We start from the raw sequence: 72,089 nt of genomic DNA on the forward strand, positions 1-72,089 counted from the left end.
ATGAAATGGTCTTCAGTATTAGAGACATGTTTCACAAAAATACATTTTAAAATCAATGCAATATATTAGGAGATATGAAGATTATTTCATGTGTTCAAGTATTTTTGTTATAATTTTGATAACTAATTTGTAGACAAATAGTATCTCGAAATTTGGATGACATTAAAGAATAAACCGATAATATCCATCAAACATGATAAAAATAAGAAATTGCACCTACTATTCAGAAACGTACCTCCTACGAAAGCATAGACACCTTTAAGTGAGAATTGAAAATACCAACTAGAACATTTCTTAATTGGAATGTATCTTTATCGAGTATCTTAATTAATTAAAGTGATTATTCAAATTACAGTTATCTTGTTTAAGTATATAGTATTTCTTACACCCCTTGTCATATCTTTAGTTTTAGGACTGTTACAGTTACACCCCTTAATAATATGATATGAAAATAATAGAGGTTATTGGCCAATGTCGATAAAGATTTAAAATGCATATATAAATGTATAAATTCTCCAGAAAATGATCGTGTACTATCAACATTAGGAGATGTCACAACGATTCAAAAAATTCTTTGAGTTACCAACATCAAGATCTATTTCGAACAAATGGAGTCGAAATTATCTGATGCCTCAGTTGTAACTGGACGGGCTCCTTCATTAACGTTTCAAAAACGTGTTCCAACATGTCCAGACATTTTGCTTATCCAACAATGTAGGTATTTGTGTGGATGATTTGTTTGCGTTCTTGACGGTTAATTACAACATTTCCATCTAGATCGAATTACTCAACATATTATTTTTTGTTTTTGACGACAAAGGACAAAGTGTAGAAAGTTACCATTAATGGTGAATTGATATAAAACGCTCAAAAAACAGTAAAATTGTCTGTGAACAGAATACAATCGGTCATGGTGACCGCGCCTAACGTAATTGAATGAAATATATTTCATGATTGAGTAGCATATGTAATGGATAAAAAGTTATTCTCTCCGGATCGGTGCTGTGAGCGGAAATCAATACATGACAAAATTATAGACGTGGTATGATGTAATCTACTAGTTAAAGGTAACGAGAACGTTAAAAACAAGTTACAAGAAAGTTAAGACGAGCGTCGGCAAACGTTGGCGAACGTCGACGGACGTCGGCGAACGCTGAGGGTGAAAAATATTTTTGGGTGTGCACAAAAATTCACGACGTTCTATCAAAACGTTACTTACGCCTTAGAGGAGCGTTACACGAATGTTGGTGGGCATTACTCGAACGTTACTCAAGTGTCCAGTGCGTGGCTAGCGCTTGGGTAATGCTTGCGTAACGCCTGTTTAACGTCCGTCGAACGTCTGTCCAGCGTGTCGCCAACGTTTCTCAGCGTTCCAGCTGGTAAGCTCCTGCAGTTGGCATTGCACCAGGTCAAGATGTCCAAGGCAGAGTCCAAGAAGAAAAGGAAGAGGAGAGGGAGAAAGTGCTGGTTGAGACCCTGGATAGGAAGGCAACCCCAGTTTGGTGTTTATGACAAGCTGATGGCTGAACTCAGAGCTGAAGACCAAGCCTCCTTCCACAACTTCCTGCGCATGCCACCAGAGATGTTTGATGAGCTTAGATAGAAAGTTGGTCCCAGGATCACCGAGAAGGACACTCGCTTGAGACCGGCCCTCGACCCTTGTATAAAGCTGGCCCTGACTTTGCGACACCTTGCCTCTGGTGACAGATATTCCTCACAGAGGTTTGGCTGGAGAATACCTCACAACACACAGTCACCGGTGGTAAGAAAGGTTTGCCATGCCATACTGGACGAGTACCTGGATGAGATGCTGACCTGCCTCAGTACGCCAGAGAAGTGGAATCAAGTTGCTGACAGATTCTATCATAGGTGGAACCCATGTCCTGGGACCACATATGTCACCTGACGTGAGTGAACGTTGGCTAAGCGTTACCTAAGCGTTACAAGAACGTCATAACAACGTTGTCCTAGAAACTCAATTTGAAGAACGTTGACGTTCCCCGAAAACATCAAAACGTTCACAAAACATTTTTTATAGCCCATATGCGTTATTATTTGAAATTATAACAAATGTACCTTAGCATTACATTGATCAACCTGAGTAAATCATATCAACAAATCACTTACAGGTGTCCAATATGCACATTTCAGTAAAAAATAACATAATAGTGTATTCAAGAACTCTTGAATTGTGATCACGTTAACAACCACACCCCCTATATCTTCCGGTCTATAAACAAATAAACATTTCAGTATGTCTTTCAAAGTAGTCTGCCTTTCGAGTAAGCTTTATGTACCTTTTTGTGTCGGATTTTAAATATTATTATTTAATTCTGATATAGAAAAGAGATACAAAGTGCTATTAATTGTGGTAGGGAAGTTCTGTAAACATTTTTAACTTGATTGTATGTCAATATTCACTAGTGGAACATTCATGTAGATATTGATTCCTTATGCAATATGTATGATATCCTGTTATGCTGGATTCATATCACTTAAAGGGACAATCCGCTTTTTTGTAGGTCGAAAAACTTTTTTCCTCAAATTTGTGAAAACATAACACAAAAATTTAAAGAAATGTGCTCTTTAACGTATCTGAAAGTTTTAACTAAAAAAATCCGTTAATTTTTAAACGCCACAAACATTTAAAAACATAAGGTTTTCAAGTTCGTTATGATTTTTGAAAGCTGTTAGAAAACTACTGTACGGATTTGAGTAAAATAAACGCCTTATTGTAGAGAAATATGTCTCCTATGTATTCTAAAGGTTTCAACTAATAATATTGAACACCAAAACTATGTCAAACTGCTTAATCAACAATTAGTACTCTCCGTGTTTAATTAGCCCTTATTAAAACAAATTCAGTTTGATCAAGAAGATACATAGATATAAATAGTATACTTTAGAAATATTTTCAGGTATAATTTAGGACTTTTTTGCAAAAAAAGGAATACCCCTTTAATACCCATTTGAACGACTAAACGCTTTTTCCATGTCATCCCCTCTTACCTGCAACAATGACAGGGGGAAATTGGGTTGAAAAATGTTGATAAGACGTCATTGGATTTTGTGGAAATATGGTTATTCGTGTTTACCGGGGACATTTTATTTTGCACAAATTGCAAAGCTGCATAGATTTTGTCCTTGATTACATCTAACCATTCTGTAAGTCAATGAAGCCAGCCTTTTCTAGCCCTCAGTGTAACGGTGTACAATATCGCAATACAAAACTCTTCATAAAGTTTAGCTCATTTAATTCTAGCTTGGTGTGCTTATAAGTTATATTTAGTTATGAATGATTTTGTTTAGCGTAACGTAAATGCAGTATAAGAACATGATCTTTTAATGGCCTTATTGTATTGAAATAAAGTGTGGTATCTGTAAGATAGAACAGAATGAATGATAAGTAATCCATGATATGTAAATCTATTAATGGTAAAACAATGTTAATTTCGCAGACGATATTGACGTTAAGATAGCGTACAATAAAAATCTTTAAATTTATCAATTATATATATATGAACGCATTTTGGGTTTCCTGAAGTATGTGATATATTGGAAAATGTTGCCATATTCCGGATTTATCGATGTACATTGATTGAAAAACATCAAATTTCACTCACTCTTATCAAACAATAATTAATTTTTTTAAAAAGACCACATTCGACGCTTTTAAAGAAAGACAATGTAAAAAATGTCATGGTAATCCATTGCGCGGTTTGTGAGAAATCGGCCCTTTACATAAGCCTGGGAAAAGGTAATCAAAAAGAAACGTAATGACGTATTTTTTAAGGGATATTAATGTCGTCATCAATTGTTCACCAACTACCAAAATAGCCGTCATCAAATGAAATAAGCAAAATTTTTTCACAAAGTATTACACTAACAATGTTCTTAAAAAATTCTAGGGGAGATAGAGGTGGATAGAGGGCTTTTAATTTACCAATGTTAAAAATACTTAAGCTCCGATTGGGAAAAAATCGAAATTGGTGATGAATTAAAGGAAGAATGAGTTGATACATTTGGAACAGTTCAAGAAATACAGGTACTTATAACTGTCATTAGAAGAAATAAGCAAAGTTTATTCACAAAGTATTATACTAACAATGTTCTTTAAAACAATCAAGCTTTTAGTGAACCAGGAAATTCCTAGTGGAATGGAACCAAATGGTAATCGATTTTATAAAATTAAAATAAATAGAGTGTAAAACTAACAAAAGAAAATCATAATTACTATTTTCATTTCAAATGTTTTCCTTCAGTGAACCATCTAACTGGTGATTCCCATCCTGGTCTTAAAGGTAGTATTCATTGGAAGGTTCATAGCAAAGTACTTTTAGTATGGAATTTGTGAAGTGATCAAAACATGACAACGATCGTAATTTATTTAGAACGAATTGCTCCATTTATTGGACCTACGAATATATTTACACTTTTAATAATTAGAAAAAATTAATAAAAGAATCAAAATACGATTCATAATTCATTTTATGATTTTGATCATGTCGACACTTTTTAAAAACTACCAAAGTTGGTATATAATATTTAATATTTCTAATATACTATGATAATTCAAATCTAATGGCATAAGCGACAGGTAATACGCGAGATATTCCGTACAAGTTTTATACAAACGTAACACAGACGTCGGTCGAATATCTAAATGGTGGAAATAGAAGAAAAATTAGAAAACTTTATTTTGAATCCCTTTAAGATTTGCGAAATGTTGGTCAATAATGCCATTTCCATTTCCCTGTTATTATATTGTTTGTAGAGGACCATAAACGGCGAGAATTTTCAATTAATTCATTATCTACCTTTTATCCATTTATAACTTTCCCGTGAGAAATAAGCATTCGTTTTTAAGTACTTTCGGAATATTGGAGAGTGCAATAAAAATAAATAACAGTAAAGCATCAGACTATTATTTTAAATGTAGAAACATGGTTCCGAAGATACAGTTCCGTTCAAGTTGTTTCAATAACTATTCTATATTCTTTTTCTTATTGATTCAGTTATTGGATTGTGCATATTGTGAAGTATGAGCATAAAGTATATGTGAAATCAAAAGGATAACCTGTTTGATATTTGGTTATAAAACTATCACTATCATTTGCAAAAATGGTAATTTGTGATATTCTTTCAAAATTTGGTGAATGTTTCTTTTAAATGTGCCAAGGTTAGCAAATGTCCATCTGAAATCTAGTGATTATAAACAGATTTATTTTTAAGGTGAATTGATTGCATCTATGATGAAAATAATGGATTTACGATTGGTGCTGTGTACGATTTTAGCATTTAGTAATTACTGTACTGGTAAGTATAGGGATATCGGACCATGTCCGGTTGCTGTTAGTATAAAAAAAACACCCACATTGTTTCATGAAAATCAGTTTCAAGATTAATTCATTTTCAAAGCACTTTATTTCCAAATAACTTTGTAATATAACGCTGTAGCTCTTACATTTAACATTTACCCACATCGGATATTTATACGCACGAATGAATTCATTTTTTTCTAGATGAGTTATGAATGCTTAGTTCCACCTACCAAAAGGGAGAGAAAGTGACCACATGATTTCAGAAATGTTTCCATAATTTTGTCCACGTATTAAAAATGTTTTTCATTTAAGTTATAGCTTTAAGATAAGGGCATATATCTTGGTCAGTTTAGCTCACTCTATTCCAGGTCTAATTTGAAAATACAGATTTCCTTTGGGAAATAGAGACTTTAATTTTATCGAACTATCCGCCCATTATTTAAACCCATGATTTTGGGGTGATAAAAATATGATATTTGTATTTTGACATGTTGTAAATACGTTACCTTCCTAGAAAACTCACCTCATTGTGTGTCTGAAAATTGTTTTCTGCAAAACAATTTTATAAATTATGATGGTGATATAATGGTGAATGATAAGTTTTTTCGTTGTATTTTTGAGACTCTCGTTACTATGCTGAGGCTAAAATTATATTCTACATCAAAACAATCAGTAAAGATTTCATGTTTTATGTCTAAAAAACTTTTTGTTCTTGTTGCCTTGTAATAAAGTAGCAAACTATATTGAATCTTTCAGGGTTGGTATTTAAATATCACAATTCCACTGTATTAACTTACCATAATGCAAGAATCGAATGTCAAACGAATGGATATGAGTTACTGGTGCTTCATTCTGAAGCTGACATTACGGAAATCAACAACTTTTTGGACACCCTAGACAGGTTAATATGGCATATTTGCATAAGATATCAACTTCTAAAACTAACCTCTTCTGACAGTGCATATACACGATATTCAACACGTAGCTCCAGCAATTACTGTGACGATATGGGGCAAGAGATCCCCACTCTACTAATAACAGAAGCAGGCTTATAATCGAGAAAAACGTATTTATATGATAGCATTATAAGGAGATCAGAAGGATTTGAGTTGCCAAATTTCCATTAAGGTACATTTTAATTGAAATATTTGATAAAGAGTAAAAATAGTCGTCTAAATAATTGTGTGTTCCACTGTGCGCTGAATTTTTGAAAAGCTGAGTGGACTTCTGTATCTAAATTAAACGAAGATCCCGATTGGTCAAATATTATTTGAAATCAAAACGATTTAATGTTCAGTGTCTGGATAATAAAAACTACAATTCGGCATGAAGTTGAATTTCTATCATACAATGTTTAGGATTTTAAGTAACTTTTCATAGCAAAGTTTGAATATTTTTTTTGTAAAATAAAAAGGTTTGAATAAGACCAATATTAGATACTTTTTAAAAATTACTCATGTATTCTCATTATTACAGGTTTAAACCGCTCAAACACTTAAACAATTTAAACATCAAGAGTCTCCGAGATATTGTTTGTTTGACAATGTTAGTCTATTTCTGGATTTCAGGCCTCAACACATATGGATAGGATTAGATAAGTATCAAGGTAAATCAAATTTTACGTGGTTAACTGGTAATCTAGCTTCATTCAATAACTGGGAAGAAGGTGAACCAGATGGATGGTCCTATCAACATTGTGTTTGTATTCAAAAGACCAACTTACGCTGGAATTCCAGGAGGTGTGGTTACAAATTTAATTTTTTATGTGGACCTTTGAGCCAACCTATAAATTACGGTACGTTAATATGAGTGTTATATTGTATGATTTTAATCATTTTATGTAATGACAGTGCGAACTATATTGTCGTCGCTATTGATTTTCTCTAGTCCACCCATCCACAATTGCTTCTGAAAACAAGAGAGGCTTTTTTTTATTAAAAAATTTAACAACTTAGATATATTAGCAATTTTATAGCTGAAGTGATTTTTGGGGGCTATTTTTTATCATTCAAGTCAGACTGTGTATTAGTGTGTTTTTGTTATAGAGCACGCCTGTAGCGGGGTTAGATTCTGACAACCGACCAATTCCGTTGCTGCAATTTAATATCATATATTATTGCCCTTCAGGATATATTACTTGCCCATCAAGTCTGGCAACCGGCCTGTGATAAGGCCATCTTTCCATATATTTTGATAAAAATTTGTATACTTTGGAGAGTTGGCGATATCTTGAATGATTTCCAATAATTTTTTAAAAGTTATTTTCCTAGATAGGATTAAACAAAAGACTTGTGAAAACGATTTTAGCTACAACTTTGATCAGAATATTGTTTGTACTGTTTACAAACATTCAGTAAAGATGTCATTCAAGATAGATTTTTGTTAAAGATAATTATACATGCTGTTTAGTATTCGACCGTAACCAAATGAAAAAATAACTGAATATCGATTTAGAAGAACTTCTATATAACCCTTTTATTGACTTTGATGGCATCAATCAATTGCTTTCTATTTAACTTCAAATTTTCCAGCATGATATTTAATTTGGGGCGCATATAGATACGACACATGCAGGTAACGTAGGTACAAATTCTACGGCTGTATACATGTTGTAAAATGGGCATCAGGAAACTATTTTCAACCGCCATGGTTCTGCAAGTTTTCCATATGATCCTATCAAAAAAAAGCAATTTGTTCCGTATTCGTCAAGAATAAATCGATATGTTTTTAACTACAGAATTAATCACTCAACCCTAAATTCAATTTATTATCTTATTTATTTATTACTTAAGGGAACGTGTGAAGTTTGTTTGTCTGTAGACATGCGCCGCCTCGTGGAAATATTCCGCAACATTATTGGATCTCTGTAGTGGCTGTAGAACTTTTGATTGGGAGTATCCATCGCCAAAGTCCAGGGTGAAATAAAGTGCATTTTATGCAATTTTGAATTATTTCAATATCATTACATTACAATTCCACAAAATATTTACCCCGGAGCCGTCATTGTTGTGTCTTCATAGAACACCGGACAATGTCCCCCTCTCCGGAGTTTTTTTTTTCAATTTAGTGCTGTCATGACTCATGAAAATCAAGTATTGGTATAATTTCATCACATTTCATTATTATTTTTCAGATGAAGGTGGTCTTCTAGTTCAGGGTCCGTTTTATTTATTTTCTCAGAACACAAGTATTCAGTCAATTTCAACAATGAAACATTCCTATGAGAAAAAACTACGCTGTGCTCATTTATGTTCTATTCAAGTGGAGTGTACAGATTTCAGTTTATCGACAGTTGATTGTACTCTTCATTTAAATAGTGTCAATGGATCGGAATTTACGTTGATTGGAACTAACCTTTGGACAAGGCGACCAAGGTGAACGCGAATAGCTGCCAAAATATGTTTATGTTTTTGTTCCGCTTTAATACAAAAAACTGAACTGGTCAATTTGTGAAGGATATTCCAGATATCTTTTGTTAATTTTAAACTCATTTTATAGACAGTCTTTCATTGTGTTGCAATTTGTTAGTCTAATATATTCAAGCATAAACTTTGTTTTCACCACTTTATCGGGAGTTGTATGAAATTACAAGGCTACTGTATTTTAAACAAATATTCCAGAAACCTTTGCATCTACTTGATAAAACTTTTATTACTGAACAAGGCAGGTCATTGGTAAAATGATTGACAGACTTTATAGATGTGTTGAGTACGACGATTTCCTAATATTATCGAGGAGCATTAATTAGGGTTACCTGCAGAATAAAAGATGAAGTGAAGAATTGAAGTACGTACGTGGAGTAGTCATAAGATGGTTTGTCAGAATGTCTCAATGTTAATCATGGCCAAGGAGAGAAGAATAGTCTATATGCTAGATAACTCCCTGCTGCTGGGGGTCAACACCATCCTACACAAGTTGTGGTTTAGACCAAAACATTTGACAGACTGCCATTCAAACACTATTAGGGTGTAACGTTGAAATTTGAACTGAAGGAACAAACCCGTCTGAAGTTTCTATGTGGCAAATTTCAAGTTCGTACCTTGGAACCTCTGCCTGCTACAGCTTTTTTAGTCTTAGGCTTTTCCGTAAACTAAAATATGAGCGATCTTCCTCTTGTAAATAAGGGTGAAACTTCAAAGTCGACTTTCGCAAAAGTTTGTAAAAAATAGAAATTCTATGTTCAATATATTGTCAAAATTGACCGAGATATTGCCATTTCAAGTTTTCTTAGGGGGTCACTTCCAAACTATACGGTTCAAAAAACATGTTAAGGTTAAGACCAAAACTATCATAGATGTAATGTTGCAATTTGGACTAAAGGGACACAAACGATGGAAATTGAAAGTCCTTTCTTGGAAACTCTGCCTGCTACTGCACGTTTAGTCCCAGACCTTTCCCTAAACTAAAATATGAGCGATTTTCCTCTTGAAAATAAAGGTGATAAGGCGATTTTCTCAAAAGTTTGAAAAAAGTCCGATTATCTGTTTGGAACTGAAATAGACTCAAGACATGATAAACTTTCAAAACTTTGACAGGCTACAATTAAAAAGCTATCAGAGATGTAATGATGCCATTCGGACTGAAGGAGCACGCCAGTCTGAAGTGGCTGTGTTCTAAATATTATTCCTCTTTCCTATTTCCTCCATCAAAGATGAGATGTGGGAAATCTCCATAAAATAGGGTTTAGTTTTTCTGACTCTACTCACGCCAATAACGTCAAAATATCCGAGACGGGAATAAAGGCAGATGTTTCGGAATAATTCCCAATCTGGTTTGAATTTAGTTATATTTTGTACAATATTATGACTTAGTAATAAACTATAGTCACATTGATCAGTTTTCACATTTGTGGTTTTTATTGGGCAATGTATTTTTCCTGCAAATGGTCAAAGGGGGATAATTTGAAATTCGTTTGGTCTGTAGTCTTGGTATGATATAATTATAACCAGCAGTGTTATTCGCAATCCATATGACAAGTTGAGTCATGCACAGAAAACAGACAATTGAATGTTAGAGCCATTGATATTTCGATTTTTATAGGTAGTTATTCTATATTTATCCTTAAATTATGTTTTACAGCTAAATGGGGGTTAACTAGAAAAAAATAAAAGATATTAAGTCAATTTAGACTAACAATAATCACTATGCAAACATTTCCTTGTTCCATTGACGATGTAAATTTTTGATAGGCAGTATTTTACTCATAAAATACATAATATACCCTTTCATCACTTATTGGTTCTTTAGGTTTAGATTTGTTCTTAGATGATTGGCGGATTGCTCGCATATTTGGAATGATAATTTTGTACATTTCTGTAAAACTCCAGCTAGATTTTCATATTTAAAAAAGATTTTATATTTATGATAAATCATTTATTACTAAAATTAAATATACATTACATTTAAAAGAAATTCTACCAGATAGCAGTGTGTTGTAAATAATTCTAAAATATATATTGTAGGGCATTAACACCTCATTAGGTTTATTTCTTAAACCATACAGTGGTTGTCCCAACTGACCCCTCCTGAAGCCCCACCTGAAGCTCCTCGGTTGGATTTTCAAAAACTTTTACATTGGTCGGCGTATCATTTATTTTTGTCGAATCGTTTCTTCTCGGAATCAGAGATACGGCATAGTCAAAGACATTTATTCACATCTGGGTAAGATTCAAAACATAATTATTTTTTTTTATTTTGAGGTAGTTTAGGTCAAAATAAACATTCAAGAGCTGTAATTTTATTTGTTCAGTTTTAATTGTTAATTAAGTTGAAAACTACTCCAGATATGAATGGGTATCTTTGAACATCTATGTAAGATATTATACCTCGCTAACTGTAGTATTTACTCACAAAGCTTAGATAAAGCCCGCATTATCGTCACATTTTTTTCAAAAGAGAAGTGATAGAAAAATCACCAAATGGATATCAGTAAATAAATGTCGGCGCAAAGTACATTAAAAAGCACACAATATTTGGCACAAATAAAAATACACAAAAGCTGGCCTCTTCTGTCACATTATTTCATGTTTAAAGGTCGGTCCCCAAAATTTCATTAAAATTTTTAGTATTCAGTTCCAAAACAACCACATACATTGTAAGATGGATGGTAACGTACTTCAAAATTTGAACGTAAATTCGGGAGCAAATCTTTAAGCATATCAGGCGAATGTCTTTCTAGTTGGCCTATAACTTCACTATTAAATGGCCAGCCCTGTGTCTAATCACAACCATTTCAGACTAACTTATCGAGGGCTACACAGGCATCTCCCGTTACGTTGAATCGAAACCCAGTTGAACGGACAGCGTGTATGTCGACAGGGGTTGACTGCGACTGGACGGCTGGTGGTTGTAGTTGTAGTTGTTGTGGTTGTTGTTGTAGGTGTTGGTGTTGTTGTTGTTGGTGCTGGTGCTGCAGTTGAAGGTATCTCATCAATCTGATTAAAAGGAGGAATGTCTCCTGGTCTGAGAACCTGAATATTGGTTTCAGGTTGATTTCCAGCTTCTGATTGGATGATACCATGACCCAGATCAATGGCGATGTTGGCCTCTTGTGCTTCCTCTGATATTACGCATCTGCAAATAAAAAGAGTTAGTATACTTTTAACGAATGGTTGGAATGAAAAACACATAATGGCTATAATAATGGAATTGAAATGAAGGAATATAGTCAATTATGTCAATACTAATGCAAACGTACACATAAAAAAATATAAAGCGTTAATATCACAGAATATTCTTCCAAATATTAAAACTTCAAAAATCCACGAATTCATTGATTAGTGGTTGGGATTTATTACAAACGATATCAACTAATGTTAGTCCTTACCTGCATCTATCCTCATCAAAAAAAGTGTTTCTTGGACAATTATATTGACGGGTATAGTCAGGACATCTACATTCGCAGTGATCAGAATCCCAGATTTGGGCCTGTGTACATTCTGTTCGGTAATTACAGACGCATATGCATTCTTCGGGTATAAATCTTTGATACGGTTCACAATCAAGTGGGTTCAGTTTACAGACGACCTTGCATGACAAATGTCTCTCAATATTAACAGCTAAAGGTCCAGCCCATTCTAAATAAAGAGAACCCTCTTCTATAACATCAGCTCGCAGAACCTGAAAACAAGTCGAGAACCCGTCAACCGGTGTGCCAAATAATCTCAAAATATAATCAAACTAATATAACAACAACAGTATAAATTGTTGAAAGAGAGATTATGTTTTTCCACATCATACAGAATATTAGATTTAAAGGAAGAAGGAAGTGGTAACAGAAAGGGTTTCTAGTTCATGGAATAGTTGTGATATTTGCATCGCATTCGAACAAATATACATGTTCAATTAGGCGGGATCAATGTCTATCAAAATTAATTTTATCTGATCGATCTTGATTGATTTAACATGATTGCAAATTTAGTCCCATGCACAAATTTTAAATCCTGTAACGCCATTTAGGTTCTTCTTATCAAACAAGTGGTTGCCTAGCAAGATACGCACACTTCCCTGATAAATGTTCAGTAAATCAAAGGTGGTATCAGTATCAGTATCAGTATCAAATCGTACCAAAAATCTAATTTGTACAAGATATTGTCGATTTAATCAAACACATAAAATTTCATAAAATTTGGACATAAACTGCTAGCAAATTCTAATGCAAGTCAATAATAGGGCATTAACTCAAATTCCATTCATTGAAAAATCGTCAAATTCAAACTTGACCAAGATCTCATGAATATAAATGATCACACCAAATTTCATTAAAATCAGATATAAGACTCTATTGTGTTCACGAGCCAATTGTGGGCGGACGGACGGACAGGGGTGACGAAAATATACGATCACATTAAAATGTGGGCGTATAAAAAATATGCCAATAGAGGCGTATTCTACACATTGACGAAGAACTCACGTGATATTGTGCCATCTCTTTTTCATCAGGTACACAAACCAACTTTTCAGATGGACAACATCCGCCACATCTCTCAATCATTGTACATTCCGGCCAGTAGACAAACCCAGCTGGATCGTTAACAGCACGTGGTATAGCGACAGACATTGGTCTTGGGGAACATTCATCAGGAAATGCCAATCTTGCTCCACCACTGATGTAAGCCTTCTCTCCATTTGTTCCGTTGTCTGCTGACTCAAATGGATAAACTGAAAGTAAAATGGAATGTGATAAGTTTGTTTATCCTGCAAAGGAAGATCCTTTAATTTGTTTAGACAAACATCGACATAACTGGCCGAACTGAGCCCACCTACTTCCCTGTCATAAATGTCTTATATTTATACATTCTATAATAGCTCTAAAAAGGGTTGGTAGTTAGGTCAAACATCCATCCACAGTAACAGGGCAAGGAATTGCATGTACCATATTTTTTAAGCAAGACATCATATTTGTGTGTATATGTTATGAGTATATGGAAAGGAGTGCTTTTTATTACAAATATTAACAAAATAGGCCTACCATCATTTATTGTGAGTGGATGTCCATCTTTTTGTACGGAAGATAAAAACGCCTCCAAAGAGATTCCTCTAACTATCTGTCTTCTGAGCTGCTCTGAAAGTTCTTCAGGTACCCTCGGTGGTAAGTTGACAGCCACATCCACATTAGCTGTGGTCCTTTTTTGTCGGTTTGTGACTGACGAGTCGCATAGCTGAAAGAAAAACACAGTTGTTAAGAAATCGTGACTTTCTATGATATGCGACAGACAATACTTAGGTAAATTAAAGGATTGCACTGAATTGAGTCAATCGTAGCGAAAATATAGAACCTTATCCAATCTAGGCGATCTACGATCTAATACTATTAAATCTAAAACGGCTATTTGGGGATATAAAATATTTCAGCAAACATTTGCCTTTCCGGACCATTGAAGGTTCTTTGGGGTTATTGTTGTTGTTTCTTACAATGTTAAGTGCATTGGGGTCTTTTGTGTATCAGCTTGGTATGCTTTCTTATTTGATGAACAAAGGGAGGTAATAAATACTGACTTTGTAACTGTTAATAAACACGTTGTACTGAGAGACATTTAAAAGACCTCATTGACCATGGAATTTGAAAAATGCGGATGAAGTTATAAGAATTTTTTGTTATCATTTATTTTAGATGATTTATATTATATTAAAAATGATGGGGATACAGAGTGAAATGATAAAGTATATATATAGGTCCCTTATCATTTCAATTATATTATCGGAATATACACCCATCAAAATTGCTCTTAGTCCCATTAAAATCTGCTAAACATAAACAAGAAGAGATATTTTTAGATGCTTCCCATGGAGTTTCACAATCATCATTACCGAGAGTTTAATGTTGACGTGCCAAAATAACCTTTATACTCATTTTGAATGATTTACGCCTTCGGAGTAAACATCAATGTCTAACTTAAAGGGACAGATGTGCCATTCTTTTTGACCAATCATACCGTCTCAGAAACGAGATATTTGTAGCTAAGTAATCAGTAATAGTTTTCAGAGTCAACCGTCGAAATTTGAGCCTTCAGATCTATGTGTGTACAGAATATTTCGCGTTCGAATGTAAAAAAAAATTGGTGCACATGTCTTTTTAAGTTTCAAATGATTTTCTGTTAATGTGCCAATTATTGAATTATTCTAACTTGTATAGTTTAATTGTTTAAGGTTTGTCTCTACCATACCCAAATAAATTTTAAGGTGCCCTCACACCATAGCTATTACCAGTATTGTGGTAGATTAAAATCCTTTTCATCAACTCCCTGAAACAATTGCATTGGAATTTGAGTTGAATATATTTTTTCTTGTAATCTCTTCAGAAGTAATAATCTATGAATAATCTTTAGTGAAACATATTCTGTTTGAATTGAAATAGTTTTCATGTTGAAATCCATAGTCTCTACTTGTGACCTAGGCCAGTGCTTCTATAGGAGAGTATCCTCTATAACTTCGAAACTTATGACCGTATTCGCGACCATATGCAACTATAGTGTATGGTGTGAAAGTCCCTTTAAGATATTGAAAGAATAACAGTGCTAGTGTAACCTATGACCCGTACAATTGTTATAGTTTGTTTAGAAGTTGTTAATTACCAATTAGTAGAATTATTTATTTATCTCTAATTAATTATCTTATCTTTAGAATGGTCGAATAAACAAACGGCAAGATACTATTTATGTCTTTACTAATTGAAGAGTCGTAATGATCACCATACGAACACATGTCAGGATATACGAAGATAATATACCACTACTAATGTTGCTTACTGTTGCTTCTTAAGAATTCTTAATTCTATTATAGAAACGTAAGTGATTTACGGAATATGTCTGTAGCAAATATTAGTTAGAAGTGTTATACGATATATTATATTATAATGATATATTTACAAATGAATTATATATATATATATGTTGATACATCAACACAATATTACATTATGTAAACTAAACAATTTGTTAATACACCATATAAGGTAAATAAACTTTTAATTTACACAAGTATAATATACTTGCACAGATATGATATAAATATGTTTGTAAATTTTGTAAATGTTATATATCTGTACTGGTATATCATACTAGTTTATTTACAAATTTATCTATATAGTGTTGAAGTATTGACATGTATATATTGGTATATTGGTGACGTATTTAGAAATAGCTCATTAGCAATCAAATGGTAATTATCCAATATCATTTCTCATCCAATTTCCCAGTCAGAGAATCTCTTATCCTACCCAGGAACGCCCGATAGAAGGTTGGTGAAAATTTCCCATTACAGTAATTAACGAAATGATATTTGCTCCAAATCATCCACCAATAGGCAGACTAGTATCAATCGCTAGATTTGTTCTCAAGTGGGTTGGTGACTTTGCTACAAAAAATAAAGGTGCGAAGGTTCCATACCTCGAGAGGTGCGATGTCTGCCACAAAAAATTATACGTTTCTATCTTTTTAAACCACATGGCCACATTAAGTGTAAACAAATTTATTATATATTTCTTCAGTTCTGAATTCTGTGCCAAAAAAAGAAAACTATTGTCACTGCAAACGTTTTTGAAGATAGATAATGTTTATAAAGTGATCATGCAACGTGGTGTGCCAAAATTACAAAATCGTTTTAAAACGCAATATAATTTACCGAAATAGTCTTGACATTTCTGTTTCATTTTAACATATTCTATTTTTACAAAAGTTCCATCATTTTTATTGTATTTTATTGTTATTCTGTTTCCACGAAATTAGTCTCCGAATTATCGACTCGAAAGAGGAATATGTGAAAGTTTGAGATGCTAACACTTTTTAGGGGTAGGGGGCTTTAACTTTATTTACAATATATACTAAGACTTTTAAATTTTGCGATCGAATTTGACTGCTCCCATAGAATTATATATAGAATTACATCTAAATAGCTAATAGCCATGCGAACAATTTAACCTTTACCAAATAACTTATAATATTAAATTTAAATCAAAAATAGGAAACCCATGGAGAGAAAAATAATTTAGTCGATGCAGGATCCAAATTTACATATTTCCCATTGATCTGGTCTTGTGCAATGACCTGATGTCAGTCTCTGCAAACGCATAGCCAATATAGCTCAGTTTTGTATAAGGCCAACAATCAGGTACAATCTTAACTGTTTTTACTTAAATTTATACAAAATATGCCAGATCCAGAGTTTCAAATTTCTTTTTTTTTTGAGTTCATGGACAATTCTGTGAGTCTGTGACCCCTACTGGTAAAAACACTCCTGACCTCGGATCTTTATCATTGATTTCGCATAATTATAATTTTTCATGAGGATGCTTTTTTCAAATGAGCCACGTAGGCTATTTTCACTCAAAGTTAGTGTGAAAACAGCTCTCAATTTGAATACATAAATGATGGAGAAGAAGTCCGTCATAGAAACGTATTGACTTCATAGTAGACTTGTATATAGTTGAAACTACGAGATTTATTTGCCTATTATAGTTGGGTTTTCTCAATTTGCTAGATATGCAATGACATCATTTAACCGGATATTATTATTCGCATTGACCTCAAATCCTACTTTTAATACCTAAGAAACAGGATGAAAAACATGAACTACTTTATAAATTTACAAATTTCCTTTCGTTTGCCAATCAGAATCGTCTGTTCCAGGAATTGTATATATTTACCATTGTAATTGCAGTTTCTTTGGCACGAACACTCAAAACACCATCTATCTCTATCACGAGGAGAATTTAATGAGGTTTTTGGTCTGAATGAAGGTGGTCTTGACATGGTTTCAATAGCAACATAGGTGATTTTAATACGACTATAACTAGGTGGTGCCAATGTGGTTCCCATATTAAACTAAACTGTTACAATAGTATTATATAAACACATTCAATAAAGGAGAGTTTGCGTCTACTTTCTGAGCAAGGTCAGAGCTACATTGTTGCCATCATGATCGTATTGTGTCCTAAGCTTTGAAAGTTGGAGAATGTTGGGACATATTTGATATGATTGCTCTGGTAATTCCCTTCCAATAGTCTTTGCGATGGTTCAGTGAGTTAGACAAGTTTGCCTTGTAACTTGATGGTCCAAGGTTCGATGCCTGCAAAATTCGAGATAGAACCGTCGAGTAGTTCTACCCGATTTCTCTACTAGTGGTACAGGTCGGGGTGGTATGGAAAAGTCTGGTTGCTGGGATGGGACAATAAAACCGAGGCCTCATGAACTACAGACGTCAAAGATCTCTAAACAGATGGCAATCGAAGAAGAGACAACTGATCGTCTGTTGGGTAAAACGAGGATAAAATTAGTCTTGAATATCTTCACATAAACATTTAGGAAGTCTTTGATTGATCTTTGTTTTCACGTACATTGTCAAGTATACGTGGGTCCTAACCTAAATATGTGTATTGATTCTTTTTTTCACGAAGAAGAAAACTTTTTCCTTTATTGTGTTTAAACAATATTGTCTGGTGTTGTTTTCAACTTGTAACCTTGAGTTTACTTATTCATATGGTGTAGGTTTCTTGAAGAAACCCTGAGAGAGTAATTTGTTTTCTCTCTGAGGTTTAGAACCAATGAACGAACGAATGAATTTTAGTCCTCTTTTTCAGCTTTTAATTTGGTTAATGAAGCCTGGCTTAATTTATTGTATCATGGACATTGCGGGCAAAATATGCAAAAACCAACATGAAATATTAAACTAATCTGTTTCAAGATGGGGGAAAAAACGTCGACTCTCAAATCATGGCCATTTCTAGATGATAGATATATTTAAAAAGAGAAACTTTCTAAACGCTCAATTAAGTTTGTATTGTAAAAGGCAAAATTATATAATAAGAAAAGCTTCAGAAAACTTCTGGCAATAATATATTTTATTTTAGAAAGGACTATTCACTATTCTTCTTTTTCTAAATAATTTTATTGAGGACAAAAAATCAGAGCCCTTAGTCCTGTCTATTCCTCAGTTACTCGGTTACTCGCGTATAATAAGATATTGAAACCGGTTGCAGAAATAAAGTTTAATCATTAACTTATTATAGTGAATTGTTTCCGAGTGCGTAAAGAGGACATCCTAGTACAAAGGAAGTACACATATTTAAAATTATTTTCCCATTTAAATTGAATATTCGACTGGGTCAAATCCTAATAGCTTGATGTTGTAAGGATGAAGAGGAAATGAGACCATTTTCATTTTAGAGAATTATTGTCAATAGCATACTTTACTCGGTCAATTATTCTGAACTCAATTCAGGGGGTTTATCTGAGACTTGTACGGTCATAAACGTATTTAGACTGGCTGACTTTTTCTGGACCCTTTAAGGGTTTTCCAAGCCTTTGTCCATTTACGGATCATAGATCGATTGCATTACCCCTTTTTTCCTCTTTAAATCATTACCATTTCGGGATTTTCTCTGAAGTTTTTCCTGCAATCTTTTTATAATATGTCTGAGAATATAGTTTGACTGAATAGAACAACTTTATCATGATTGTTCAAGTTAATGTTAGAATACATTAAAAAAAAATGTAATTTACCATCCCAAGGTTGAAAACCCCTTAATCTAGACATTAATCCCCGCTTCAGTTAATATTTTTTCAATATATAGGATATTCATTAAGGATCTGGAAATTTTGAATGCTGTGCGGTAAGCCGCTCATCACAACTTACATTGCTACTTGAAAAAAATAAAACACCACAGTGTTCGTATCTGAAACTGGTAACCCTTTAGTTTTTATTTTAAATAAAGTATCAACCAGAGTTCTGTTATGTCTACTTTATCTGCAATGTCAAAATTAACAGTATTCTATTGTTCCCAGCCTTATCTCTCAATTTTATTCATATTCATTGTTGGGATCCAGCTACTTTGTGTCTTAATTTCATTTTTAAGCCAATTTAATGCAGATAAAAAAGAATAAACGAATTTTAAAGTTTGCCTCTTGGATTTTTTATTCTTTCATATTGTAATTTAGCCTATTCATTTATTTGCAAATTTTATTCGAGAACGAAAGATATATGATAATCTGAAGGTTTTAAATCAGATTCTATAAAATATTTTTACGTTAACTAATTATAAATTTTACTTTCAAGAAAGAAATCATTTATTTATTCGTAACAAATGTCGCTTACTAAAAAAGGTTTGAATATAAGTTTAGCTTACCTTTGAGAAAATTTGAATAAAATAAATAACAAATGCTATAGTTCTCCACATTCTGCAATAATAGTTATCTCGAACCTTTCCAAGTTTACAAAGTCAACTTAAATTTATCTTTGTCGATAAAAGCCAGTGCGACTAATATTTATACAGTAGGTGAGCAATGCCAAGTCGAGTACCGTTTTTGTTGGATTAGGCACTTAAATTTTTGATTATTAGGTCCTAAATGTCTGTTGAAAATTTTATTCCGTTTATACGTCATGACAATCGGGTCAACGGGCACCTGCGTGAATTCACGAGGTTTTGCGTAGGTTGTCGAGATTTTAGACCGGAAATCGGCCATCGGCGCTTTGTGCAAAATATAATTATTTTTAATTAAACTGTTTACTTTAAAGTGCAATAATTGAACATGGAATTGGTGTATAACGTAGATTTTAGAAGCATCCCACGTTCGAAAGATTGGAACATTGAAAAACAAAGCCGTTGTAGTTTATCCTGCAGAAATATTTTTGCTTTTAGCCGGCCAACTGTACAAAATGTCGAGAAGAGGTATGGTCACGTGACATTGTTTACATTCGATAATCATTGAAACCGACGTTTTCACACCAATTTTAATGACTTGTGGATCTACGTCAGATATTTTTCTTAGTGGCCGTAGCGTGGGAAATGTTACTCAATATTTCCGTACCAGTGATTCATGTGGTTTAATTTATCCCAACCACTTGACATTGTTATTTGATTGGACAAAAATAGTTTGAGCATGAGAATGAAGCTAACAATGCCTTATAAATCGATACCGATAACTGAATTGTAATTGGGATGGCCAAATTAAAGGTGGAGCAGAGGTCTTCGAATTCTGTAAATAATCCCAATGATCATTCAAAACATATAACTGCAATGATGAACCACGATTCGTTCCTTCTTCCTGCATTAGATAAAAATAATTGACACGGTTATTTATTAATTCAATTCAATAACAAATGACACAAAATCCTAGTGTATATAAGAAATTGTGTCATAATTTAATTTCTAAAGTTTAATTTTTTTTTTAAGTTTGTAATAAAATCATTTCTGACTTTTTAAAGTTTAAATATTTCCTGCTATTTTCTTTTCCCTTATCAAAAAAATGAATCTTAACTATTGTTGATCATGAGAATTTGTATTTTATATTAAACTTGAGATTTACAGATAAGGATCGTATGCTAATGCTTTAGCAAAGCAAAAAGATTTTAGAATATTTCAATAATTGGAAGAGAAATAGAATATCAACCTCAAAATAGTACCGGCAATGGCTATTTTGAGGCTTCCATGTAAATTCTCTCTTGTATCTTAATTTTACATTGAAAAGGGTTCATTCTAAATGGTCAAGATCGCCATAAATCCTGAAGATTTTGTTTGTTTCAGGAATCACTATTGGTATGAGATATGGTATGAAGTATGCGTTTATGATTTAGATAAACCATGGAATACCTATACTGTAATGACTGGCAGTATACCTATATCAAATATAGCCTGGGATGCTACTGGTTCCAAACTGCTCATTGCCAACACACAAGGACTTTGTCAAGTATGGATTATGCCTGTAAGTTCAGCATTTAATTCTCCCACTGACATTTTAGGCCTACAAATACAGAGAAATAGTAATACCTTTCTTAGAAAATTTATTTCTATAAGCTTATTGATTTAAAAATACAAAGCCTAAAGATTCTGAATGATGTAAAGATAAAAAAGAACAGTTAATTCCCATTTCATAATGTTTTGCCAGTGAAGTACTCATTTATATTAGTACCTTAGAAGATAGATAAAATTGGAATGGTGAAGGGTTACCTTTGGAAAGGTGAAAGGTTACGTTTGGAATGGTGAAGGGTTACCGTTGGAATGGTGAAAGGTTACCTTCTCAATGTCCTGTTTTCTTAATTAGAATTTTAGAGTCAGATTGTCATTTGCATAGCGTTAGGTTTGAACCACACTCAAACTCTCAAGACATGACAACATAACAGCATTTCAATGTTAGCTTATATCTACTTACAATCCCTTGAATCTTACACCACTTCTAAAGAGTTCATCTGTGTTTCTATTAATATTGATCTAAGCTTATCTAATTTTGAAAACTCATTTGAATAGGAGCATGTTTTGAGTAAATGGAAGCTATTTGGTGAAGCCATCTTGGAGAATGAAGATATTTTAAAAGTTGCTTGGTTACACAATGGAATTCAGGTATGGTGGCAGGTTAATTAAGTCTTCTTTCTACTGAATTTCATGAGATTCAATGAAATGTAGAAGAAATATTAAAGATGTAACATACTCATCTTGTAAAGGGACAGAAAAGAGATTTTCCAGTTTCTGTATGTGTATTTTTAGTGACACTTCCAGAGAAAACTTGACCAGAACATGATATCACTATCACACACACGCCTTTCTTGAATATAAAGCAAAATTTAATATTTACGTCATAATCTGGTGAAGCATAAGCATTGAAGAAGGTCTGACAGGCAATCATCTGAGATACTGAAATATTAATTCAGCCAGAAAGCCTTTGGCATACCTCGAATTTATGACAATTCCAGTAATGCAGCTAATAAATGGATATTTCTCAACGTATCCTAGACAATGATTGACTTTTCATTCTGCACAGCGAGATTTTTTACAATTTTGATTCATGAGCTTTGACCTTTTAGGTGATTTTTAATCCTGATAAAAAAGATAATATTATGTATCATGAGAAGTTTGTCAGGAATAGAGTCACACCTACTGTTAGTAATTTTGGTGGGAAACCATTAGATGGTTGGATAGCTGTTTCAACTAGTGGCATGGTAAGTGACATTTTTCCACTTGTTACATGTGTACACAAACTCAAACGAAATGAAAAACGGTTCATAGCAAATCATATCCAAACATCCATTTAAGCCCAATGCTATTTTAGCGTTTTGAGACAGTTAAGAACAGATGGCAAGAAGCCAAAATGGGTAAATCAATTAATATCATTACTGTGGGTGACTAGCTCTTTGTTTCCTGACCCATTAACACCCGATTTATTTTTTACATTGAAGGATTTGTGGAATCATCGTACGGCCACATTGCAGCCTTAAGTTATTTTATCCTGGAGCTATGTAATACCATCTAGTATATATCAGTTTTAAACTCATTCTGATTTACATTAGACTTTCTCATCTTTGCAAAAAATTATTGAGGTCATTTTTTCATGCATATCTTTTGTGTTTTAAATAATGATTTGTTATGTTTGATCAATTTTGCAGGAACGACTTAAAAAATGATTGTTATTTTTCCCTTTACTGTATCTTCAGGTCAGTGTTGGATTACTTCAAGACCAAGATCCTCAAATTATTACTAGTAAAACTAGTCTATCTGCTGGTCATCTCAGATTAGCTGAGGTTGATATAGCCTTTTCAGCAACTGGAGAGGTAGTCTTTGTTGTCACAGATGGTACATTAGCATCTGCAGTTCAGTGTTTCTATGTAGAAGTCTCTCTTCAACATTTAACTTGTACTTTAACATCAAAACCAGGTCCTAGTCTCTTTATGAAATCTCAGCTGGAATGTGGAAGCAAGGACATTAGCTCTGTACAAATTACAGATTTATACTTCATGAATAAAGATAACCCTGATACTTTACTAGTGTGTTGTGGTAACCATAGTTACAGCTGTGTTGAAGTCTGGCAACTTGTGGAACAAATGATGCCTCTCAACAGATTTTTCCAAAGTGCAAAACCAGATTTTTCATACAAAACACCAAAATGGATGCATAAAGCAAGTGTAACCTCCAATTCAATGCTTACATGTATTGCTACTCCAACTTTGTTCATGGGAAGAAACTATATTGATGCTCCAGGATTTGTGTCGTATTTTGCCTGTACATATAAAGACGGTTCAGTGAAAATTGTCCACAGACACACAATACAGACAATCCATTCTTGTACATTGGAATCTCTTGGAATAAGTGAAGACAGTCGGCCAAAAACTCAATGTTATTTTACAACCATGGTGCAGACGCTCTCTGGGTGTGGATTGATAGGTTTACATGGTAATGATATGGTGTTGCTACGTGTCTTTAATATGCGTGAGGGACCAATACAACTATCGCCGCCTAGTGTTTTACTGTTATTAGAATATATGTTATGTTTTGGTTATGATTGGTGGGATGTCTTTTTGGCCATTAGACAAGGTAAAGTTCTTGCATTGTAATGCAATATATTATCCAAATAATAGTAATATTGATCTAAGTAAAATAAGATTTACAGCTTTGGGTCTGCCTCCATTTTGGAGTCTACATGGTTAATATTGTTTAATTCGTTCTTTTATTTGATCTTTCGATTGAATTTTATTTGAATTAAACTATTATTTAAAATTTTATTTTATGTAGGAATGGTTGAAGGTATCTGTCAAAGGCTCTCAGATGATTTTCAGAAGCAACCTGGTTCCATGCAAGAATTTCTACGCATGCGTTTGATAGCCTTACAGATGGCCCTATATAATTTTCTCAGTAATGGACAGCAGAAGGCAGCAGATTGTCGAGCATTGCTCATCTGTAATTCAATATCATCTGTTTTGAAAGGAATTTTGAGACCTAAAAGTGTATCTGCTTCAGACAAGGTAGATTGGGGTTTATTTCATAACTTGATATTTACCATTCTTTGTGGTAATTTGGTACTAAAAATTTGTGACATGAGTTTCTCTGAGACGAGTAGCCTTTATTTTTGACATTGGTAGTTTCTTTTAATTATAAGCATAAGCTTGAGATGTCATTTCTCTTTTGTCTTAGTGATGACTCATCATTTACCATTATAGGATATGATATTCTTTGTTTTTGAGTGATTCCTTTTCTTTATCTTTGATGATCTTTTTATATGAAGGACAGACATGCCATATTTGAGTAATAGGTTATTTTTTTAAGAACCAAGTGTTCACATGAATTCTATTGGTAAAGGCTTGCTTGTAGTGTGATTGAGAAATATTAGAATTCCTTCCGTCTTCCAATCAGTCTATAAGCTCCATTCAATTGAATTGTATTCACTATATGCTCATTGAATGGTTGCTTTTTCAGAGCCCAGCTGAAAAGTTGACTATGATGTGTAATAGTCAGAAAGAAGCTGATATTGACAGTGTTTTACGTAACTTAGATACTGAGGAATTCATTGTAGAAGCTTTAAAAAGGGGAGGTAATTCTGGAAGTAAGTGTTAATTCCTTACAATTTCAAACCCAAGTAATAGATTTAAATTGCCTTTTATATTGTATGTGTTTCAGTTTCACTTGCCTAATCAATCCACTTAAATTAAGCTTTCTTACTCTATGGCAGATTTGGTGCTGATGTTCCTTAATGCAATTTATTTCATTTTCAAGCTTTCTTAGTAATTTTTAAGGAAACACTGTTGTGATAAACAAGTTTGGTTTTAACTCATCTAAAACATTTTATGCTATAACACTTGACAACTTATAGCTGAAATAATAGGTTTTTTTTAACAGATATATTTAAGGTGTCATGTACTACTTTTTCCCTCTTCAGATACACTTCAGTTTCTTCAACCACTAATACAATGGGTAGCGGACTTCTGTCTACATTTATTATCATCAATACCATTATATCAAAGTTATGGTAGCTTTCCTGGTTCCACATTACTACGAGATACTGTGGTGCTCAATAATCTTCGTGAACTTCTGGTTATTATTAGAATCTGGGGTCTGATCAATCCAGGTTGTCTTCCTGTTTTCACAACAACCTCTCAACTAGATTGTTTATCAAATTTATTCAAACTTTTAACCAAAACATGGTTGTGTAGCAAGGATAGTAATCTTGAATATGATGAAAATTTAAATGATGAGTGTCTCTTACTCCCAAATCAAGTTCTTATTCCTGATATTAAACAGAGTTTTGGTGCCGAGAATTACAGTTATTCCATTTTCACTCAGCAACTTCCTTTATCACTAAAGACAAGAGATGAACCAGAGTTCTTATTTACACTACAGCAATCACGACTTCTCTATATTCCTGAGTCGACAGTTGAATCAAGACAAAGATATGATATTGTACGTCAGATTCATCTAGGATTAAAACCATCAGGTCCTGTCAGAGAGTGTTGTCGCTGTGGATCCTTTTCCTTGCTCAACACTCCTACTAATTCTGCCATTTTGAAATCATGGGAACAAAGATTTGTTAAAAATTGTATTTGTGGTGGTCATTGGAAATTATATGAAGAATAAATAGAGATTTTTTCCTTGGCATCAAGTAAATTCACATTTAGGCAGACAGGGGCAAAAGGAGGACAATGTATATTTGAATGGCTTGTTATATTTTTTGATAACTTTTGTACAATTGTGAATAAATCTAGATATGAAATATATTGTTGTTATTACTAGACATTTTGTCTTGGCACATGCTTTCATGAATAGATTGAGACCATCAATCCAATTCAATTACTGTGGTATATCGCAAGCAAGACAGGTAATGCACACCCATTAGCAAACTTTTTTTTATGAATTCTGCATCCTGTTTTGAATAATTGTCTTCAAAGCCACTCATAGCAGCAGTTTCTGTAAAGCTGAATCTGTCTCTCTGATGAAATTTGGTTGTCTTCTTGATGAGACCCTTTGCTTCCAGCATGTTAGATTTATTTGTCAAGTGATAGTAATATTGTAACCTGAATATAGTCCCAAGCTTTATAGTTTTCATTGAATGATTCACAATATTATGACTATTGTATTACCAATGATACATTTATTATCATATTGGATGGAATCTGACAAGGTTGTGTTTTCATTGGCTTTGTTTACAACTACTCATAAGTCTTAAAGCGTAACTTTCACGGTAGGCCGATTGTTGAATTGAAATGAGAAATATATCAAATCAACATAGATGAACTAGTTATATCTGGATTGAAAATTTAAAGAAATAATGGATTTAAGATACATATTCCATTTAATAGTTTTTTTTTTTTTTTTTACATAAGATAAAACAAATTTTATTTTTAAGAAAAAATAAAATATATATAACATAACAATAGCACTTAAAATAATAAAACAATACCCTGACAAAAATACTATTTAACATAACATATTACCTGTTCATTTTTACAAAAAAATCTTCAAAATGTCAATGTTTCTTAATTAATTAATTTATTAATTAATAATTCAAAATATTAATGTCTTTAATTCATATCACATGCTCAATAAAGCAAACCCATTTTCAAGAATTGCTTCTATCCTGACTAAAATTTACTAACAATTTCTATATGATTTGTCAAACGAGTTTCAGTGCAAGATAAAACCAAATGATTGGTTAAAGCAAATGTCATCAGGTTCTGTCCAAATATTATAGGGATGAATGTTCATGAAGGCCTTCGTTAGACCTTAACTGTAGTGGCTACATTAAAGCTTATAAAAAGCAAAAAGTGAGGATTGTTGAAATCTTCATTTGATTTATAAAATAATCTATACAAAATATATATACAATCATGAGCAATAAAAAAAATTGAGATCACAGAAGAAATTGCTGAATTTTTTTCATCTTGTCAAGGTTTATATTTCAGCTGCACCTTCAATAGCCCTTGTTTCTCCTCTGTAAATCTGTAGGTGAAAAAAGGCACAAATGAAATAAATATTTGCTAGTAAAGTTGACTTCATCAATGAGGATACCCAAATATAAATCTGTAAATGGCTTCAAAATGCTACTTCAGCATGCCTTATATCATTTAAGCTACACAAATAACAATGGAATTTCAACCCTTGACATATCTAAACGATGAAAGAACCTGAAGTCCTGCTTGCATCCAATATGGTTATTTATTTCCCAGAGACTGTGGTGCTACTTTCATATTATACATGGAAATGAATCATAATCAAGCTTACCTGATATTGTTTGATTTCAGATAACTGAGTATTGCAGGACGAATCTTAGCCACACCACCTCTGCTGTTTAGACCACGCCCTGTTATAACATAAAGATACTGTTGTCTTCTGTCAGGGCGTGCTGAAAATTCTGAAAATGGAATGAAAATAAAGAATTTGAAAGCGTTCTACTTACCAACAGCACAATTTATTTTCACATTCTTGGGATTTAATCCAGCAAATAGCATATTCCTGTGTATATTCTTGCTGGTCAAAACTATTTCATTCTTGTACACTCAATTGCAAATACAGACTTTTGGTCAGATATTAATTTCTCCTCTTTACTTCTGTTAGATGAGAATTTACTCACCCTTTTCTTTCTGTTGCATTATTCTATTTAAAACAAGAATAGCTTCTTCAACATGAAAACCATGAAGATCAAGAGTCATTTCTCTCTGAACTTGTAGCTGCCTGTTAAAAAAAGACATATTTTAAATTGATAAAAACTTAAGGTTTTATTCTAACCGTTTAAGGTGTTAATACACCAGTTCTGAAATGACACAGTATGAAACGCTGTGACACAACACAATACCACTTTCAATACACACTCATTGACTGTCAAAACAGTATAACAATAATATATTGTTGAAGTTTCTTCGAAATTGGAACACTAAATATATGTATTGTAAAAACAATTCTCTTACCTTGATTCTAATATTTTTTTAGATGCTCTCACATTTGCGTCTTTCAGCTTTTGAGAATGTAGATGACCCTTTTAAAAGATCAAAAGAATTTTCATGTTGTAAACTTGTGAATGTTGTTGCTATGGTTATATTAACCAGTGCAAGACTGATGACATTCAATGAGTCAAATTTCTGAACTATTCCAGACAACTTAATAGTATTTCTGATTTTGGCATGTAGACTTGGAAACTACAGAAAATAGATGGCGCAGAGTCCTTGTTTCACAAATCCAGTAAATCAATTATAGCTCCTCATTTATTAAAACTCCAAACCATGTTTAAGTAAATAAATAAAGAAAAGCATATACCTGTTGAGAATAAAAAGAAGACACCTCTCTCATACCACGTTGAAAGGCTTCCCTAGCCTTGATAAAACATTGTTGACGTAATCTATGATGTAAATCAGCTTCACCACGTACTTCCTGATAGTCTAGATCATACGATTCTATACCTTGATATTCTTTTCTTTTAGCTTTCTTTGATGAAGTAGAATCCAACTTAAAATAAAAATCAACAACATTATTCTTTGAGAGTAAGTACAACTATTAGTGTGACTGACTTGTCAGCTCAAATTATCTGACTAAATTAAATGACTAACCATTGAAAGTGTATAGAAAGTATTGGATATGATGGTCAGTTTTGCCAAATAAAATTATCTGACAAAATGTTTGATACATACCACATCTAGTAGGCTGTTTTGTTTAGCTTCATCTATTAATTTAGAATAATATTCTTCTTCTGCCTCTGGTGTCATAACAGTTTTAACAGGAATGTTGGGTCCCAGAGCTGATTTCAGAGCAGAATCAGTATCTTCATAGCTATAACTGTTAAAAGGAATTAATAACTGGTTTAAGCTTCCTCAAAAGAATTTTAGATGGAACAATCATGAGTATTTGAAAATGGTTTCATAAGCTTTGTGTGTAATGGACTATGCTATATCTCGACATCTATGAGTGGTGTCATGACAAGACACATTCACAGAGGAATACCATTAAAAACTTTCATAGAATCTAGGATTCAAAATTGTTGCTTTCCAGAAAATGTTTCAAAGATTTCCACACAAGTTTTATTACAAATGTACACCAGAGTTCATCAGTGAAAAGTTTTCAGACAGTTTCTTATCACCATTTTGCTAATCACAAGTTTTTGCTTACCCATTGGCTTGAAAAATTTCTTCAAAAAATGTCTCATCTAATCCTGGATATTTTTGCAATAATTTTTGACGCTTTAATTTGGTTGCTATGGCAATATGATCTCCAGTAGCTTCAATATACTTCATCTGAAAAATTTGAAATATTCAGCAAAATTTTACTGGTGATGCTATGTAAATTAATAGAAGTACTACATGAGTAAAGTACTATTCATGGGGAAAACATTTGCAATAGTGACATCATAATATTATGGTCCAGTTTTACTGGAAATATAGCAACCACAGAAAATTTGGATGGTACTAAAAACTTAAAATGTTTCTGATACACATACATCTGCTTATTACTAATGACATCTAATATAGGAATTTACTGACTAAGAGGCACTTCAATATTTTGTACCATAATGACCACCCTTGTAAATCATTTTGATTCTATCAATTTAAATCATACATAATATAAGCTCATACATAATTTACTTACATATTTCTCTTTAGAGTTCTTACGGGCCAGTTCTTCCTGAATAATATCTTCTAAATATACAGGTTTAGGTTGTATTTTAGGTCTTACTCTCACTCTAGGTTTATTTTCTTCTTCTTGCATTTTTCTTGCTAATGCTTCATCTAGAAAATAAGAAATATAAGTAATTTAGTAATGTTATCCTATAATGTTAATAAATCAACATAAGGTCGTGTATCAATACTTGATAATACCTCTCATTTCCGTAAAAAAAAATTTTTATAAGTAGGTTGAGAGGAATCACAACTTTTTTCACTGACTATTTATATGACAGTGGACGTTAACCACTTCTACCAAGTATCACAATTATATAGTTATTGAAACTTTGAAGATAATATGATCATTTTATTTCCATTACCCAATACATATCATATTTTGATCCCTTAATCATGATACATATTGTATCTTGGCATGATTAGCAATACCAAACACAATAATCTTCTATACTACTTACCATTTCTCAGTTGAGCATGTCTTTGTATGGTTTGATTTTTGGAAGTTAATCTTAAACAGCGATGAAGATGTTTAGCTGCCTTTAAATCTAAATATATTTCTTGATCATCTTGATTGTCTGAAATATAAAAATTACTGTCTTTATATATTTAATGCACAATGGTCATTATGAATGCCACTAGCTGGACCAAAAGAAGGTATTATTCTGTACTTCATGATAAGGTGAGCTGAATCTAGAACTGGATTCATAAAAGCTAATTCCTCATAGGAGTTCATATTACTGAAAAGAAGATTCTTGGTGTACTTATAACCAAGGTTGCCTATGCAAAGTATTTGGGTAATATATATCAATGTAACTGGAATCTGTACTAACCTGTTTCGGTAATCTGACCAAATAGTTGTTCTAACTGACTAACTAATGTTGATGGTAATTTAACTGAAAGTTCTGTTTCTATATCATCTATAGGTGAACTAATATCACGAGTTACTGATGCTGATTTAACTGGTGTTACTTCCTTCAGCTCTGTTAAAATTTCAGTACTCTCTGTACTTTCTAAAGTAATACTATTGTTCTTTAACTCTAAAATTCCATTTTCATTGCACTTATCCAAAGTTTTTAAGTCAGAAATGCTATTCTCAGCTGAGATAGTTTCCACAGTTTTAGATGACACTAAAGGCAAAGCAGGCACTGCGGATATTATTGCACTATCAATTCTGGTCATGGAAGAACTTGAAGAAGGAGCAATATTAGCTGAGGGAGCAGCTTTAGATGATGTTAATAAACGCAACAAATTTGATCCAGAATTTTGAGTTTCATTGTCATCACTAGAATCTGATGAATCGTAAGTCTCCAACATTTTCAAAGCCTTTGTTTCCCCAACAACGCCTTCCCGTCTTAAAATATCCTCATTGAGAATATAGCTCATTGAGTTCCTATATCCATGACTAGATTTTACACTCGAGCCACTTGTCTGATTTGCTACGCCTTCCACTCCAGTAACCATTGAATTATCTTCTAAAAGATTTTCATGTGATATGCTTTTCATTCTAGTTAATGCATGAGTTTCCATCTGCTCCAATTGTTTCATGCCATTTTTAATCAAAGTTTGTTGAATTTCTGGTAAATTTAGGTGACTTGATTGAATTTGTTCATTACAGATATCAAACAAGGATTTAGGTGAAAATGAATTGATAAAAACATTACTTTCTTCTTCAGAAATGATCAAGTCAGCAGACGTCACAGAATTTCCACGTTTTAGTTTTAGCACTTCAGATGCAATTTCTTCTTTTTCTCCAGAAGTAAGAGACACTGTAGAACCACAGTCTAATATCAAATTTATAGCCCACTCTACATCATTTTGACACATTTCCAAAATTTCTTGACAACGCTCTTCAGAATGTTCTGGAAAACTGGTTCGCAGAAAATCTAGATTTGGTTCTAGACTTGAAATTAAGTCATCAGTCATGCAACCCTTATCAAGACCAAAAGTGCGCAATATACAACTTTTTGTGTCTGGAATACTTTCATTTATCTTACTGCTCTTGGCAATCATAATTTTCACATAATTATTATAAGATGGATCAACTTTTCCCAAATTTACATGGTCCACAAATTTGAAATCCAATCCTTCAGTCAAAGTTGAAGAATCAGATACATTTGTTTCATTATCACATTTAGGAATTGAAATAACAGGTAAAGTTGCTTCTTTAAAATCTTCAACAGTAAAAGAATTCCATGATTCAGTTTTAATTTTCATTTTAAATTCTTTGTCCAGCAAAGGTTTTCCTGTTCGTTTCTTTCTACGATTCTTTCTCTGTGGCGAGTTTTGATTTGAATCTGAATTGTTTCCACTCTTTCCAGAACTTTCTACCTCTAAGTCTAAAAGTGGATTTTGGATTGCATCTTTCTCTTTTGTTTCTGTTTTTGGACTGCTTTCCCCTGCTGAGGTATTACAATTTTGACTCTGATTTAAGGAAGTGTTTGCATCAAAGAACTCCTCAGAATCACTTGCCTCAGATTTTTCTCGATTTCCATCTGAGATGACAACTGAAGAGGCATAACTTGCTTCTGAACAATTTGAGCTTTTGGAACTTGAATGACGAATTCTTTGTGGGTTTGGATTTTCAACACTGTTTTCAGTCAACCTCCCTTCAGTTTCATTAGTTTTTACTCCACAAATTCCATCTTTGTCATCAATTTTAAAATTTTGGTTTTCTGAGTTTGGATCCAGAATCTCGGAAGGCTTTCCAGAATCACTTGAATCAATCTGTTCAGTCTTTTGAACAGAGTTTTCTTGGCCGATTTCACTAGTTTTATCTGTCTCTTTCAATACTTGAGAAGATTGTTTTCCCTCTGGCTCAGTACATACTGGAGCTCCATTTCCTGCCAATTCAGAGGGTTGTTCCTTTTTAACCTCAGTAGAATTGTGACGATTACGCTTCTTAGTTCTCATTGGTTTGGGACTTGGCAATTTTTCATTGCTAACAGCTGTTTCAAGACATGATTTGGGAGCATCATTAGCTGTTTCTTCGTTTTCCACTTTCCCATCTTTCCATGTGTTATGTGCTTCCACAATGGCAGACATTTCTATTTTAACTCCTTCATTCCAAGGATCTTCACTAAACATTGGATACTCCTTACACTCTGTCTTTTCTGCAGGACTATTTTCTTCCCCTTTTTTCGTTTCAAAATAATTTTGAATCCCCTCTTCCATATTGATACCACTGTCTGTTGCTTCTACTTTTTTCACGTTTTTATTGATTAAGTCTGACAATTCTTCAGTTCTTAAGGTTGAATTATTTTGTGCGCTTTCTATCTTAATGTCTCCACACTTTTCTATCTTTGTGTTGTTATTTTGAGATGGAATAATTTTTAGTGTTGGCTGAACAGGTCTGGAAAATCAAATATAAAATGTGCATTAAACAAAATTTGAAAAAACAGCAATATATGCAGAACAGTTTAGTTTTTAAGTCTTTTACTTCCATCAATGCCAGACCTTGTTTTCTTATATTTGAAACTGCAAAGTGCAAATCTTTAAGGTACAAGCCTGTACATAGAAGTCAGAAATATTTTAAACTAATTCAATGTCTCTTAATAAATTCAAATATATTTTAAAGGGGCAGGTTTGCCATTTTCAGGGGTTGATTTTGGTCTTGAATAATGCAAATATGCTTCAGAAGTACTTGAAATGTACGAAAATTGCATAATTCCTTCAAAAATACTGCAAACTAGGAATTTCACTTTCTTTATCTATAAGTATTTTCTACACATGTTAGAAAATCTCAAGAAAAGTCGTCTTTTTAACTTCAAACGAGGATAATTCTCGTCACACATTAATTTGAAGGCTCAAATATTAACAGTGAGCTGTGAACACTTTACTAAAGTTATATTAAGAAGTTTATAACTTACTTGTCTGTATATAAGAGTTGTTCTATTGTAACATTGTAATCATATCTATCTTTCATCTTATTAATATTCTCTTTATTAACACCATGTGTGTTTCTCCTGTATAATAATAAAATATACTAGTATAACATCTTTCTAGTTAGAATATATAAATATTAATCAGAACCTGAAACATGTTAATTTCTAGTTTTACTGACAAACTCCAAATTAGTTATCTTGACAGAATTTTTATACTCAGCACAGTATAAGATGCACTTTTAAAAGAAATTATGAAAGCACTTGCAAAGAGCACAAGACTTTTTTTTAAAAAACAAATGAAGCCATAACATGTTATGAGCAATAAGAAAACAAACTAATAATCTAGTGATAAGGCAGGCAATCAAAAAAATTCTCTTAATGAATATGTTTTAATTACTAAATCAATCAACACTATGATTTTCTTGAAAACTTGTAAATACATATTAGGTAAGATACATACGCTTGAAGTTCTCTAGGTTTAAATTTCCAATGTGTATCTGGTTCCAAAATAACTATACAATAATTATTCTGTATTGCCTGTAAGCAGTTTTGTATTTATCAAAATCATCAAATATAGCCAGTCTGGTAAAGTTAAGTTTAAAATATTAAACATTTCTTGCAGTCATGATAATTTGTGAGTTATTTCTTGAGCTAAACATTTTTCTAATATAGTTGGACATATTTATGCGTCTATGAAGTTGATTCATTTACTAAAATAAGACTAAAACTGATTGCATTGCAAGCTGAAAGCCAGCATGATGATAGGTGGTGAAATTTACATTGCATAATCTTATTCTACTAAAATAGAGTTATTTCCCTTCCCTTCAAATCTTGTTGAATTTATTTTTACCATAAGCATAAATACGTCAATCAGGTTTAAAAACACACGCACAGGTGTACAAAATCAGCCATTGAATGAAGCTAATGCAACTCATGTAGATCAATTTTCATGAATACAGAGAGAATATTTTCAGCTGGAACCACTGTCTTCCAGACGTGACTTACAGATTTAGCATAGGGTTTCATTTCCCAGACTTTAGTATTGGTATTATCAATGATAACTGGATTTATTCTAGCTTCCATGGCATTGATAGCTAAAACATACAATAAAAATACATATCACAATTAAAATGTATATTACAAGAATATGATAAAACACATCCAGTGTTGGAGAAAAATTTAAAGCAACAACAAACATATCAAAATGCAGTTCTGTTTCATACTATGCCACTCTATTTCTGGGTCACTCAAAAAATCTAGCTCTAGATAACTAAATTTGAGCTCTATCAGTAATCTAGCTCTAGATAACTAAATTTGAGCTCTATCAGTAATAAACACATTTTTGCCATTTAAGAAGAGATACCCACCTCTCTGTTTGTTCCAAATATGAGCTGTAGAGAGTTCATTAGGATCATATTCGTACACTCCATCTTTAATAAAATAATCATCAGTAGACAGTACTATACCATTACCTACTATCTGTCTGAAAATTAACAGAAAAAGTAAATTGTGTGATAAAAATATAAGGACACATTCATTAAAGTGGTTCCACTCTTACAACAGTTAGTGTTTGTATATCATGTGATACACATACCATTATCAATGATGTCATTGCTGATCTGTACTATTGTAAGAGTAATGCTTACTCAGTTCTTTGGATTGTGTTTGAAAACAAATAATTTGAAAATTTATCCTTTTTCAAATATATATAATCGTACTTTCTTTAAAGTAATTCTGGTTATTAAGTTGTTCAGCATTGGGGACGTAACTTCATTAATATTTGTCGATATTACACAAAATAGATTACTCGTGGTTGTTTTTTTAACTTAATACTAACTATGCTAACTTCACCTTATCTTGTATTGAACATTTATCTCTTTATTTGTGACCTTGGCCAGTGCTTTTTTAGGAACTTCTTCACTCTTAACACAAAGATCAGACTTTACATACATGACAAAAACACAAATTGTAAACATACTTTGCTAAATATGATTTTCCACTTCCAGGCAACCCTCTTAATAACACTAGAGTTAATCTTCCCTCACGTTGATATTTATTGAAGAGCTCTTTTCCAGACTTCTGCTTCTGTTGATTTGGATGATAGTGATGTTTGTGTACAACTGGTGTGAATCCAGTATCATCTTTAGTTATAGAAGAACATGCTGGTGGTTGTCTTTGAAGACTAAAGTTAGGACTAATAGGTCTGAAAAGAGGAGATTGTGGCCTATTTGATCGAATCCACTTTGGTGAACCACTGTAAGGTTTGGGTGGTGATATCCGTGGACCTACAGGTGTCATGAATACAGGAGGTCCTGTAAATAAATCATTGCTCATTGCTTGCTGTGGCTGGAACACAGGAGCCTGAGGACACAACTTGGAAGAAGAAGGCTGGTCCTTTCCAGCAACTTCCATATTGAAATTTGGATGTAAACGCTGAGAACTTGGTTTTTCTTCATCTGGTTTAGAATTATCCTTGTCTATATCTTTTTGTGTTGTCATCTTTGTACTATCTTGAATTCTTGATGCAATACTCCTGGATTTGTTTCTTTTCTTAATCTTCTTTTGAATGCCTTCCTGGACTGGAGCAGAATCTTTTAAGAATGCATCCACTTTGGATATCAGACCAGTTATATTGTCAGTTTTAACCTCTCTGGCCTCCACTGATTTGTTTTCTGGTAATTTTGCCTCTAAAGTAGGTGATTTTCCTTCCGTGTCATTATCAACCTTAGAATCACATTTATCTGCAGTTGTCACCTGTGAAATTATACAGGTGTCATGTGACCTAGATCCAACATGACCTTTACCTTTCTGTTCTTTGGTACCAGGACAAGATAACCAATCTGTTTGAATGTTGTCCTTGCTTATTGAAGAAGTGGATTCATCAGACAGATCCCAGAATCCTCCATGCTGTTGAGCCAATCCAAAGTTTTCACCAAACATATCTAAATATGATTGTAATGAAAACTCTGATGACAGGTCATGGTGCCCCAATGCAGGGTTAGATAATCCTGACATAACACTATTATCTCCCTTTATTAAGCTGCCAGTGTTTGAGGTAGACACAGTGGGAGTATCCTGCAACACTAAATTGGTACCTTTACAATCAACATTTTGAGGATGATATTTCTTTAGACCATGAGGAGTTTTAAAACGTTTTGCTGCCTTAGTGTTACTCTTTTTAATTGTTGTGCTGATACTTGTTTCAATTACAGGCATTTTAGGACTGTTCTCTGATTGAACTGGGGTACTGTTTGACTTTTTAGAAGCATGCTTCACTGGGGCTTCTTTTGGTGTACTGGTATCTCTTATTTTTTCTGCTTCTGCTTGATGTGTGGCTTCAATATTATCATTTATCTTGATGCTTGAACTTGCAGTTAATTGAATTTCTTCCAGGATCTGTTTCTGTTCAGGAACATCTGGTGTAGATTCCAATAAACTAAAGGCAATCAAATCAAACTGTGAGAATGAATCTGATCTTGAGGGTTTCTCATCTTCCACCATTGAAGATAAAATCTGTACAGCTTCATCAACTGGAAAATAGAACATTAACATAATAGGTTAATCAAAGAGAGAAACAAGCATTTACAAGCTTAAAAAACATTTATAAATAAAAGTTACTTATGTGTATGTCAGATGGTAACATCTACATTAGCCATAGGAATGATATCCTGACTACGTCAACGGCATGGATGTGATTATATTGTAAAGGCATATTAAAGGATTAATACATGGATTAATCACTGTTTTGTAAAGTATATTTGGGGGGAGATTTGGCCAATGATTTTACTAATAGCCTATCCATTCCATATAATATGATAGGCCTAGATACTTTTAGGATTATTGATTTTAGAGTTGACACTGAGTGACTGACACATAAATTGGTGGACAGCTTATATTTTTTATGTAACTTTAAGGGCTGGTATTTTTAGAAAATGACAATTGATGCTTTCTTTACCTTTCCATGACTTTTCCAGCAAAACCATTTCTATTACATCTGGATCAATTCGACCCTCAAACATTGCCTTCACCGATTGCAATATTTGAGCCTGCTCTTTCTTCGACAAGCCTTTTTCTCCAACCGTCCCCATTGGACCTTTGACTTTCTTTTGAGGGCTCGAACTTCGGTTTCTTTGTTGTCCTGGCATTTCTGTTGACGACTAAAATCATTTCTCAAACCAATGGATTCTTCAAATGACCTTAATCGAAGTGACATTTACAATTTTACTATCAAAAGTTGTAAAATGTTGTATAACTTTGACGTGTTTGTTTACGATTGTTTCCTGCGCAAGTTTTTCGCGCATATAGATCAGTCATGGCGAGTTGTTACGACGATTTTGATTGGTCGCCACTGACTTATTATCCTCACTGTATTTTATTATTGAATAAACCTTCTCAATTAATCAATTTCTTGATGAACTAAGCTGTTGAATATACACTAACTATACTTATTAACAATCTACATAACTCTCAGATTTCCTCCGATTTTCTAAAAGATATAAATAATCGACAGACTTGTCATGGTTATTTTGTCCAATCAAAATCGCAGTTATCATTCACGGCCGATTCAGAAAAGTGCACTTTCGCGCCGTTTCCTGTGAGAAAGTTGCTTGAATTTGTTTGTTTTTATTTGACATCAAAGGTCAAATTCCAAAAGGCTAGAAAGAGAATTGATCTCTAAAAACTTCTTATCCGGAACATTTCAGAATTGCATTCTGAAAATCATCGGATTACTGGAAATCGATGGAATAGAAAAGACAGGTAAACGTCTTTAACACTGCAGATAAATCCATCATGGCCGCTGCAAAATTTTACTGTTGAGAGTTGAACAATAACAAAATACCATTTCTTTGTGGATTCCTTACATATGTTAGTGAATTGTATAATTATATGATTCTACTATCTTTTTCACGTTGTAAGGCATTTTTATTGCATAATAATTGCTCCAGAACCTTAAAATTGTATAACATGTTGATTTTGCTCATGTCATTTTCATTTTGAACAATAAACTAGGCGTAGACTACTGACTACATTAATGCGAATTGCAATATCAGCTACTAAGTTCTAAATAAATAGTACAGGTAGTGACAAGCTTACAATGGCAGTAGACCTGATTAGCTTGCTTTAGGCATATATCCAGTTTCTAGATCACCTGTTGGACCTCTTCAACCAAATTGGTTTAAGTCCTCACCACACTAAATTACAGATCTAGTCCTGGAGAGGACTTTAACATTGTAAACTTTGTTTTGATTTGTATAGATCTATTAAATGAATTGAATTATAGTCCCACTATATCTGGTACTAATCTGGCCTAGTACTATACCTGGAAGTCATTTTAATGATAAATAATAAACATTTTTACAGATGATTATTAAGAAAATAATACAAAATGTCTAAAGCAAAAGGTAAGGCACCACCTAAGGTTGTTTATCCAGCTGGATGTAAAGAAATCAATGAAGAACTTAGTAAAGATGAGTTAGTTAAGAGACTTAAGGTAAGATGTAAATTTAAACACTGTGTAACAAGATTTAAGAAAAGTCAGAGCTGATAATAATGAGACTTCAGAAATTATAACCAATCAGATCGAATCCTTTTGCCAAAGTCTCCTTGAAAAAGTTATTGGTCTTCATTATTCCAGTTGACTCAGCTGTAAATGGGTAAGCTTATAGGTTAGCCAGGAAAGATTGATGTCCATAAGTTAAGCCTGAAAGACCAAGTATTTTTCTTTCAAAATACTTATGTTTTGTTCATTCTCTAATTCTGATCTTAAAGATGGGTTCCCTTATTTTCATTTATGATTTATGATAGATTTATGAATAATGAAAATGCTAATACTTATACCAGTGGAAAGTAGAGGTGTTCTAATGACTTGGAAAATACCTGTTTGTCACCATGATTTATTCCTTATTAACTAAATTAGAAGAGCAAAATTCCAATGAGTGACTGATCAAGAAAGGTCCAAAAGTCCTTTGTTGTATATCCAGACTACATACAGGAATATTTATGATCGGTTAAAACTTTTATTAAGATAATGATATGATTAAGAATACAGGATAATTCATTAGATAACCAAATAATCAAATAGTTTGCCTAATTTGACACTAAAATTAAGGAAACCCATCTTTAAGGATAACAGTTGTAATTATTATTTACTAACTGTATAGCCTACTAAGATAGATAAAATACCTTTATATATCATATTCAGATAACTGCATACTATTGGATATTTCCTTTTGATTGTGTTAGTTTTCTTCATATTCAATCTTTCTCTTTCAGTTACTGGCAAGAGCTTTTCAAGATATGAGTCAGGATGACAACACACAGTATTCAGGATTGGCTTTAATGTTAGCCTCGGAATACTTCACAGATCATCAGAATAAAGATGTCCGTCTATTAGTAGCGTGTTGTATAGCCGATGTTTTCCGTGTCTTCGCTCCCGAGGCTCCGTTCAATGATAATGACCAGTTAAAGGATATATTTATGTTTTTGATTAAACAATTACGTGGTTTAGAAGATCCAGAATCTCCTTCATTTAAAAGATATTTTTATTTATTAGAGGTAAGTGTATTAATGTTTTATGGTTGGTGTCAGTTTTGTGATATATTGATCATATACATTCTTTTTGGAATAGTGTAGTAAAATCCTGATTTGATTCTTGAAGTCTTCAAATTTCCCCTCAATAACTATATAATGACCTCTCCTTGTTGACTATTTTCATAAAAATGTGATCAATCCTAGAAAATATCAGATCGATCTCAGGAGTAGTAAATTTTCATTTGTTTGTAATAAATAGACTCAACATACACAGTAAATAAGTATATTGGATTAAATCCAGTGGAATTTTTATCAAAAGAAGATAAGATTACTGCAAGCAGTTGTTTAGAATATATGCAAATGGTGAAAAAGGGTAACTCTTTGAGCACTCCAGTGATATTTTTATTCATTCAGGTATGCCTTTATTCCATCTGATTATATATCAGATATTTTTTAAATGTATGTTTTGTTTTTCAGAATTTAGCTTGGGTGAAATCATTTAATATTTGTATTGAATTAGAAGATAATCAGGATATATTCCGATCATTGTTCAAGCTCATGTTTTCTATTGTTAGGTAAGTCATCTTGCCATTTATTCCTTGTCAAAGTCTAATATCTGCTTTTCCAGGTACATCTTTCTTTCTATCCAATGAAAAAATATCTTTCATAATCATAATCGACAACCATTTCTACTTCTATTTTTGAAGTTTGTGACCTAATATATTGGAAAGACCAAGCGACTTATGGGTCGGATTTTGTTCGCATATTATACACAATGTAGAGTTGTGTCATACAAGCTATTTTGACCTTAAACTGCTGAATAGAATCAATTTCCACTCATGTACATCAGTGCTTTGAACTTGAAGTTTTTTAAGATCTGAGTTCGTGCATTAATAAAAAACTAGAAACCATTAATGTTGATAATGACCTGTATGTGTTTATATTTCAGTGAGAAACATTCAAGTAAAGTCAAGAATTTTATGTTAGATATGATGTGTCCATTAATATCAGAGTCTGATACAGTATCACCTGAATTATTAGATACTATATTAATTAATGTTGTGGAACCTCAAAAGGTAAAAATGTATATTTTGTTATTTGATGTCCAAAATGTTTATTTAAGAAGCCATTGACTAACTGCACTAATTCCATTTTAATACCTTTTGATTCAGTGGTTACCTTAACTAAATAGAATATTTTTAACATGGAAATGATATTCCTTCTCTCTTTTTTTTCAGTCTCAAAATAAATGTGCATATGATTTAGCAAGAGAATTATTAAAAAGAACAAGTAATGCTATAGAACCTTACATACAAGCAGTAAGTTAAAATCGTTTTATGTTCTGTTTATAATGACACTCATCTAGGCTCCAAAAAGTTCATGAAAATATGTGTCTTTCTGAAATATTGTATTTTTTCTTTAAGTTTCTGACCTTCAAATTGCAAGTTGTTAATAACCATTCAAATCTGAGTGCAATGACAGTACATAAAAACATGATCAATCATGTTATCTTCATATGTTAAAAACTTTAAGATAACATGTCATTGAATATCATTGCATAGAAGGAGTTAATATGTAATACTGTATAAATATATTTTTCCCCAATAATTTATTTTAAATCATGTATATATTTTTTTTTAGTTTTTCAACAACACACTGATGTTGGGTAAAACGTCCAAAAGTGATGTATCAAATCATTTATATGATTTAATTTACGAATTAAACCAAATATCACCTAATGTTTTATTAGCTGTTTTACCACAGTTAGAGTTCAAATTGAAGGTAAGTTTGAGTTGTATCTGATAAAAACAAAGCTCGAGATATCTCTTTTCACACAAATTTGTCAGATTCGTGTTGATTAGCATCAATCTGAAAGAAATAGTTCTCTCTATATCGCTTTTCATATATTTCTCAAAGAGTAGCTTTGCTTTTATTATGATTTGAAGACATTTGTAAGGAAGGCATGTTCACGAATTTAACCTATCAAATATTTGATTCAAAAGACCATTGCGTTATTGATTTATATTGCTTTGTAGAGTAATGAAGAACCAGAACGTAAAAATGTAACTAAGTTATTAGCTAAGATGTTTTCTGAACCTGAATCTAATCTAGCAGCTCAGAATAAACCCTTATGGATCTGTTTTCTTGGAAGGTAAGATTCCTTTTTTGTTCACTTTTAATACCTGATGCCACTGATGAGATGAGTTTCAATTCAGCTCTTATTGAGAGTCTACACGGTTGATTTATTTGATTACCTGTATTTTATTTCTTTTATGCATAGCATGAAGTTCACATTCAGAAATTGTTCTATGGGCTAATCAAGATATTTGGATTTTAAATGTAATGACATCAAAAAATAAGGATAGTCTTATACTTTATGCAAACGTTTCAGCAATGAACTATCATCTAGTAATGACAAATACGCTTTTATATTGTAGATTTAATGATATAAGTATTTCTGTACGAACTATTTGTGTCCAGTATGCTCAATATTTCTTTCTCTATCATGAAGAATTGACTAAAGAAATCTATGGTAAGATACTTCTTAACAGCTATCTTGGGAGGTTTTGTAACCTGTTAAGATGTTTCTTGATGTATGTCAATTGCGAGCATATCCTAGATTGTCCCAAAGATGCTTTGTATCCACATTTCCACAGATATTTATGCACGATTTATAACCACAAACAATCCACTTTATTAAGAGAAAGGAAAAGTAGTCATGAACAAGTTTGGTTTTAGTAACATTAATTACTGCTGATTTTACCTCTAATCAAAATGGATTGCTGTTGTTAATGTTTTTAATTGAAACAAAATGTGCATAAATTTCTCCTCGAAAATCCATGTTAGAATAGTTCCCAACAATGAAATAACCCATGAAAATGAATAAACAAAATATCTAATGCTGTATTTAAGGATGCAGATTAGAAAAAGCTATAAATCCATATCTATCATTTATTTTAGAACAATTAAAAGTACGTCAACATGATCAAGAAGAAACAGTTAGAGTAGAGGTTGTGAATTGTATATTAAATGTAGCTAAGAAGAACTTTGAGAAGATCAATATGGATTTATTAAGTTTTATCAAAGAAAGAACAAGGGATAAAAAGGTAGGTGTAAATATTTTTGTAGTATTTTACTCTATTCTTTTTGATGGCAATGAAGTCTGATTCTTATATAATATCTCTAGTAAGAGTAAGCATTGTGTACTATGTTTTGATAAAGTCATTTATGACAATGACATAGTGCTTTTCAAGCCTAATCAGGTCAAGTTTTTCTGGATTACAGAGCCACAGACATTGGAATAGTGCACAAGCAGCTGTAACTGCATTCATCTGAACTGAAGAAAATCTTTTTTTTGATACCATAAATATATTTATCATATCTCAATTCTTATATTTGCAGTTTAAAATTCGACGTGAGGCATTAATGGGATTAGGTCAGATGTTTAAACATATTATGAATCAAGAGCCACGTGAAGAACATAATGTAGAGAAAGTAGCATGGATTAGAGATAAAGTATTTCATGCTTATTATCAACAGTCTAATGATGATAGGTAAGTGAAAATCTTTTGGTGCACATTGATATTTGTTAACTTAAAGTCACAGACAGACATTTTGGAGATGCACTTCAGACATGACTGTATATGAACGTATATTTAACATGTATTTAGTACCGTACCAATTACCAGTAGGAGAGAGAATGAAGAGATTACTATTATTATATTTTAGGTTATTAGTAGAACGTATATTTAACATGTATTTAGTACCGTACCAATTACCAGTAGGAGAGAGAATGAAGAGATTACTATTATTATATTTTAGGTTATTAGTAGAACGTATATTTAACATGTGTTTAGTACCGTACCAATTACCAGTAGGAGAGAGAATGAAGAGATTACTATTATTATATTTTAGGTTATTAGTAGAACGTATATTTAACATGTATTTAGTACCATACCAATTACCAGTAGGAGAGAGAATGAAGAGATTACTATTATTATATTTTAGGTTATTAGTAGAACGTATATTTAACATGTATTTAGTACCGTACCAATTACCAGTAGGAGAGAGAATGAAGAGATTACTATTATTATATTTTAGGTTATTAGTAGAACGTATATTTAACATGTATTTAGTACCGTACCAATTACCAGTAGGAGAGAGAATGAAGAGATTACTATTATTATATTTTAGGTTATTAGTAGAACGTATATTTAACATGTATTTAGTACCGTACCAATTACCAGTAGGAGAGAGAATGAAGAGATTACTATTATTATATTTTAGGTTATTAGTAGAACGTATATTTAACATGTATTTAGTACCGTACCAATTACCAGTAGAAGAGAGAATGAAGAGATTACTATTATTATATTTTAGGTTATTAGTAGAACGTATATTTAACATGTATTTAGTACCGTACCAATTACCAGTAGGAGAGAGAATGAAGAGATTACTATTGTTATATTTTAGGTTATTAGTAGAACGTATATTTAACATGTATTTAGTACCGTACCAATTACCAGTATGAGAGAGAATGAAGAGATTACTATTATTATATTTTAGGTTATTAGTAGAACGTATATTTAACATGTATTTAGTACCGTACCAATTACCAGTAGGAGAGAGAATGAAGAGATTACTATTATTATATTTTAGGTTATTAGTAGAACGTATATTTAACATGTATTTAGTACCGTACCAATTACCAGTAGGAGAGAGAATGAAGAGATTACTATTGTTATATTGTCAACTAGATGAACATGCTGTCAAGTGAGTTATCAACCTTCAAGTTAGGCATTGTCGTCAGTTTTATATAGGTTTAAAGAAGAGATATTTGCAGATCAAATGGACTGACATGGACAATCACTTACAGAGCAATATCACTTGACAGTTTAAAATAGAAATTAAAAATCTTTATATTCTATTCTTTTTGATGGCAATAAAGTTTTTGTCAGCATTATTTTCCATGATAGTATGATAAGTATGACTATTTGTTTCTGCGAATATATTGACCATCCCACTCTTACATTCCTGATAATTTAAGTTATTCATCTGATATTTTTCAGAGCAATGAGAGAAATGTTTAAACATAGAAGCAAGTAAGTCAATTATTGATAAAATCTAGTTTGTATAGAAGGTCCTGTAGCTCAGTTTATTATGGTGTTTAGAATCTTGAAACAGAAGTGGACCATAGTCGCAATGATGTTCACCACAGATGTTCACCTCATTCTGTTGAAAATCTGAATTAAAACATGTATGAAATAAATGTAATGTAATGGGGTTGTTTGGTTTTATCTGATGTATTTCAGTGCCAGACTATGTACTATATCACTATTAGAAGCCTATGATTCCTTAGATCAACCTAATCCACCTCCATTATTACCTAGACTCACAGCTTTAGCTAGTAAGTTACAATTTCATACCTGTTATACAAATAATTTAATATTTTAGACACTAAGCATTACCATAATTGAAGATGTGAATGTTACCCTGCGCCAAAAAGCCAACTCTGTATTCAATCAAATATTACAAATTGTTTTGATGTAAAGTCTAGTTGAAAAGTTGTTTTATTGGATACAAATCATGGATGTTGTATTAAAAGGCTTTTTTATTTCAAATTTCTGATATCACAACAAACCCTCAATATCAACCGAAAAACAAATAAAATTCTTTCTCTGTTTTGTAGGATATTTACCAGAACTTCACAAACCTCATGAACAATTAAAGAAATTCAATCAGATATTATGTAATGATAAACGCATGAGAAGTCTATTAAAGATGATTATCTCCCCTGATTGTACGTGTAAAAAAGCAGAAGAAATTGTGGTAGGTTAACTTGAAGTATTTCTCTATAAGCATGTAGTGGGGCTTCAAGTTGACTGGCATTGTAAAGCATCTGATCAGACCTATCAACATCAGTAAAACACTGGACTGACTTCTAGCAACTACAATCATCTTGATGGTCAGTTTACACAGGTCAACGAGGTCCCAAAAAAAATGAGAGCTGCTCTATCTCAGAAAGTTTGCTTGTTGCTAACCTGGTTGATGTGGAAGTGATCATAGGTAGAAAGTAGAAACTCTCCCAGATAATGGTAGTTGTAAGGTTGAGGTGATTCTTGTTCCCCTCCTACATTTAATCTTATGATGTCTCAACCAGTTTAAGCTATTACGCAAATGTTTTTATATTTGATGGTATAAATGAAGCAAGATTTTATGGTATTTTCAGAAAGAAGTATTAAGAAAGCTAGGGTTTAACTCTGGTGGACCTAATCATCTATATAATATGGTGAAATCATTGTTAGAGAGAATAGCACCAGTTATGATAGATAGTGAAGCTATAGATATACTGGTCAAACATCTAGATGAAGTTATAACAGGACAAGCAACACTGGAGGAACCTGTTGATGATGTCGCTGAGAAAGGGGTTAGCTTATTATTGGTAAGTCAATCTACTTATGGGTACTAAGAACTTCAAGAGAAATGTTTCTATTGGTCAGTCTAGCTCTCAACACTTCTTGTGATTGCAAAAAAATGGACAATGGACATGTAGCTGCATAGTTAAGCATATACAGTTAAATAAAGCTAATAGAAATAGACTATCAAAATTATGCAAGTGTTGAAGGTTTGGAATAGAACTTCCATCCTAAAGTAGAATCCATTTTAGCACTTGCTGATAGATAAACAAATAAAATTCAGGAAAGGTAATACTAGGCATGTATGTTTTGATTTTTGGTCCTGTGTACTACAGGCTGTGCACATTGAAGATCCTTCGACAGTTGGAAATTGAAAAAGAGCAAGCCAATGCTGCTGTCCAGTCGAAAGTTTCCTCATTGCATAAAATGTAGGACATAAAACTCCATTCATTTAATTTTTTTTTTTTTTTTTTTCTGGTTGAGAATAAGTTGTTTTTCTATTTACAGGGTTTATCAAATGCCTTCCCTCATTATTTCCGAACAGCTGATGTTTTTGAGAAATTTTTAGGTTTCCTCAAACATGAAGATGATGTAGTTTGTAAGTAGATCTAATATTTTTAGTCTATATATTTTGTGTAATAATTCAGCCATCTCTTATTAACACACATATATTTGAACTGTGACTAATGAATCCAATCTAAGTTTTATTACATTGAGAGATACGTCCTTTATTGAGACCTTTAAACATCGATTTCAAATCTCAAAGGGGTCTTGTAGTCAGTTCTGGCATTGGTCTTATTTTTCATGTCAGTAAAACTGGAAAAAGATGAGATGGAAAAATCTTTCAGATAGATGAAAAACCGATGCCCTGTGTCTTGCAGGCTGTATGCATATCAGTTTTTAGACCAGTAACACAAATTTTTGATTTATTTTAGGTAGTACAACATTACAGATACTAAATTTTACTGGTGCTAGAATACAGACAATGCATCCCAATATTTATACGTAAGTTTTTAGGTTATAAGTTATCCTTCAAAATAATGATTTTTGTGTAAACTGGCTTTCAAAAGTACCTAAAAACATAGGCAGAGTAGAAAAGCTAAATATTATGTGCAGAAAAAGTCTTAACATAGTGCTGTCTTTACCCTGTCATAGTTGCAACTTTTGACATAGATTTTTGACAAGACTCTTTGTATTTCCAGTGATATGGTACCAGTATTAGTAAGTACTGCTAAAATGGGAAATCCTAAACAAACTAAGCATGCTATTAGATGTATTAGTACTATTTGTGCTCTACAGAGATCTACAGTGCTAGCTCAAGTCTTTGAGGTGAGTACTTGCGTTTAAAGTGGTCATTTTTTTTTACATCTGACTGATGCTATCAGTGTACCTTATACACATAAAAAATTTAGAAAACTTCTTTACAATCCTGCTACCTGAAAGTATGTCATGTATTGTAATCATAAGGACATGGCCAAATATTTCACAAATTGTCAAAATAAATTGTGTCGTTAAATTGTGTTGTTAAATTCTCATGACGTGGCTCTGTTTTGCAGAATGTAAAGAAGAATCTACATCCTGAATCTGCTAACTATATAACCTCTATTGTGGCTCTCGGTCACATAGCACAACTATGTCCTGAAGAATTTAGTGGAGAAATGAAGAATATAGTCTCTAAAATTATTGTTAAAGATTTGATGATGCAGGACAGGGTAAGAATTGCCATTTTGTCAAAAAATACTTCGTTTTGTCATGATGTCCTTCGCTGATCGAAAAAGAACTTTTCTCACTATAGACAACAGAGATGAACAGGAACATATTTTCATTCCCATGAAAGTGAACCAGAGTATGCAAATAAGTAAGATGTAAAACTCTATCGTATTTTCTATTGATAATAGACTAGTGGACCAGAAACAGATGAAAGTTGGTATAATGATCATTTAGTAACAGAAGAAACTCAAGCTAAGGTAAGTGGTAGTTTAGTTCAGTATAAGGCTCATTCTCTATTTGAACCCTGTGAACAGAATTTAAATTGACAATTTTCTCATTCTCTATTTCTGATGCCTAATAAGTGTAGCAAAACTATTGTTTTCAATGGAAAATGTTAAAACTTTTCAGATTCAAGCATTAAAATTATTAGTACGTTGGTTAAAAGGATTGAAAAATAACTCATCTAATTCTGGAACGTCATCTACATTACGATTACTATATACTGTTATTATACATGATGGTGATCTCATGGAAAATAGTCATATCAAGTAAGTTGTAGTTTATTATTATAATAGATATACCAATTAAATATATCAGGTATGTAGACTCTATGAAAGGGTTGCAGTGTTGACAAACTGTTGTTTAGTGGCATCAGGCGTGAACATGATCTTCCTAGCAACAATCAGAGTATTTATTTTAGTAAGGTGTAGACTTATTAACTGTGTTTTGAAAGCTTGATTTTCAGTAGTCTGAGGGCTCAATAAGTTGATTTCCTCAGATAAATTCAAGTTGAGATTAGGGTTGAAGTAAACAGACTGTTATAGTTCTTTTATTTCTTTTACAGTAAACCAGAACTGGCCCGTTTACGTCTACAAGCTGGTTGTTGTATGTTAAAACTAGCAGAAGAACCGTGTTATGCTGAAATGGTCACCTCAGAACAATTCTTAGCTCTTGCCTTATTAATCATTGTAAGTAATAACATTATCTTGCTGATTTGCTTGCCTCTTTTTCTTCTTAATGTCAAGCATTTAAAATTTTAATGCTCAAATCCTAATCTCAGCTTTGGTCAAGTCATTTGCCTCCAATATCCTACTCCTTATCAGTGATGCCTGTTGGAATAATGAACAGTAAAACAAGTGTTGATGTTGAAATAAGTGTTATTTGAATATAGAACTTATCTTGATAGAACCTTTACATAATTGATTTTTTTTATTAAAAATTTGTTTGAATTTTATTTTGTAAATATTTTTATACGCCCACATCTCTCTATGTGGATGAATATTGTCGACACCCCCGTCCGTCGGTCCATCAACATTTGCTTGTAAAGGCTCTAAAAACTAGAGTTTTTGATGGAATCAAATGAAATTTGGTATGTGTATACATATTCATAAAACGAAGATCAAGTTCGAATTTGAGCTATTTTAGACTGTTAGCAACAGAGTTATTGCCCTTGCCCCAAAATCTTGAATATGCTATTACTCTCTTAGTTTTGAACCGATTTTGTTGAAACTTAAAATGGGTGTTATTGGACCTAAATCGAAAGGTTTAAGAAAGTTTAGTTTATTTCTGATTAAAGTTAAGGCTTTTTCAAGATTTAGGCCTCTTACATCAGTTTTGAGGAGTTATCGCCCTTTAACCTCTATACAGTAAGTGCTTCTATCAACATCATTTGCTTGTAAACACTCTAAAAACCAAATTTTTTTGATGGAATCAAATGAAATTCGGTATGTGTAGACATATTCATAAAACGAAGATAAAGTTCGAATTTGAGCTATTTTCTGTAAGAAGCAGATTTATTGCCCTTGCCCCAAAATCTTTAATATTTACCATCCGTATGCCGTGGTGGGCGTATATGGCTGTGGTCCACTATCTTTTTTATGATTTTAATTTAATTATTATTTTATCTTGTAGGATAGTTGTTATAATGTAAGGTTAAAGTTTGCTGCTAAACTGAATAAAGGCTTGATGCAGTTAAAATTACCATTAGAGTATATGTCTATATTCTCACTGGGTGCCAATGATCCATTGAAAGAAAGACGTGTACAACTTAAACAGTTTCTACTACTCAATGTACAGAAACGAAGAGATTATTTAAAACATCCTGGTCTAAAGAAAACTACAGGTAATACCATTAGCTTTATAATGTTATTACAAAAATATTGAAGAAAAAAGTTATTCTTTTAGCGTTCGTTAACATTATAAATTTGTCTTGGCAAGTAGGCTAGTATGACATGACTGCCTTGGCAAGTCTTACTTATTGCATAGCATTACCTGACTTCATTTGTCAGTCATTTCTCAATCATAGATAGAAAATTTCATCAGTGAATCGACCTCTTCAATCAACCTGTTATGGACATGCTTTTAGGTAGCAAAATCCTTTTGGTGTAAAAGGACCTATGTGTGATAACAAGGTAATATTTGTGCAGTTAGTGTATTACATTAAAGAGTTTGATCATCAGTCTTCTTGTTGTCTATTTAAGAGATTATATATGTGCTATTTATATTTTAGAATTAATGGCTACATTATTACCAGACTATGTTTTACCTTATACTATACATCTACTAGCTCACGATCCAGATCTAAAAACTTACGACAATAGAGAGGCTCTTAAAAACATTAAAGAGTAAGTATCTTGACTACTTAATATTTAACATATAAAGCACCCTTTCATAAAATGATACTAAGGCAAAACTCACAGACTCTTGTGTATAGAGAGTTTAATACAGCCACAAAAATGTTATTTCATCAAATATATCTGTGCTCAGACTGAAAATAACTTAAAGAAATGTAACTGATGATTATTTTTCTTGTAGATGTTTGTATTTTATAATGGAGCCTCTAATAGGTAGAGCTGAAGACTATAATTATGCGTTTTTACGACGAATGATTGAATCAATAAAACAGACTAAAGATGCCATGGGACCAGATGATGAAAATATGAATAAGGTTTGTTGTTTCTTGTCAATTTCTCAAAATGTAGAATTACTCCAAGCTCACCATATTTCAATAGAGGAAACTTTATTTTTGATATTTAAATGAATTTTTACTGTCTTGGGCATAAATTTAATTTTGCTGAAAATTAGAATTTTAACCCTTTCAATTTTGGCTTAAAGTTTTGAAATCTGACTTGATAGCATTCCTTGAAATAAGGCTATATTTTCTTGTTGTTTCAGAAATTATACGCTGTATGTGATGTAGCACTGGGTATAATGGCCACTAAAACTAATATTACATTAAAAGATTCTGTGTTTGAACCTCAATTACCTTCCAAATTATTTACTGGTATAGATAAGGTAAGTTACAATCTATTACTACAGATCTACCTCTGGTAATACTATTGCAATATTTGTCTTGTCTGTCAACATTAGCTCTATCAGATGTAAAAAATCAAAAGCGTATTACTCCTTGTCATAATATTTTGCAACATTTGTCTGTTAATTTTGAATTCTAGAATAGTTTAAGTGATATTGATTTGATCACTTACCTATTTGAAGCTTTTTAACACTGAATTTTCATTTTCAAATTTTGCAGGCATATTCAAACACTAAAAGTTATTTACCTAAAGGTTTTGAAGTTGAGGTTCACAAGGTATAGTATATATTATAGATGAAATATTATTATGGTAAAATTTAGTTATATATATCTATCATTAAAATATGAAGCAATCACATTCTTGAAAAATTTCATTTTTGTCTAAAACTCTTCTTTCCATTCTAGAGAAAAGGAATACAAGCATTAATAGAGGGACCTGCTTCCACCAAACCTACTGCTGGTAAATTTTATACAACTACTGAAATAATAGTAGAGAGTCCAGCACCAGTTATAAATAGAAACTGTAAATCACCTCGAGTAAAACGGGAGAAAAAAATAGTAGATAAAAAAGCAGGGTAAGTTTTTGATTTGTTTAAATCTGTATTGGATATTTTGTTAAATTATAGGGATACTACAGAGATCATGCTCTTAAAAGTGGTACAAATATTTGTAAAGAGTTGCTATGTTTGAAATTCACATGTTACATTTAGATTGCTGTTAGACTGGAGTTTATAAACATCTTCATAGAAATGACCAACCACTGAGCTTTTATTTAAGATAAACAGTTTAAATTTTGAAATTTCAGCAGCAAGTTATTTTGAATTCTTTTCAAATCTTTTCATATTTTCAGGAAAGAGAATAAAAATGATGACACAAGTGATCCTCTAACAGAAGATGAAGATGACTCATTAAATGAAACAATGAGTGACTCAGAGGACACTAGTCCCAATCCTCCAGTAGTTCCACGAGGACGAACACAAAAACAAACTAAATCTACCACAGTAGATAGTGAGCCCAAAAATGTGAAGGCAGGAACAAAACAAACTAAAATGGAAGACTTTGGAGCCAGTGCTTCTAAAAATTCTAAATCGCTAGTCAATGGCAGTAATAAGGATCAGGGCAGTAAAAAGACAACCAAACAATCTGTGACACCTGCTACTAATGTAAGTGACAGTGACTGTATTTCCAGCAGTCCATCAGTGTCCACAAGAAAACGTCATGCTAGTTCGGAAGATGAAGCTCCTGTCAAAAGAACAAGAAAAGCTGAAGACTCTAATAATTCCAAAATGTCCAAACAAACTGAGAAAACACAAAATTCAAAAGCAAAAACGTAAGCATGATTTTGTATCTTATACTGGTTCTTCTTGCCAGGGTCCATTTTTTTAAATTGGTAATATTGACATGAAAAATTAATAGAAAACTCCTTTAACTTCACATGTGACCCTTGTCATAGATTACAAACCCTGATTCATACCAACATATATTTAGTCCACGTAATAAGGTTGTAGTTGAACTCTCACTTTCATGAAATTCTTTCAAATTATTATGCAAGTCTTAATCATCCTCCAGGACTGTTGCTAAGAAGGTATCCCAAGATTTGAGTTCCAGTGATGTAGAGAGTAATCAATCAACTAGAGCATCACCACGGAAACGTGCCACTTCACCTCCAGCCCAGAAATCTCAACCAGCTAAATCCAGGTATTTATTACTGCTTTCTAAATGGCTGTGGTTGTATTATGCTTTATAAGATGGCAAGAGAGGCAACATTGAGGAAACTCTGCCATAACCATAAATGTTGTATGACACAAATTTAACACATTTGTTTGAAATATAAGCTTGATTAAATGATATTTATCTCATTTACCAAAAATGTTTGTGTGTTTTTCTCCATCTCTCCTTTTTGGTGACTGGTAGTAGTAATTAGTTTAGAATAGACTGGCTTTAGTGTAGATACTTGAGATAATGATATTGATTTTATATGTGTGTACCTGTCTAAATTGCTGTATTGAGATTGCTCAAGAAACTGAATAAATGCAATGTTAGTGGAACTATCAAGAGATATTAGCCAATTCAAGGGCAGTACTCAGAAAAAAATCATAAAGTTTGGGGATATCTGTTCAAAACTGAATGCTTAAGTTTAATTATTGCAATTCAATGCAGCAATATAGGATCTCTATAAGGATCTTTTTTTTTCATGTTTTTGTCAAAGGTTACTCAACCCATGTTTACGTGATTCAACCATTTTAATTCACCAATGACCTATTATGAACAATTCTGGGTTATTCATTGTCAACCAATTTTTTTGATTAACAAATTATGAAGTGTACTTACTGTCAACAAAAGCACAAAACAGAAGATTTTGATCATATTGTAATGTAACCTTAGGGAATGTTGGTACATTGAATTTTATCAACTATATTCTATTTATCAGCTTCTCTGTGATCTAACTTGCATGTTGTGGTGAATGTTTGCATGTTTCTCTCCTCTTAGATCCCGAGTAACGCGTAAAGCTATTCAAGATAGTGAAGAATCTGAAGTTATGTCCCTTTCACCAGCGAGTGATATATCTAATACTTCCTCTACAAGAGGGCGGGCAGCACGCAACAAAACATCATTTAACACCAATACAAAGAAAAACACACGCTATGTGTAAGAGCTTTGATTTTTAATTTTATTTATCAAGAGCAATTCTTGGTGGAAATGTAATTTAATATCAAATACTTTGTATTTCTTTTGCCCTTATCTGCTATTTGCCTTCTTTAATAAACTTGCTAATTGAGATGTGAGATGTTAATTAATCATACATTTATCAGAATAATAATCTGACAATAATGAGTTTATACAAGGCAGAAAATATTTTAGAGCAAGGACCCTGTTTTCTATTAATAGCCAATGTTTGAACTGCATTTTACTTCCCATTACACTATTCAGAATATTTTAGAATTGATTAGGTTCAATACAAGGCAGGACATATTTTAGAGCATGAATCCTGTTTTCTATGAATTATAATTATGACAAGTTTCATCCTGATCTTACCCTACTTTCTTCAATATTTTATCTTTGCTTGTAGTTCACTAGATATCTATTATATGTATGCTTTGCTTGTCTTGTGCTTGCAGCTTCTTTTTGCTTGCTTAACCCATTCTGAACTTCTGTGATCAATTTGTAGAATATATCCAATACTATAGCAACCAATAAATCAAAGTCTTTAAGCCAACAAAATGATTGGGAATAAATATATAATAGCTTTCCTGGATCAGTGAAGATATCAAAGATTAACAAAACTACCTGTCAGCTTAGCATCGAACATTATATGATAGGTGGAATCTTCAGAAAATAAAACCCATCAAAATGATGGAAAAATTCAATTAAAGAAATTGGTAAAATGAACATTCTGTCAATATGTTAAAAGGACAAAAACTGGAAATCAAGATTTTTTTTAATCCAAGCATGATCACCTATCAGTATATCACAGAAGTTCAGATTTGAATGTTTGCTATCTTAATCCTGCTCTCTTTCTAGTCGTAAATCACAAACTAACGGAACATCAGATGGTGAAGATGCCAATACACCAGAAACTGACAGTCAATCTTCCCTCTCTCCTCGTAAAATAGCTATTTTAAAACAGGCTATAGAAAGTGTTGGTATTGATAAACAATCTACTGTAAGTTTCTAGAAACTGATTATACTGGGCAAAATGATGTTGTGGTATATTGAAGTACTGGGACAAGATTGATGAGTCACCTGATTATCATATTAAGTTATGCGACATTAGTAAATTTTTCCTATGATTGATGCCGATCTATCTGTGACCAATTTAAAACAATAATTAAACATCTCAAACATGTTATGGTAATAAGACCTGCATGTAAACAGTGACAGAGAAAATGATGATTATTTAGATGAGTTTATGAGCCTAGATAGAGCCAATCTTGAGCATCAGGATTTTATAAGATTTTATAACTGAGCAATTCCACTCTTTCAGCTATTGTTTAAGTCCTGCCATCTAAATTAAATGATAATAACTTTTTAACCAGGGTCAGTTTCTAAAAGATCTACTAAAGTTAATAAGATATAAACCCATCTGATTGGTTATTCCAGGAACCAGGCCACATATTTTTGAAACAATCGCTAGGATGTCCTTGAATCATTGTTACAAGGTAAGAACCTAGGACATCCTTGCGCTAAGATCGTTTTGAGAATACGTGGCCTGGACATAATTCATTTTTCCCGTGTCATTTAGAAATAATATTCTTGATAATATTCTTGAAGTTAACCTAGACATATATTTTAATTTCAGATCAAAAGGCAAACAAGGAGCCGTAAAAAATGAAAAGAAGAAGACCAAGAAATAATATTAAGGAATTGTGTTGTTGAATCTTTTGTTATCTACAAATATATGGTCAAAATCTGCATCAAACAAACTGCCAATTTCATCTCTAACTACATTTCTTTATATTTGAATATTTTTTTATAAAAAATGTAATCAAACAGTCCATTATTATATAGGTATTAATAAGTCAAAATTTAACTTGTTCTCATTTTCAAACAGAAACTAAGACTTTTTTTCTAGCTTACCATTTTTTGTGAAATCAGATATGGCAGCAACATTGAATCATCTAAACTATCACAGCTCAATTTTTCATTATTTACCTGCCAAAGAAACAAAATTATTTAACTTTTTAATTTATAATTTTCAATAAAATGTTAGCTACAAATGTAGTTTTTTGAGAATTCAAGTCTGTCTCTGCCAGCACAATCTGAAACAGAAAGTTGAGTAAAACAATTTGGCACATGAATTATAAAGAAATGTTCAGATAGATAATGTCTAGTGTAAAATAATGTAAAAAATATTTATTTTAAAATTCTGTATGTTTTTGTTAAAGATTTCACCATTTACTGTTCAAAGTTGTAAAATTATGTAAAAACCATTTTACTTGTATAATTTTCATGCATTCATTCACTCATCCATTGATTCATTCATTTGTGAAAATCTTCCATTTCATATTTCTAGTTGAATTGTTGAAATGTTTATACTGACTGCTATGTTGATAAGTAAGATTGTATTTGTTTTAACCATGAAATATGTGAAGTTATAACTTGTCATTGATATAAAGGGAAAATTAATTGAGCTTGTAAGGTAAATAATAAGAGGAATAACTCCTAAACTTTATATCTTGATGCAATCAACAAACTGTCAATTCTGTTAACCAAACACAGCTTGTTTCTGTGTATTTAGCTTAAAAATGACCAGACATATGCATAACTCAAATTAGAGATCAATGAAATCTCTTTTTTTCTACAAAATTAATTGGTCTGGTATTTAGCTTTGGATAATAAAATGTCTGAATATTATTAAGATCTTTTCATTATCATTATCCAACACTCTATTTTACTGACACACTAATTGCTTGGAAAGTTGATACAAAGTAAGTATTGCGAAAAAGATTCAACTTGTTAAAGAGGGTTGGAGTGTTAAATCTTTCATGGGGAAAACAAATTGAAAAACTGGTTAATGTTCAGAATCAAAATGTGGTCAGATATTGAAATATTTGATAAGTTTAAATTGTAAGTATATAAAACAGTTAACTTTATTCAGGTGACTCAATGTTTATGATATAGTGTATTTCAGTTTATAAGTTTGTATATATCATCAATTAAATTGTTCTCATTCTTATCATATATTATAAATTCTTCATCTCAAAATAGCTTTGTCTTATTTATACTCGAAATTTTTATATGCAAGCAATTTATTGTGGATTCAACTTGTCCTCGCATTGTTGAGTTATTGGCCTTGTACCCACAGTTATAAACTATCTGTCAAATCCATAAAAATAGACTCGTACCATAGCTTTTACCAGCTGCGTCTCTATTTTGAAAAGTGACCAGTGAGGTTTGAACTATGGCTCTCCAGAAACTAGTGCCAAAAATGTAGCTCTTGTTCTGAGTTAACAACCATTCGTGAGTATCAACTAGAAACTGACAAAAGACAAAATCGTACGCTCGGTTTCTCTACACATAGAAACAATCCTGAAAATGTGGATGAAACAAATTTTTGGGGGGTGTGAAAGGTCCACGGGGGTGTGAAGGCTAAGAAAGGTTGGGAACCACTGGTATAGCCTAATTGTTACTGAACCGCATGCCAATCTGAAAAGGGATATGCCTGGTAAAATATAAATAATAAATATTTAGACCATTTGTTGTGGTGAAATAAAAAGTACTTTGGAAATGACGATTTCTATTTTTAAATAAAATTTCTAGATAGCCTACACCCGGAGGTAAATGGTAGTCCTGTTTTTCAGAATATAGTTTTATACCGGTTATGTGGATACTTTGCAACACATGTACCTACGTTTTCCACGGGCTTTAGAAAAGACGAGGCTAAAGCTTAAGCCTTATTCTTATTCATTAGTCTTAAACAGGCACAAGACGTTAAACTGTTGAAGTTAGTTATACACTTATGGTTGGACTAGAAATGCCAAGTAAGTAGTACTAACTATAAATTTTACTTCACTTTACCCTATATCCTGTTGATATCTGTAACGGAAAGAACGACTTCAAACTTGTAATAGATTTTGATTGACCATGTTTTAACATCGAGTTTGAAAGGAATTCTAATACTTTTGAAATGAAGATCGTTAAAGAAAATGATAATAAAAAATATTACACTATTTTATTGTAGACGAGATTATTCGCTTGTAGAAACTTTTATTGTACTACTTTGATTATAGAGACGTACTTCAACAAACAGTTTTGATTGTAAATACATCCTTCATAATACTACCTTGATTATAGATACATCATCCATTATACTACTTTGATTATAGATACATCATCTGTTGTACTACTTTGTTTAAAGAGACACCCTTTTTTGTACTACTTTAATTTATAGAGACGTACTTCAATAAACTGCTTTGATTGTAAACACATCCTTGATAATACTACTTTGATTATAGATACATCATCCATTATACTACTTTAATTTATAGAGACGTACTTCAATAAACTGCTTTGATTGTAAACACATCCTTGATAATACTACTTTGATTATAGATACATCATCCATTATACTACTTTGATTATAGATACATCATCCATAATACTACTTTGATTATAGATAAATCCTTCACAATACTACTTTGATTATAGATACATCATCCATTATACTACTTTGATTATAGATACATCATCCATAATACTACTTTGATTATAGATAAATCCTTCACAATACTACTTTGATTATAGATACATCATCCATTATACTACTATGATTATAGATACATCATCCATAATACTACTTTGATTATAGATAAATCCTTCACAATACTACTTTGATTATAGATACATCATCCATTAGGCTATACTGCTTTGATTATAGATACATCATCCGTTATATTACTTTGATTAAAGATACGTCCTTCATAATACTACTTTGATTATAGATACATCCTTCATAATACTACTTTGATTATAGATACATCCTTCATTATACCAATGTAATGTATAGTGCAGATTCAAGGATAATCATAAACACAATACAACCACCGAAAGGGAAAATTGAATGCACGCCGTCATGTTTTAAATAAGTTTATAAAAAAAATGGCATACAGATAATAACAGTCAATATGTGAAATATGTCTTCTTTAGAAGCCTAATTTGTTTCGTCTTGAAAATTGACTTAAAACCAAAAAGCCGAAGGTGTTACAGGCGCAAGATTTTTCTGCAATCATATATTTTGTACTTATTTTTCATTTTTTACCCAAAGACTAGCAAGATTTACGATGAAGAAACAATAGGTAGCGATTATTTGAATGTGTATTTTGGTAAGGATATTGAAATCCTGTAGTGTAACGATACGAATGTAGTAGGATGTTTGGTTTGAGTCACACGAGTTCAACTCTATCAGTGTAGTTGTTACCAGGCAGTACTCGGAGAACAAGGTACAGATTTTCTATCGTCTGCTGCGATGGGAATCACTATGGGGTCACGTGCTGTATGGAACTAGACAGTGATAGTGTTCAGAATTTTTTCTTCTTCTGTAAACTAAATGGATTTTTAACTTTCGCATAGCGTCTTATTTTTAAACTTTAAAAATTTACTTCATGTTTGATGTTCTAAAATACTGTTCTATTATGACTCTGTGAAATATCACCAACCCAGTCTTTTGTCTCCAAGGTAAGATTTTTGATATTTTGATCATTTAAAGCTTTGCTGGGACTGACCGTTTTTCACGCAAATAACTATAGACAAACCAGACCTTCCCCTAATGTAACTTTAGCTGAAACATTGCTATGGAATGGTATTCAAAATTTGAATTTGAATTTTTTTCAGATTTTAATCTGATAACCAATTAGAACTGTAAGATTTTTTGTTCTGCCTTACAATTGACGATTTGTCATTCTGTCTTTGTGGCTTATAAATGAGCAAAGATATAAGTATCATTTGATACGACTCCACGTTGGTATTTTATTTGTTTATATTTTAGAACATAGCCTATACCTCTAACAATTCTATCAGTCATTTTCTGAATAAGAGATCCATCTAAGATTATATAGGCCTATCTTATATTACATCCTTTTTTATTCGAATGTTCACATAAGAAAGCCTTTATATTTTCACTAAGAGCCAAACCTGCGATCTTTCCAAGTTAACGTTTAGAAATTTTGCGCGGTTTTATCAAGGCTATATTAATTTGAATATTTCTTGATATATTCCAATCTGTTACCTATTAAGTGATATATAGGTCTCAGACTGAAAAACCTCTGCAGACGCTGTATATTGCAGACGAAACGATTCGAAACCATCCAGACAACCTCATTTCTCCATTATCCCATATATTATCACATTTCATACACCCCGGCTGTTAAACACATCAAAGAACGCCAACAGTGCTTAGTATTCCTAATATCGAGATATACCGTTTTCTTATAACATAATTTATTACGACCCGCCAGGTGCAGATTCATCTAACAATTTACTGTATGATACCCTCTTTAGTATAGTTTTTCATTATTTACTACTCCTTTCATAGCACAACTTCAGACTTTAGTCTGTCAGTGTTAGAACTATGAATTATTTGGTCATGTACAGAATATCTGCCTGAAAAAAACTAGAGCTACAAAATTTCACGCTATGGGTGAGATTTTAACACAATAAGACGATATTATCGTCATTTTGATAGGTCAAGATCCAATTAGATTCTTTTAAACAACATCTAACGCTATAATGATTTTGTGGAAGCCATCAATTTCAAAAGGCATTAAAAGCTGATTACTTATTGCACAAACTAATAATGATCGAAATAGCACAAGGCGTGTAAATTAGCCCGTAAACCTTCTGTATCAAGGGATAGATATATAACAGACTCGCACACTTTTGGTATAGCAGGATGAAAATTTATACATGAAACATGTTAATCATGAAATTATAATTAATGACCATTATGTGTTATCTCATTAATTTCATATCTTAAGAAGTTTAATCGGGAAGGAAATAGTATGCAATTGTGCATATTTCTTGCTGAATCTCTGTGATAAGCTTTTGACTTGCGATGTCACTGGGCATACTAATCATTTCCCCTATATCTATAAGGCCTATGTTTATATAATATATAGATACTGATTTTAATTCCTCAACTGAAGTAAATATCTATCGAAATATTTCCTTAACAAATAAGATATCTTCATACATAGACCAGGCCACGTATTCTCGAAACGATTTTAGCGCTAGGATGTCCTAGAATCAATGTTACAAGATTAAAACCCAGGACATCTTAGCGCTAAGATCGTTTCGAGAATACGTGGCCTGGTCTCAAAATATGCTTCATTCCAATATTTCTTAATGGTTCTTGTTATTACACAGACTATGACGTCACTATCGCAAATACTATTTAGGCCAAATATACTTAGTATGGTGAATTCATCGCAGGAACCATTGATGTAAAAGCTAAATAGAAGTTATAAGTCTTTTCACATACATTAAGAAGAAAAAATCTTCTTCTACTATGATTCCTCTTCGTTGTAATCAATCAATTATTGTCTTCATCATTTGCAATAACAGCTCGTTACCAACATCATCATCATCATCATAGTCGCCGTTGTCGTTGTCGTCGCTGTCAATATCATCACCATTGTCTTCAAACCCACCCTCTCTATGGTTACCGTCCTTTGCATCATTACTACGGTCATGTTCGTCATTATAATTATCATAATCAACTGCGATAACTAACATTTCATCATCATCGCCGACTTAGCTTTCAACATCAGCAACGTCATCGTCTTCAATATCTTCAATATCTTCGTAGTCTTAATCATAATCATCTATATCCTTTTCATTAATAGTCATCGTCATCATCAGCAGATCAACATTATCATTATCATCATCGTCATCATCAGCAGATCAACATTATTATTATCATCACCCTTCGGCGTTATCAGTATTATCATCATCAGCATCGTCTTCATCTATATTGTTGTCACCCTTCTTTATCGTCTTCACCACCCTCTTCATTATAATTATCATCACCGTTATCCTCTTTATTTATGAAGGAACGACCCTGTAATTTCTCATCGTTTGAGACTTTGTTTACATTTCTGGTTAACACCCAAATTATGAGATAAATGTAGTTGAATTAAAAGTTCGTTTTAACCTTTAACCTGTTGTAGATATGAAATGTCAGAATTTGACATGGAATTTAAAACATTAGACTTTTATTCTTTAACATCGTTTATCAAATTCTATTAAACCCGATTGTAGCCTATATGGGATAGTATATATCATAGAATTTTAAACAGTTATTATTCGTAATCATTCTCTATATTATATTTAGTAAAAGTTATGGATGGTCTCGTTTCTTACTAGCATGAAGAGAACCTAATTCGTCTACCATTAAATACACACTGTGGAAATGATAAATTAATTAGTCAACATTTTTCGGACATATATTGAAATTCTATTATGAAAAAAAATAGAATACAATAGAATAATATGATACCTCTTACATCTTTTTCGATCGCAGACAAACCTGATGTCTAAATACATTTTGAAAAGTGATATGCGTAGCCGAGGTTAAGCTCAATTGGCAAAGGATTGTATCCCTTAAACACCTTATTGTTCTCGAATCATTATTAAAAGTTGAAACTCGTTCAACTGAAGCATGTAAGTAAATAATGAAATGTTATTTCAATAGGATTGAAACACGCCAACTATTTTATCTGCACTGTTTTATTTAAATGTTATATTTACTCTTTCCTTGATTCATATTCACTATCATTTGATTTTAAAATCGTCAGTTAGAAAACAATTGCTGTGTTTGTCTAAATGTTTTAAAGAATGCATCCTCTGTCCTCTTTTGTCACGTTTTTTCGTCATCTCTCTTGATGAAATCTATTATAATAAAAGGTTCACACTCTTCATCATTGTTCCCATACTGTATGTTTGGATCAAAGTTCATAGAGGAAATTCCGCAAACCTGAAAGTTTAATATAAGCAAAAGTAATTGTAATGAATTTATTCATTTAGTTAAATGACATTGTAAATGTTGAAAATTTGATTTTGACGAAAAGGTAGGCCTACATTTTTGAATTTACTAGACATAGAATTTACAATAGTTCTCATGATATTGTCCGAATTCATTAACTTTCCTTAATGATATCTTATCAATCGATTGCCTCGTCATCATTTCCCCAAAAAATCTTTCATCCATTATCGTGTTATAGTCATGGATGTAGATTATGACCGTTTTTTTAAACTTGTATGAAATGTGCAATATCTTTTCAATTAACATAGCTAATACTCCACAGTTTCAGCAGTAAATATGTTTATCACAATTTCCATTATAAATATGAATGTTACTGTTTTTCTTATATTTTGGATTATGGAATTTCCATTTCATGTATTCAAATTGTATTACATTACTAACTCCACAAACAATCTCTCGCTAGAGGTTAAGGCCTAATTGCCCTTGCCTGTTCTTTGGTAACATTATTTAACGAGTACATATGGAAATTCTTTCTGGGCCTATCTGAAATTACAACAAAAACACATTTTCGTTCGAAAGGTTCGTTTACCGTTTTTCCCTATGTTAGATTTCTTTAGCTATTACAACTGCACTTGCCGTTTGGATCAACCCATGAAATGTGTCTTTTGACCATCCCAAATGGTACAGTTGACTTGCAACTGAAAATGAAATAGAAAAACTGCAAGTACAAGATTAACCTGACAGACAGCTGGGGTTTTCTAAAGTTTACTGAGTGTAGATAAACGATGTCTTTTCTTTTCATTCCTCGCTGTTTTTGTGCCTTGTGGTATTTTAATCCTATGATAATGTCGTTAATCGATAGCCGTTTAATCTTAGATAAAATATACTTTACGTAAAGATAGACAGACAAAAAGTGTTAAAATGTCATGTAATACAACGGTTCAGTTCAAGTGTACGTGCGGAGTTTTATGTATTATTTAGCTGACCGATTTCGATCCAATCTGGGGCAATCCTTTTTTTCGGACCTGGGTTAGAAGGACTGAATATGCATCCTCAGGCTCTGTAAGTGAAAAGGGGGGGGGGGGAGTTAGGAATGGGGCCAGGTCGACTGACAGAAAGGGTTAATTAATTTTAAACAGCTGCCAGTAACTGGCGACTTTTAGCATTTATGATTAGGAAAATTTCGATAAAATGAGCTGGTGTCGACTACTATCTTGAGTTGCTTCATTACTAAATTCCCCCTTTACTACTGAAATTTTTTTTTAGGAGTGCGTTCATTGCACATTTTTGGTAAAATCTTCCGCAAATAACGTAAAATTTATGTAAAAATTGCACCAAGATTTGAATTTCAGCCAAATATTTTCACTTTTGATCTGATTCGATCAACATGGAGATCAAAGATATAAAAACGATTTGGAAAATAGTTTGAAAGTTACATGAAACATTCTTGATTTTTGACGCTAGCAACTGAGCTGTAGGTATTAAACGTATCACATCGGCGTTTTCATACGTATCGCTCAGTAAATACGGTAACAGGTAAATTAGAACACGAACATGGATTTGTTACTTTCCTTTACTTTTCATTTTGAGTAAAATATCAATGTGAAGTTGGAGTGTTTGCAGTTCGTAGAAAAAAACCAGATTAATCACGTGTTGTTTATTGTATTTGATAATACAAAAATACCACACACGCAGCAAAGAGCACCCAGGTATTGTTCAGAAGCTTATAAAATGGAAGCATATTTAAAGGGCTGTAGTCGTCTAGAAATTGAAACTTCTAGTTGATAGAGCTCAACTTTAGCCATAAGTAACATTCTTTGAAATGAATATTCGGCATTGGGTTAGTTATAAATTTTATAAAATCATACTTAAGTATAATTGGCAATATTTAGTCTCTAAAACGGACAAGGTCACCGATATTATAACGGCATTGACGATAAGTAATAAGGTCTGGGCAATTCATCAATTTATCATATTTAATTTCAAAGGAACCAGACGACAATTTTCACCCTGTAAATGATACATAGATAAGCGGAAGTTGGTTTCTATATCATGGTTTGGCAAAAAGTTATATGACTCTTTCCTTTTACATAATATATTTATTTATAAGTTATATAAACTGCACAGTAGACGTAATTTCGACTGGATAAATGGTTGAAATAACTTCACAAATGTTTCTGGTTTTAAAAAAAAAATCATTGTGCAGAACAATTAATACCTGGACTTAAAAGTTTCTTGCATCTTTTCATTAACAAGTCAGTTTTTTACGTTTATTTCGGGGTCTTCGCAATGTTACGAGATGAAGGTTCATAGAAACGTGGTTTAAAATAAACAACATAGTATAGTTTTTAAAAATATCACAGTCGTCTTAGTGTCACTTATAAATGAGGAGATATTAGCCAAAACTTATTTTCACTCCATTTAAATATTGACTTGTCCATTTTTTACTTCTAAAATTCCTTAAATTGTTTGTTTATCTATTATCTTCTTATCTTTAAAGATCCGATGAAACATCGATAAAACATCGCCAAGGAATAGATCATTGATATTGCATAATAGACCTATCATGGACACAGCAAACTGCTGGTTTTGTAAATCGAGTGTAAATATAAATAATGATAATGAAAACATATGTATCTTCTGACAATACCAGTATTTCTGTTACCAATTTATCTTTTGACTTTGCCACTATTTCTGTTACCAATTTATCTTTTGACTTTGCCAGTATTTCTGTTACCAATTTATCTTTTGACCATACCAGTATTTCTGTTACCAATTTATCTTTTGACCATACCAGTATTTATGTTAACAATTTATCTTGTGACCATAGCAATATTTATGTTACCAATTTATCTTTTGACCATACCAGTATTTATGTTAACAATTTATCTTGTGACCATAGCAATATTTATGTTAACAATTTATCTTTTGACTTTGCCAGTATTTCTGTTACCAATATATCTTGTGACCATAGCAATATTTATGTTAACAATTTATCTTGTGACCATAGCAATATTTCTGTTACCAATTTATCTTTTGACAATACTAGTGTTTCTGTTACCAATTTATCTTGTGACCATAGCAATATTTCTGTTAACAATTTATCTTGTGACCATACCAGTATTTCTGTTACCAATTTATCTTGTGACAATACCAGTATTTCTGTTACCAATTATCTTGTGACCATAGCAATATTTATGTTACCAATTTATCTTGTGACCATAGCAATATTTATGTTACCAATTGACCTTGTGACCATAGCAATATTTCTGTTACCAATTTATCTTGTGACCATAGCAATATTTATGTTACCAATTGACCTTGTGACCATAACACTGAAAGCAATTTACCTTCCTACCAATTTACCTTGTGACCATACTAAATTTACCTAAAAGATACTACCCACTTTGTTGAGAAAATTAGAAATTTAGCTATTCCGGATAATGCCTTGTTCATATCTCTTGATGTCGCGAGTATGTACACTAATATTGACACCGACGCCGGTCTTGACGCTGTCCGTAAAGCATTTCTTAGAAACCCGTCCGATGATCGTCCTGATAAAGAGTTTTAAACCTTCTTGAAATATGCTTAAAACGAAATGACTTCTTTTTCAACGGAAAAACATATCTTCAGACAGCTATGGGCAAAAGATTTGCACCTAGCTATGCAAACATTTTTATGGCAGAATGGGAGAGAGAAATATCTGAAATATCTCCCTTTCAATCGTTTCTCTATAAAAGATTTCTTGACGATATTTTCATCATTTCGACCGATACTTTGGATAATTTTTGGAAATACTTTGAAATTCTAAACAATCACCACCCTTCAATCAAATAGACTGCCAGTATTATCGACAATAGTATGAACTTCTTGGACACGACAGTGTTCAAGGGGGAAGATTTTGACCAAACTAATAAATTAGACATAAAAGTATACTTTAAGGAAACAGACACGCACCAACTTTTATATAAAAGCTCGTTCCATCCGAAGCACACTTTTTCTGGTATAATAAAATCATAGATTTTACGGTTTCATAGAATCTGTACGCGGCAGGCCGATTTTGAATCCGCCTGTTTTTGAAAAATTGAGAGAGAGGGGATATTCTAAACGATTTCTGCGTAAAGTTAAAAATGAAACTCTTTTGAAAAATAAAAAGCTAAGCGATCCCCCTCCTCCACTACCGGTTTTGGCTCAATACAATGCGGAGTTACAGCGTGTCGCACCATAAACATATTGATACCACCTATTTTTTCAAAAACAAGAAAAATGGCAAAAACGGTTTGAATATCCAGCACGATAATCAAATAATACCTTTTATGAGAACTTTCAATAGAACTGCTGCTAATGCCGCATTCATTGTTAAACGATTTTTCTCTGAACTCCAATCTATCTACCCACCCACAGGTATATACTAAACGAATTGTTGTTGCATTTAAAAGAAACAAAAATTTAAGCGATTTCTTATTTCATGGCCGCCTTGAACCTTCGTAATTTATTATGTTTTACTTTTAACTGTTTAGTCTTTGCAAGTCCCCTTTTCGTTATTACAGAAGGAATGTGAGGGAGGGTGTGTGAATGTGAGTATGAAGCCGCTATATCGGTTCTTTCTTATATGAACTTTACTAACAATTAGTTGTTACTAAAAAAACACCTTATGAAAAATCAAAAGTTATCTCTGTTTTGTGACCTAGGCCAGTGCTTTTATTGGGATTTTTAAATCTCAATCTTACTCTAACATCAAATTCCCTGTCACCAACAAACATATTTACCGACTTATACTTATAAATACCTTCAATTTTAAAAATGATAAAATCTCATTGCATTTTTATTGCACAGCTTGTGATTTTGCTTGGTTGTTAATGCAGATTAATGGTTTATTGACTCAGCATTCCAAACGATCAGGTAAGGTTAGTCTAGATCTGCTTCTACTAATAAACATATATTATGTAGCATATGTATCTCATATCAATTATAATCTAATATAATATTAACGCTTACTTGTCAATTATGATGCGTAGATTAGCTTACTTATGCATTGAATGGCGTAAGATAACTTATTAACTCAAAGACATGACCAGTCGTGATCACTGAATAGTGGAGTCCTGGACACGAGATACTTAAATGGTCCCCAGAGAATAAGTGGTAATCGTGACCTAGTTAAGTCATAGTCAAGATAAGAAGTAGTGGTCACGAAAGAGAAAGTTGTGGTCAAAATAATATAGTATACGGTGAGCTTGGAGCTCAGAACACGAACCTAAATGTAGAATACTGAACGATGTTATCAGAGAAAATTTGACTTTTTTTTAGTAAACAAGTAAGATCTGCTCTGGTTGATTATGGTAATTATATTGAGTATGTAGATTATATTGAATTGATATTAACAACGTTAATAACAGGTGATATCAATCATGTTAATAAACCATAATATGTCAATCATTGTGGCTTCCAATACCCTTTGTTTTATCGACTTTATTTTATTTTATGAAAATTGGCAGTCTGTCTATTTACTCTGAAATATTTATACCATGGATTAAAAAAAAAGTATATCAAATGATTTTCATAAAGCATGGATAACTCCTTCCGCTTACATGAGTGGAAAATCCAAAATTGACTTCTCAATATCAAACAAAAACCTCAATACATTGTGTTGTTTAACACTTCAAAGAATTCAGTCATAATTTTTGCGACACATTCTCCCATTTAATAATAGTCATTGGAACTCTTGATTAACATTCAGTTATCTTTCTGGGTAAAGGTGGTAATAGACGATGTACGGTGTCCGGTGCGGGGTTCGGTGAGGGATAATCGATACAGTAGAAAATAGTAGAAGCGAATCGTGTCCGGACCCGTACCTCGTGTGTTCACTTGTTCTATTTTCTACTGTGTCGATCATCCCGCACCGTATACCGCACCGGACATCGTACATACTTTGCAGTCTAAATATTTGCTTTATTAGTTTTTAAATTTCCATTTTAGATACCGAATTAACATCTGATGCTATGTACCGGTTCCCTAAAAAGCCTATCGTAGAAGCATATAATCGACTAGGAGACTTATCTAAATTTCTAGGAATCAACATTTTTGTGATGCAAATTGTTTGTTTGTACACATGTTATTTACAATAACAAACTTTTTACTGTAAAAATAGTGATCAATATTGTAGAGCGATATAGAAACATGTCTAACTTCAGTAGCGACGCAAGCTGAAATAGACCAGTTGTCTGAAGACAGTTCTGCGTGACAACATGTTTTAGGTTTTTATGTAATATTTCCATATGTTATGTATGTAAACAAAGCATAAATACTAATTACAATATTATACTCATCTGTTTAGAACAGGTGTAAACCAAGGTGAATGTTTACTACGTAAGTATGTAGGAGGTCTTACACTTTAAACAATAAGGAGATAAGACAAATTGCTTTAATGGAAACATATTGCTAATCGTGGTGTGTATTTTGAACGAACTGTTTCTGATAATTGTTTTCATTTTAATTTAAAATTATGTATTTAGTTAGGTATAAAGCCTATAGCGGCACTTCATCATTTATCTGTTCATATCATAGAATAAAAAAAAACAATCAATAAAGGAAGACGAATTGACTTAATGATAATCTTTTACAGCCTTTTTTATTAGCTTTAATTTTTAATGTAGCCATATATCAGTTAAAGTCTAACGACAGCACTCTTGAACGTTCGTCAAATTAACCTTTGACCTAATCTGATAAACACAGAGTTACAAAATGCTAGCGCTGGAGAGGGTAGAAATTTGATTGGTTAAAGTAGACGTCATCAAGGAGGGTTAATTTGACAAACGTTCAAGAGGGCTGCCGTTAGACTCTAACTTGTTATAAGTGGCTATAATGAAATAAAGATCAATTTAAAAAAAGAAAACGGAAAGAAAGTTTGGTCTTTGACCAAGAACTAGGTGAAATAAATAGTCATCTGTTAGTTTGCGCCAGTTGTCTTGTGGAGCCCGGTAGTAATGTAAACGGGGCTTAAAATTATTTATGATATTATGGGCCATTTTGTTTTAATTTCTACACCAAGAAATTATAGTACTATTAAAGGGTTTGCGAAGGTTTTCTAAAAAAAAAACCAATTATGTGTATCATTTGCATCATTCCAATTATCAATAAGACGTCTGTGGTTCCTGCAATTCCACTAGAACTAAGTGTTTGACGACGTCACTAATCGCGAAGACCTTCTGTGATTGAAACTGGTCTTTTGATTTATATAAAACTAAATCTAGGCCTACTTACTGATAAAAGTAAGAAGACAGTTAATCTCCCAGACATAAGTGATTAATTTTCTTAAAGTACCCAATTGAAAACTTTTGTTTGAAGAAAAAGCTAAAGTTGCCCAAGGTCAAAAGATATGATTGTGATATACTTCAGTTTAATCGTTTTATATCGAATAATGTCAAATAAAGCAACATTCAGTCAACATTCAGAATTCAATGGTACTGACAATTAAAGTAGAAAACAGCTCATATACCTTTAGAAATTAAACATGGCAAGCACCGAGACGGTTATTTACTTTAAGAATTTGGTGAAAAGATCGTTTTTGACAATACAATATTTACTTTTAGTTATTAATTGAATGCATAGTCACGTTTAATCCGAATATTCCGAATAAGAAATAGTCATAAATGGACTAAACTGTGATTGTCTAATTGTCTATGACGAGGATTCTGTATTTGTAACTCTGGGAAGTGGAATGTTTCCTTCTAGAAAGTTGTAATTACCACTTGATTCTAGTCGGGGAAACATTTATAAAATAAGTATAGACGCATGTGCTCTGGAGATAAATATACTTTATTTGCATAATAATTATATCACGTGAGTTCATTATATAATTCTGATTAGTTGCCAAATACTAATACGTCATATGGCGTCATTAGTCTTGAACTGAATAATTTTAGCTATCCGAGTTCTCCAGAAGAAATATATGGCTTCCTAGCATAATATGAAGTAACGAATGGTATTAATCCTCTCGGAAGTCGTATTTTCCATATTTCTCAGAGGTAACAAATACAGCAATCTGGTGGTTTTCATTGGATTTTCTGTTACGACCAATGACGTCTTGACGTCATCGATTACGACCTTCCATCAAGGGAGATAACTACAATTAAGCATATTCGAGCTTCAAGTTTCAAACGATTTGTTTACTTTATATCTGATGATTTTATCCGTTGATGTTATGTTTATTAATTTTTCGAAAGAAGTTCGAAGGTATTGTCATAATAACTGAATTATTTTAATTAACGTTTCCTATCACCAAAACGGATGTTTTTGACAACCAATCAAATTCAGAAGCTACTGCTAAGCCTATACTGAAACTCTGAGTAACAACATGTTTTTTTTTAGAGTTCTGTTATAATATTTCTACTTCAAAACCTAGACGGGCCTGGTTAAGATAAAGTAAGGATGAGGTCCAATAAATTAGTAACAAGGGTCGCACCTTTCGGATTATATAGTTTTTATACAGAGATGTAGGTGTGTTATATGTTTTTTCATCCCAATTCCATTGATGTAGATAACAATGGCTATCATTTGGATTGAGTAGAAATGAAGTGTGTG

The 72,089-nt window shown here is 32.4% G+C and overlaps 7 protein-coding genes across 7 annotated transcripts; 4 read left to right on the forward strand and 3 right to left on the reverse strand.

Moving 5' to 3' along the window:
- Window positions 1-1,603: 1,603 nt before the first annotated feature.
- Window positions 1,604-1,906, forward strand: LOTGIDRAFT_105031 (hypothetical protein; the record flags this gene model as incomplete). The annotated part of the gene is made up of 1 exon (XM_009057299.1): window positions 1,604-1,906. A coding segment is annotated over one exon (303 nt), but the record flags the coding sequence as incomplete, so codon positions are not given.
- A 3,355-nt stretch (window positions 1,907-5,261) lies between these two features.
- Window positions 5,262-8,699, forward strand: LOTGIDRAFT_153402 (hypothetical protein; the record flags this gene model as incomplete). Its single annotated transcript, XM_009057300.1, has 4 exons — window positions 5,262-5,316; window positions 6,078-6,222; window positions 6,890-7,116; window positions 8,455-8,699. The coding sequence occupies 4 exons, from the start codon at window positions 5,262-5,264 to the stop codon at window positions 8,697-8,699; spliced, it is 672 nt and encodes a 223-aa protein (XP_009055548.1).
- A 1,973-nt stretch (window positions 8,700-10,672) lies between these two features.
- LOTGIDRAFT_228640 (hypothetical protein) lies at window positions 10,673-16,077 on the reverse strand (the record flags this gene model as incomplete). Its single annotated transcript, XM_009057301.1, has 5 exons — window positions 10,673-11,894; window positions 12,148-12,440; window positions 13,234-13,481; window positions 13,792-13,981; window positions 16,039-16,077. The coding sequence occupies 5 exons, from the start codon at window positions 16,075-16,077 to the stop codon at window positions 11,564-11,566; spliced, it is 1,101 nt and encodes a 366-aa protein (XP_009055549.1). The 3' UTR covers window positions 10,673-11,563.
- A 5,218-nt stretch (window positions 16,078-21,295) lies between these two features.
- LOTGIDRAFT_209457 (hypothetical protein) lies at window positions 21,296-26,288 on the forward strand (the record flags this gene model as incomplete). Its single annotated transcript, XM_009057302.1, has 7 exons — window positions 21,296-21,517; window positions 22,060-22,152; window positions 22,614-22,748; window positions 23,241-24,117; window positions 24,316-24,545; window positions 24,997-25,123; window positions 25,457-26,288. 7 exons carry the CDS (start codon window positions 21,296-21,298, stop codon window positions 26,149-26,151), a joined length of 2,379 nt encoding a protein of 792 aa, XP_009055550.1. The 3' UTR covers window positions 26,152-26,288.
- A 7,756-nt stretch (window positions 26,289-34,044) lies between these two features.
- LOTGIDRAFT_96590 (hypothetical protein) lies at window positions 34,045-36,088 on the reverse strand (the record flags this gene model as incomplete). The annotated part of the gene is made up of 5 exons (XM_009057303.1): window positions 34,045-34,141; window positions 34,521-34,597; window positions 35,066-35,154; window positions 35,428-35,535; window positions 36,022-36,088. Coding segments are annotated over 5 exons (438 nt in total), but the record flags the coding sequence as incomplete, so codon positions are not given.
- Window positions 36,089-40,357: 4,269 nt separating this feature from the next.
- On the forward strand, window positions 40,358-42,394 carry LOTGIDRAFT_177294 (hypothetical protein; the record flags this gene model as incomplete). The annotated part of the gene is made up of 5 exons (XM_009057304.1): window positions 40,358-40,615; window positions 41,069-41,166; window positions 41,541-41,667; window positions 41,830-41,910; window positions 42,233-42,394. The coding sequence occupies 5 exons, from the start codon at window positions 40,358-40,360 to the stop codon at window positions 42,392-42,394; spliced, it is 726 nt and encodes a 241-aa protein (XP_009055552.1).
- Window positions 42,395-44,485: 2,091 nt separating this feature from the next.
- LOTGIDRAFT_85125 (hypothetical protein) lies at window positions 44,486-45,151 on the reverse strand (the record flags this gene model as incomplete). Its single annotated transcript, XM_009057031.1, has 1 exon — window positions 44,486-45,151. A coding segment is annotated over one exon (666 nt), but the record flags the coding sequence as incomplete, so codon positions are not given.
- Between the last annotated feature and the right edge of the window lie 26,938 nt (window positions 45,152-72,089).

Source organism: Lottia gigantea, assembly GCF_000327385.1.
Source record: "Lottia gigantea unplaced genomic scaffold LOTGIsca_3, whole genome shotgun sequence".
Taxonomy (NCBI): domain Eukaryota; kingdom Metazoa; phylum Mollusca; class Gastropoda; family Lottiidae; genus Lottia; species Lottia gigantea.